Here is a 65,612-nt window from a genome sequence, read left to right as displayed (position 1 = left end):
AGATTTGGCTATTTTTTTCACAATTTCCTCATGCAATCAACACATTGTCTTTAAAACTGATGGAAATGGTGGTGGATTCTTTATCAGTTAATCCAGTGACCTACTTTACTGAGACTACCCTCACTTTACACTGAACTCTTATGCAAATAATCTTTGCTATAACAAAATTACATTGACAACAAACCAAATTCCATACCAATGGCAACATTGTTTAGAATGTCAATGGGGATTTAATCTATGAGTAGTCAGAGCCTAAATACAGCAAGCTAGAGACAGGAGAGTCAGGAATCAAAGGAAGTCTAATTTCAAAAACTGTTTGCAAGCAAGGACACAAGTGCCATGGGTCTGCCCTAATTGGGGCAATGCAATGTGCTATGCAGTGAGGTGTAGCCCTGACAATGGGTAACAGCAACAGTGAGACAAGTTTTATTCTTAGTACAGCTTTATGACCAGAGCAAAGAATACCTGGTTCTAATTAAAGCAATGCAATAATTTTATGAAATAATTCTGGAATTTTGCTATGGCTGAGATTTATTTAGAGGTGAACACACAGGATTGTTATGGCAACCTCAGGGCTACAGTTTGCTTGCTAGGTCTTAGCTCTGGAAAACAATGTCTCCTAATATCTTGAAAGAAAAATCTTAAAAGATTATAGATATGTGGGTTGGAAGAGAAGACACTATTATCAGTATTTAGTGTATTATCCTTGGGTTGCTACATGTTTTCCACCAATACCACCCTAACAAGTCATATTCTCAAGGTCCAGTGAGACATTCATAGGATAGGGATAGTATACAGGCCTGTAGCTTGGTGATTCTGAATCAGATGGAGCCTGAATATTACATGTTGATTGATATCTCAGTGACACTTTGTGGTAGATACACAAACCTTTGCAATGAAAAGATATAATCTTCAGAGAATCAGATTAAATAAGACAAGGTATCCTCTGCTTTGTTCTTCTACCACAAACTGTTTTTTTCTTTGGGGAGGGGGGATTTATGTTAAATATGACAGAAATGTATGTTAAATCCAATATATTCATACATATTTATACAATTATCTTGCTGCACAAGAAAAATCAAATCAAACAGGAAAAAAAATAAGAAAATAAAATGCAAGCAAACAACAAAAAAAAGAGTGAAAATGCCATGTTGTGAACCATACTCAGTTCCCACAGTCCTGGGTGTAGATGGCTCTCTTCATTACAATATCATTGGGACACTCAGTTTTAATGAAGAGGTTTATATTATCTGGAAAGTCAGCAATTAGATTCAGTCACTACTCCCCTATTCCAATGTTTCTATGATCTCATTTGAGTAATACCCAACACACAGGAAGAGGTGAGGGCCTGATAATTTGTTTGATTCTTATCCATTATATATTTATTTGATAAATTACAAAAGAAAGCACAGGATTATTAATAGCAAAAACCTTCATGAAATCATAGAAAATTAAAGAATCCTTCCAAATATCAGTTTATAATTTTGAAAAGTCCTTGAAAGACATCCTCCTTTTAGAAAAAGAAAGCTAACTTTTATTGTGATTTAAGTACAACTACTTAAGTGATTCTCATCAGGCTAAATGGAATTTTATAGTAAAATTCCCATACAGTTCATTAAAAATTTACTCCTACAAAGAACCTTGGTCATTATGTTCTCTCCTCATGCAACTCTCTATGTTTTTAAATTGTGTAATACTTTCTTATTGATAACTGAGGCTTTCTAGTGTCTGCTCATTTAAAAACGTCAAATGAAGTGCTAATTATCAAGCTAATTTTTGTGATAATATGACAATTAGCATTGAATTGTTCATTCTTCTACTTTGCTGACTCAAAAGTATGTGAAATAAAATTTTTGTGAAATTAATTTTAAACTATTTCATGCAACTTCAATAGCATTTTGAAATTAATTATAACAGAACTCTTCATTTCTTCTAGCAATTATACACGTTATATAAAATCATTATTAACATGAAGTTGTTGGTATAATATTTTGATAATATGATCACTGGACAATATTTAGACCACTGTGGCCATTTATGAAAGAAATAAAATTATTTTTGGCATCTTTTTATTTTTAATTATTAAAGGTTTTTATCTTCAAAACATATGCATAGATAATTTTCAACACTCATCCTTATAAAATCTTGTGTTTCAATTTTTTTCCCTCCCTCCCTTAACCTCCTCCCCTACATGGCAAGCAATCCAATATAAGTTAAACATGTGCAATTCTTCTATATATCAGGAATAAAATTCTCAAGAAATACCATCTTGGTTTTTCTTCACTGCCTTGTTTAAACTCTAAAAATAATATAGTATAATATGTGTGTTGTTAGAAATGCATATCTGAGGCACAGATTTTTAAATGGGAGGTTTTCCAATTCTTTCTCACAGGATGAGCATTTCCAATGGCTCACAAATCTTGGAAAACAGATGAATACAATATCAGACCAATTCATTAAAAACTCTAAAATTAAATCTTTGAAAAAAAAATAGATGCCAAATGATCACTTATGAATCACTTTCCTCATTCTTTGTCAGGAAAATACATGTCAGAAAAAAATATGAAAAATTAGTGTGTAGTCACCTATTCACTAGTAATTTCATTTTAACTTGAAATATTTCATGATTTTTATAACATTAAAAAGGGCAGTGTTTCCCTGTAGACTTTACTTGGAAGAAAAATCATATCATCAGAAAATTTTAAACCTCTAATTGTCATTGGAAAAGTTCTTGTAAACATGCCTCTAAATATTTAATAACAATGGCTTCTTTCAATAAAATATTTATGCCTAACATTCACTTTCAAAAACACTGAAAAATTTGCGTGATATAGCATACTACTAACATTTGATAGTGATTTTGTGGATTTACATTAGCAGGTCTCTAATTTTTATAACAGTTCACATTTACAAAGTGTTTTAAGGTTTGCCAAGATCTTTAGGCTTCTCTGATTATCCCAGTTATTAATACTTTTCCCCTCTTCAGTTACTAAGTATATCTGTGCAAGTATAGTAGTTTCTTCCTCTCGTCCTCACCACAAGGCAAACCCCTAGAAAGAAGGGTCTATTTATCTTTTCATATTTGTGTATCCTGCACCCAAAAAGGTTAGAAAATTTAAAATTTATATTGATTTGAATGATAATGAAAGGAAGATTGAAGAACTTTGATGATTATTTTATTGAGGCTTTCTGTTTTTGCATCACATTCATTTTGGAATAAATCCCTTTCTCCATCCTTTACTCAGCAAGCCTTCCTTTGTAACAAAGATTAAATGGGAGATAGAGGGAAGAAGAGAGAAAAAATGAGTCTAAACTAATCAGCACATTGATTCTGATGGCATATGCCAAAATCCTCATACCCATAGATACTTCTGCAATGAAAAGGGAAGAATAATTTTCTTCTTTAAAAAAATACTTTTCTTCTTTAAAAAAAAAATGGAAGTGAGCAGAACCAGGCAAACACTGAATAGAATAACAGCAACACTGTGCAATTATCAACTATGAATAACTTAGCTCTTCTCAGCAATACAGTGATCCAAGACAATCCTAGGTATTCATGAAGGAAAATGCTATCCATGTCCAGAAAAAGAACAAATGAAATCTGAAAGTTGGTTGAAGCATATTATCACTATCTTTTTCCATGACTTTTTCCTTCTTTTCAAATGTTTCTTCTATCACAATTTAGTTAATAGGGAAATATACTTTTCATGTTTGCATATATTTAAAATTAAAAAATATATTAAAAACATATTTAAAATTTTTGTTTTGTGAGTGAAGAGTTGGAGGGAGAAAAGTTGGAACTCAATATTTTTAAAAAATGAATGTTAAAAATTGACTTTACATATAATTTGAAATGATAAAATACTATTAAAAATGATCCCAACATAAAAATTTCCATTTTGTGCTATTTTTCCTCCAGAGCATAGAATAATTTTAACATATTACTTTCAACACTGTCTTTCTTGCCTCTGATTCCTTTTGAAATTCTGTTCTCTTCTGTGGATTTTCCAACTACCATTGACCCTCTTAAAAAAAAATTCTATTGCTAACTTTTTTTTTTTTGACAATTCCCCCACCCTATCACAAACATTAAAAACTGAGAGGAGAAAAAAATCTTGAAACAAATTACAGATAATCAAGCAAAACAAATCTATACATTGATTGTGTCCAAATGTGTGCATCTCATTATCTTGTGAAGCAATGATATTCCAGTACATTCATATACCACAGTTTATATACAACCAGTCCCCAATCTATGCCAGCACTCTATGCCAGCAATCTATGACACTCCTTTAGATTTCAGTTGCTTTCTTTTTTCCCCATGATTTTGTTTTAAATTATATTTTTTTACACCAACATATTTTTCCCCCGCATACTTCCTCTTCTTTTTGCCACCTAAAAGACCATCTCCTATAGCAATTATTTTTTTAAAGGGGGGAAAAAAGCATAATTGATCAATACATTTTAAAAATCCAAAAATATATGTAGGGTACATTTGTGGACCTACAATCTCTGTAAAGGGCTGAAATAGCCCTTTCAAGCTATATGAATTGCTAAGTTTTATGGAATTATTAAATGGAGCAGGCATGCCTGGTTTTTTGGGTATTCATTGGGAAAGACCATGATGACAATAGGGAATAATGTTTCAATCACACTTTAACAAGGCATAGAGGATATAAGGAAAATGGCAAAGAAAGTATAGAAAAAAGTGATGTAAAAGGAGAAATTTAGAGTCAGATGGCATGAAGATGGGGAGGGAATGATGAAGGCAAGCAGCATGAGGAATTATGATAGGGAAAGGCATAGATTCACATAACCAGGGATCAGAGTTTAGGAGCATTCAGATAGCATGGACCCTTCGATAGAAAAGGGTTAGGGCAGAGCAGGATTTCGGGGTCTCATTTTACAGTATCTTGAGTCTTATTTGTTCAATTTGAGGGTTAGTTCATTGTTATAGGAAATGGTTTATGTTGTCCTTTCAGGAAATTCCTTTCATGGATTTTAGATTCTCAAATTTTAATCATTTCTTTTCTCCAACTTTTGTTCTTGAGCTGTAGATTTACACTAGAGTTGGGCTTTACTAACTACGCTGTGCTTTTGAATGAGGTAGATTTTGAATGTTGATCTTTAATCTCCTAGAGTTAGACACCACTGATCTTTGAAGTTCCAGAATGCTGGTATTTTAGTGACCTCACTAATGTTTCAGGATAAAGTTTTATGGATCACACATCCTCTGGACTTAGTGTTTGTCTGAAAACTGCAGTACCATACTGGTTACTGCCCAACATTATTCCTTGGGACTTCCAAGGTTTCCATTATAGTTTTCTCATTTATTCCATTTTTGTTTCCTCTGGACATATTACTTTGAATGCTATCTGCATCCCTAAAAGTTTCTGGCTGTCCTGGGAGGCTAATTTATGTTGATACTAGTGAGCTCCCTTTCTTTTGTTTTAGGACATCTGGCTAACTTCTTTTACCACTATGGTGTTTAAGAAGTCACTGTAGTATTTCTATGGCTTTCTAGATTATTCATTCTGGTGCTGGAATAGTTATATGTAGAGTGCCGGGCAGCTTTCATCCACTCAGACAGACATCTTGGATGGAAATTAGGATGTGCATTTTTTTTTTAACTCTTTTCTAGGACCAACTGTAATTATTATTATTATACAGATTTAGTCTTGTTTTTATTATGCTTTTGTTATGCATATTTATTTTCCTGGTTTTTCCAACCTTTTTTGAATTCAGTTCATATATCTTTACATGCTTTTCTAAATTTCTAATATTTGTTCATAGAAAATAGTAATATTCCACTATTGATATACCATAACTTTTCCAGTCATTTCCAAATCAATAAGTAACAACCATGAATTTTTTGAGACACAGTGGACCTTGTAACCTATCTTTGTCCTTTTGCTGAAATGTATTAGGATTTTTGAGGCAAAGGGTATAGACAGGTTGGTAATTTTTTAAAAGCACAATTTAATTTCAAATTTCTTTTCAGAATGGTTGGACTAGTTTGTGGCTCCACCAATTGTTTAGTGTGTGTCTTCCCATAGCCTGTCTAGTATTGACTATTTCCATCTTTTGTCATCTTTTCTAAATTGTTCAATGTGACATGAAACTTGAGAAATTTTGCCTTACATTTTTTCTGGTTATTAGTAATATGTAATAATCCTTCATTTAACCTTTGATTTTAACTTCCTTTATCAATGTAGATTAGCACCTTTTTTACAATTTATCATCTTAACAAATTATCATATGGCTGGAAGCTGCTTCCTCACTACCATTCCATCCATATCATTCCTGTCCCTCTAGTGCATCTATCCTATTTTCCCCATCCTCTGCTCACAATCATTTTAAAATATATTTGTATTTACTGGTATCTGTACCTATTGGTCTCCAACACAGACAATGTAAGCTTCTTGAGTTCAGAGAGATTATTTTATTTTGATTTCATATCCCTAGTGCCTAGCAGAGTGCCTGATTTGATACATAGTAGAGCTTAAATAAGTTTGTTATATTGTTTAGAATCCAGAAGTTAGTGCTACTAATAGTCTTAAGATAGGTTCTTGAGTTCTAGAATTTTATATATATATATATATATTTTTTTTTTGGTTACTATATTTCAATATAATTGGTTTCCTTTTAGTTTAAAAACATTACTGAAAAAAGGAGTCAGCTTTATCAGATTGCCAAAGGGGTCCATGACACACAAAAAAAGGTTTCTAAGAATCCCTGATCTAAGATGGTTACTGTTTTGATTAATTAGAGGTTATGTTTAATCAAGCAACTGACAAACACTTGTAAAGTGCTTACTATATATCATGCATTATGCTAGGCAATAAGAAAACAAAGACAAAAAATGAAAGTAGTTTACATTTTATAAGGCTACATATATGTGTGTATATGTATATGTGTTTGTGTATATGTTTATATACATACACAATAAACAAGAAGTAACTGGAACTCCTATGAGTTGTAATAGCAGTGTGATCAGGAAAGATGTTATGTGAGAGGTGGCACTTAAATTAAGCTTTGAAGAAAACTAGGGATTTTAAGAGGCAGATGTGAGGAACAAGTACAATCCAAACATGGAGGATATATTATCCATGTAAAGGTACAAAGATAAGATTGTTATATTTGAGGTATAATGGCTACATTGTGAATGTGTGAGGGGGGTACATATGTACTAAATGTGGAAAGGCAGTTAGAACCAGATTACTTAGAATTTTAAATGACATTTGGAGAAGTCTTTGATCATGTATTTATTCTGATAATATCTTTAATAACTAAACTGACTTTCTGAATCTTAAAAGTTGGAAGAGATATCACAGTCCAACTAGTCCAAACTATACCTAAAGAATGAGAATTTTCAAATATTTTCCTTTTCCCTACAGTAGAAGGAAAATTGATATCTTAGAAAATGAAAAGATGTGAAAATCTAATTACAGAAAAGTGAGAAACTAAAGCAGAATCTGAAGTAGTATCCCTTAAACAAAATATTTTAACCCTTAATTTCTGAGACATAAAACATGATATTTGATATATATATTAGCTTAATGAATTCCATAATGCAAATCTGTCAAGTTGATTCAGAAATAAAATAATGCAAACACTTAGAGATGTTAAAATGATTGTGAAAATACAAAAAGGCATGATTAAATTTTATTCTTATTTAGTTTATGAACATGGTACTTCAAAGAAAAAGATTCATAATAAAACGCCACATCCAAATTCCCCTGCAGACTATATGCTACTATAAATATATATAATATTCTGTACTCATTATTATTAAAGATGCAAGAAACAAATCACATTTCTAGGGAAAATAACTTACATATCACAACAATTTGAGATATCTGAAATAAGTAATTCTAAGAAATCTTATTTATTTTATTTAAGTAAAATCAAACCATGTAATTATTGAAATGATCATAAAGTCTTGTATTATTCATGCTTTATTATGATCTAAAATCATTTTTCTTAAATTTTTCTCATCAGAATATCTAAATCTTCATTCTTATTAGGGACTAAGTTGTTTATATTGTAAAATAAACAGTGCAATATGCTATTCACAGATAACTATATATGTGTATTATATAAAGGAATCACATAAATACATATATGTGTATATAAATCTCAAGACGAAGAATAATACTTACAATTTGTCAGTAAAAATGTGCTATTTTTTGCAAATATATTTTAATCCTAGAAAATATTCAATATTAATTTTTGTAAAAAGGAACTCCTTCCATTATTAAAGACAACTCTTGAGTTTTAGAATTTAAAGCATTTGATATAGGTCTTCTTGACAGGAGGCCATGGTTTCGTCTTATTTTTCCCATATTATTCTCCCTTTTGGATGAGCTTGGGTTAATTGTACTCCAGTTTGCCATATGATGAAAAACCTCTGGAAATGTACCATTTGAATTTTCATTGTCAATTCTTATTTTAGTGGCAAGTATCTTCTTCAGCGTAAGATCATCCATGCACTCTTTATTCCTCTTTGGCTTTTGTTCAGAGTGATATAACTTTCCATTGACAAGCGGACCTCCAGATTTAGCATAAATTCCAGTATTGGTAATGGAAGGAAGAAAAATTTGAGATATCTTCTCTGAAGAATTCAGGGATGAATCCTGAAGATAGGTAGGGAAATGGTGATTTATTTTACAATCAAAGATTAATTTACTTGAATTTGGATCACTTGATTGCAAAGAGTGTAGACTATCTCCTGTTAAATTCTCATTCAAACCTGAATCTTGATGATTATTGAGTTTTTCTAAATTAGCTTTAGATCTTTCAGGTAAGTGGTCAAGTCTGCTCTCTTTAAAGAGTAATCCAGTGCCAGGTATAAAAAGTTCTGGATATACCTGCTTTGACAGATGAGTGGCAGTTTTATGTGGTAATGGCTTTTGTATATGTCCATTAATCAGTGGATTTTTCCATATTAAAGGGTTATAGACAGTTTGGCCATCAATAGGGCATGAATTACTTATGTTTAGTAACCAATCATCAATGCATTTCCTATGAAACTTTAAAAAAAAGTATGTTAGAGTTGTAATCATATTGATTATAATCATTAGTAATATAGTATATAAAGCCTCATCAAAACACAAATAATATTATAACTATTAAGCAAAGACCAAATATATTATTCATTTCTCAAAAGTAATGTTTCAAATTTTTGATAAGCCAGACTCTTTTAAATATAATTTAAATTAATCTATGCACTCAGTATATAAACATTGTTTATACAAGTCATATTAAAGACTCAACATTAAATTTTCTTGAATGAATAATTCCATTTAAATCTATCCATGTATTTATTTTCTAATGCAGAAATTAATAAAAGTTTAAAAATTAATTATTGTTAAAACGTTTCAGACTCTGAGTTTAATTCACATGAAACAACAATTATACATTTATATAAAATATACTGTGAACCTATGTTTGTATATCTCTATATGTACTTGTACAAATATATACAAATATGTTTTTGTGTATGTAAAGGTGTATATATATATATATATATATATATATATATATGTATATAAACATGCATACACATATACTCATGTATTTTTTGGGAGGAGGAAGATTAAGTCTTCCTATCTTACTCAGATTGGAAGTACAATGGCCACTCATAGACCTGATCCCAATTGCTGATAGTCATGGAAGCTTTGCTGGATTCATTTCCAACTTGGGCCTAACTAGTCCCTCTTCAGGAAGCCCAGTGGCCCTCCGCTCCTGTGGGTCGGCCACATTGGTGCTTGACTTGTACATTAATTTTAATGCAGCTTAGAATTCCAAACTCGTTACCCAGTACCCTCAGCCTCCCCAGAAGCAATGTTTGTAGGTAGATGCTATCACCCCAAGATAGAGGATACTTTTCTATAAAAAATTTTAAGGCATTTAAGATAAAAAAAAAAAAAAAAGGATTAATATCCCCCTTTAAAGGAATGCAGTATGGCAATAAGGAAGGACCAAAACCTTGACCTCTCATTTTACTGGAAAAAATGATTAATCATCATTAGTAATTCTTCGTTATGGGGTGGGGCATTCTTCTAAGTTCTCTAATCTTCTCACTTCTAAGATTTTGTGATATTACAATGCTATGCTTTATCTCAGCACCAAATTTCTTCAAAGTTTAATAAAAGGATTGAATTTCCCATCCCTATTCTACTCATTTACTCTGTGTATAGCATCAATAATGATATAATAAATTACTAAATCATTACTATATTTACCTATGTGTAAAGCCATGAAGTATAGTTAAGTGTTGAAATGAACATGGATTACTACTAAGTTTTGTTTTTACCTTGTGATTACATGACAATAGTCTTGTATGCTGACCAAGACAAAATGGCTTCAAACAAAGTCGACACTGGTTACCTGGAGCAAGCAGCTTACTATATTTTGTAATTAATATGAGAGGAAGTGATGTTACTACATGCTTTGGTGTGCAACTGTCACTGCAATAAGAAGAAACATGGAAGTATAAATATTGATTTATGACTATATATCATAAAATAATTATACAACAGCTATACTCTAATTGTCATATCAAAGCCAATGCAATTACTACTCTTAGGGTTTTTCTTAGATTGATGACAATAAAGTTTTATGAACTACAAAGTTTAACAAATCTACTCTATTTCTTACTCTGAACAATACAGTTCTAACACCATTTGGGAAAACAGAAAAACATTTAAAGGTTTGATTCAGAGAATAATTCCATTGTACCTCAATTAAACAAACATCTATTAAACACTAGGGATGGAGGCTACTTATCTTTTTCAGAATTGTGTTTAGGTTTTTAAACCTAACCCAATTTTGGGAGGTTCTTAATATTTTATTAATTATAAATCTTGGTTTGTCACTCATAGGGGGATTAATTTTTCAGCCACAGTCATGATCAAAGACAGCACATTAAATCACAGAAAGGATACAATCTACATCAGTGGAAGAATAGCCACGCTAATAAAATTATAGGATCACTGAAGTATAAATATAAAGGAGAATAAGGGGGAAATATGCTAGAACTTACAGAAAAAATTGATTAGTAGGATAAAATTTCTCTTCTCAACAAGAGAAGAAATTTAACAGAACATTTCATTAATTATTTTTTAAACATCTTTAAATATTAGGTATGCAGGGAAATAAAAATTTAGGAATCTTCAAAGGAAATCACTGTTCTTGCCTTCTGGAAAGGTCAATCTTGAAAACATTATTGAAACAATTCAAACTGATAAACATTATTTGAGAAAATTTAAATTTCAGAGAACTTTCTGGATGTCATTCTAACCTTTTTTCAAGGTGTGTCATCTCTTCTTCAGTCTGATTTGTAAATTCTGTATTTTTTATGATTTTCTCTGCAGGACATAATTCTGGATTATTTTCTAGTGATTTCCATCTTTGATTTCTCTTCTGTGTTGGTTAAAAAGAGGTGATCACTTTTTAATTCAGAGGACATTTTCTATATAATTTTATGTTTAAAAATTAATAACAAAAATTATAAAACATTTAGATGCTTAAGTTTTCTTTCCTAACCTACATATTATTTTACAATTACAATTTATAGTATTTGACACTGAACATAACATTGTAGCACCACAATGCATATTAAGGTGAATTATTTAAAACGATGAAGTAATTTTCATAAAAACTGTTTTGCTTCTATTCATGTTTTGTTTTCTTTTAACTAAAAATAGAAGGCAGATATTGTTGCTCGTGAATTTGATATTTAATAATATTTTCTAAAATCAGGAAAGCACCACTTCTAAATTTCTAATTAAATAGAATTTTTTTTTCTTAACCAGGCATGAGAGCATGATACAATTGAGATGGAGGACTTCAACTATGTAGTTGTTACCTGGAATGCTCTCTCTGCTTGAAGCAGAGAAGCTAATTGGTTTGCTTTAATGGTAACTTCATCTTTGAAGAGTGACAGAATGAATTTGAGGTACAATTAATATGTGTCTGATTCTCACCAACAATGAGAAACTGGTTGCTGAGATTAAAATAGTAGGAAACTTAAGTGGAAATAATCATTCCATTTGGGAAGTTGTAATAGAGGTGGAAAGAAAAGGTAAAGTAGTTAGACATACATCTTGAGTTTCAGAAAAAAAATATTTTACATTATTCATAGAAAGAATAAATAGGTTCTTGTGTCCCTAAAATTCTAGATTCTTAAAAAAAAATCTGAAGACTATGGAAAAATGAGTCTAATGAGAAAATGGGGGCATTATTTAGAAATACTAATGTGGACACAAATGGAATCCATCAAGTAGTTTAGATTTTTAAATTTCCTTTAGTAGAGGATCAAAGTAAAGGTAGGTAACCTAGGATGAATACAAAGGCATAGGAAATTTTGTAAAAATAAGGTCCTGAGTGGTAAACTTTGAATAGACTAACACTGGTGAGGGACAGTAAAGATACCAAGAAATGTTATTTGATTCTGCGCTAGAGAGAAGAGAAAGATCAGAGAAGGAATGGTTACAGCTTAGAATTATTATTATGACAATGGATGACAGGAGAAAAGGCAGAATTATTTCCCTTTTCTTTTGCTTCTGTTTTCTCTGACAAATGGGAGTTTTCAGATCACAAAGAACAGATCAAAAATAATTAAATGGGAAGTGAAATGAAAAGTAAGAGAGCATTACCCTGGACAGTTGAGATGAAGAGACTTAGATGAACTTTTTCTTACTTAAAGAACTGATATATATGATTACTAAAGCACTGTCAATAATCTTTGTGAAATCTTGAAGAGTAGAATATTGGAAAAGAAGAAATACTTTAATTTAAAAATAAAAAGTAGAGGCTGCCAATGAGCTTGATTTTCATAGGCCAGTGAGCCTGGTTTTGATTTCTACCAAAATTCTAGAAAATCTGAAACATTTTAACAGTTTAGAATGGTGTCTAGAATCAGTCTAGTAAGATGACATAAAATAGGGGCAAATATATATAGGAATCATTTAGATTTCAAAAATATCAACTTTATAAAACCATATTGCACATAGTAAACATTTAATAAATGACTATTATCTTGAAAAGATGAGATACATGATTAGAAAACAATTAATATGGAAAAATATCTGGCGGGTTTTAGTGAACCTAAAACTCATTATTAGTAATTAGTACGCTAGGATAGCCAGAAAAATTAATGCATGTCTATGTTGTATTAAGAGATATGTATTGTCTAGGACTAAAGAGGTTTACAACCTGCTGTCCTTTGTCCTTTGTGGGTCTCATTTGAAGTACAGTGTTCTATTTTGGGGACATTTTAAATGATATTGATAAACTAGAGAATATCCAAACATAATATTATAAAGATTGTGAAAAATTATGCCATAAAAGGATAAATGAAAAGAAATGGATATATGAAAAAGAGAAGAATTTTAAAAGGGAAATAATATTTAAAGGGTATCATGTGAAAGGTCAAGTAGAACCAGAAAGCAAAATGAAGTCCAATGATTTAAAGTTGCAGAGACAGATTTATGAAAGGGAATACTTCCTAACAACTGTAGCTATACAAAAGTGATTCTATAATTAAAGTTCAACTTGATTACTAATCATAAGAATTTCTTCATCATAATGTTTGTTGGCTAAAAATGTTAGGATAAATTAGGTATTATTGTCAGAAATTATGTGTGATGTTAATTATTTCTGAATTTAGGCTGAAAAAAATCCATAAAATATTTACCTGGTCTTATCCTTCTATTTAAAAGTGACTTATACACTAGCAAATGACTATTTGGTAGATGTCAATAAGATGATGACAATACTCAAAATAAAAGATACTGAGTCTCAATGACTTATTCGCATTATCATCAAGTCAATTTTTCTCAATATTATAATTTTTACCATGTCTCTGTACCACTCATGCTTGACTATTGTTACTTATTCTACATTGATCTACAATCACATCTCTATTCTACCTTTTCTACATTTGTTAGCCTTTATACCTTACACCAAACCTCCTTTTTCCTTTTTTTACTTCCCTGCCTTTTCTATAGTTCTTTTGATTGGCCTTTAATAAAGGCTATTTTTAAATAAAAATACAGGGCAATTTGTTATCACAATTCAAATATACTTTTGAATTGCTACTATAGACCCCATAATGGAGAACATAATAAACGTTTGAGATGTATACTATACCTGCCGAAAAGTAAAAATATGTGGAGGATGGAAACAACTAACAAAACATTCATGGCATAGGTGATATTCAGTACATTCAGTGCACCTAAAATATCAAAAAAAAAAAAAGAAATTGCTAGATTCAGATATTTTGGAAAATTATGATTGTCAGATAACTTTCCTAGCATGTTCTTCCTTCACTTTCCCAAATCCTAGTCATTCTTCAAAGGTTGGTTCAAGCCATAACTCTTCCATGAAGGCTTCTATAATTATTTTTGCCTATATCTCCATTATTGTAGTATTGAATTAATATTTTGGCATATACCAAAAAATTTTAGCCTTCCTTTTCATTTAACTTATTCAGCAATTGTTTCATCCATGTTATTAATGTCCTGGAACAGCTAGATTATATGGTGTGGGTTTTTTTTGTCCAAGAATAATAAAGTGTGGTATTGTAGGAGAACTGAATCATATCCGTCTTCATATTCTTAGCCATAGGAAGAACTAGATTTGTGATTTCATTGGTATAGGGACTCGTAAGTGAGGAAATATCTACCAATTCAGGCTAGCATTTTCTTTGCAGCGTAGAGTCCTTGAGAGTTGCTTAGAATACTGAAATATTAACATGATGAGTAAGTGGTTAGTACTCAATAAACACTGTTGATTAAATAAGAGAACATAGTTTAGCATGTAATTATACTATAATTATTCTAAAATGCTAAAATTCAAATTTACTATATTTGGGTAAATTTTACTGGATATTTTTAAAAAATCTCAATTCACTTCTTATTTTATTCATAACTGTTTAAAAATCACTCAAAATAGTAAAAAAAATATTTCTTTATTAGTATGAAAAGTGCAGATGAGAATTTGCCTTTTTTGGTGGAAATATAATTTTCGAGTGCCATGAAAGTTCTCTTACAATACCTCCTCATGACACAAAGGTGATCTTGGTTCATAACAGGAGGGTACAAGCTCTAGTATGTTCTACTCAACTGAAATGGTTCCTCAAATAGACTGTTTCTGCTGCTCTGCAAGAACCAGCCTAGCTAAATATATAGAAGAATAATCAGTAAAAGACTGGCCTAGTCAATTTCAAAAGACTTGTGAAGGAAAGTGCTATCCACATCCAGAGAAAGAACTATGAAGAGTAAATGTAGATCAAAGCAGTGTTTTCACCTTGTTGTTATTGTTATTAGCTTGTTTTTTCCCTTTCTGATTTTCCCCTTTGATTCAATTTTTTGGGGGGTGCAGCATGACAAATATGGAAATATGTTTAAAAGAATTGCATATGTTTAACCTATATCAGATTGTTTGCTGTCTTGGAGACAGAGAGAAGGGGAGAAGAGAGAGGGAAAAAACTGGGAACTCAAGGTTTTGCAAAGGTGAATACTGAAAACTATCTTTGCATGTATTTGGAAAAATAAAATACCATTTAAAAAAAAGACTGGCTTAGAGGTGATGAAATTCTTGACTATGGTGTTTCAGGAAACATCTAAAAATATAAGAGAACTGAATCATATCCATGTTCATATTCTTAGCCAGAGGAAGAACTAAATCTGTGATTTCACTTAGGAGTGAGGAAACTTTTACCAGTGTTGGCCAGCACTTTGTTTGAAGCTTAGCATCTTAGAAGAGTTGCCTAGAATACTGAAATATTAAATGATATCTTTCAGGTCACAGACATAGTATATCTCAGAAGGGAAATTGGATCAGAAATTTTCCTTGTTTTGAGGGCAGCTCTTTATAGCCACTCATTTTTGTATAATGAAATCTAAATGCACAATATAACTCAATTGATGGATGACTCAAAAGTCTTCTAAGAAAGGGAAATAAGGAATTGGCAGAGTTCGTTTCATCATGTGTCCGAAGGCTACAAGTAACACCATTTTCTGGGGAAATTTGTAATTCAACTTAACACTAATAATGATAAATAAAGGCAGACCAATATAAAGACAATTATAATCCATGCTCCAGTACTAAATGAGAATAAAGAAATAGAGAAAATATGAAGAGCTGAATAAACTTCAGATTAAATCAAAATATACCTTAGTAGTTAAATTTTTCAGGGCAAAGATAGCAACAAGTGAGTATAGTGAAGATTATGTTAGAAAATAGCAGATGGAAAGTACAGTGAATAGAAGCAGTCCTGAAATCAGGAAGGCCTGAGTTTAAATCTTTCTTGACTCTTAGTACTTATGTGGGTGAGTCACTTAACTATTGTTTGCTTCAGTTTCCTCATCTGTAAATTGGAGATAAATAACAGAATCTACCTCCAAGGGTTGTTGTGTGGATAAAGTAATATGTGCAAAGTGCTTTGCAAACCTGAAAATGTTATATGAACATTGATTTATTTTTATTAAAAATTCTGGGTTCAGAATCAAAAGAGGTCAAAGGCTTTTGGATTATTACATATAATTCACCTGTCTATAATACTTTATCATTAAGTATCTTTCTATAAAAATAATGTGGAAGGCATCTGAAACTATAAGCACTGAGCAAATTATATACCAAAAAAATGAAAGACTAAGTTGCCACAGATAATGAAATAGGTCCAAATTAAAAGAGGAGGTCATAATAGATGACATTTAGGAAACTAAATAGGTATTTAAAAGAATTCAAGCTGCCTACAGCATGGTTAAAAGAATCTTTTAAAAACTACTGTTCTTTGGTTGATAGTATATGGCTCTGACTCATGGAACATGATGATCCCTTAAAAAATCAAAATTAGAGGTGTCACAAAGAGAAATGGTAAGATATATGATGGGTGAGGTTAGGCCATAGCATACTACCCATGGTGATTATGTGAAAGAAGAGATCATCAGTGCTGTATATGACCAGAAGAGAAGCTTGGTCAGTCTTGTAATAAAGGATAACAGATACATAGCATGAGTCTTGCTCTAGTACTTTCTAAATAGTAAAAAAAAAAAAAAAAAAAAAAAAAGTCTCCATTATTTTTGGTGAATCTTCTATGGAAGACTTACAACATAGACAAAATGGAAATGATTATGATATATACTGGTGGAGGGATAAATTCATGAATTCATCTAAATAGATTTCCCTTAAATAAATAATATTGGATGGGGCTATGACCTGTGTTTCACTGATCTATGGAACTCCTGGAGTTTATAGAAACTCCATGGATATCAACATCCTTTCTGTAACTTGAAATCTTAAGAGAATTTTCTAAAACTCTGAAAGGCTAAGCGACTTCTAGGATAACAAGCCAATTTGTGTTAGCAATGGAATTTGAATTTAGGTTTTTCTATCTCTTCAACCAGCTCTTTCTTTATGAAATACACACTATCTCGAAAAGGCATTATTTCTCATTGAATATATTCATCAATAAATAGATAAATGTTATTACTATTACTGTTTTTACTTTTTCTTGCTTATCCTTCACACTTGTCTCTTATTATTGACATTTAAAAGGGGTATCAGTGGAGAAATGCAATCTTTTATCTAAAATTTATGTATATTTGGCTTTGAAAAAATCCAAAGTAATGCTTATTTAAGGCATTATATATAAATATATGTATATATATTCTAATATTTTTAAAATTCAATTCATACAGATAATAATGTCCATCTTTGACAAGGAGCTCTAAAACAATCTTACTGATAGATTTCATACTGCAAAGTATTGAAAATGAATAGTTTATATTTTAGGCTAATGTAAAGCACCAACAAATGAAAGAAATCCCTTGTACCTTTAACCTTCTTGGAGCATGTTTCAATGAATGTTCAACAAAGCTAATAATTATTTAGGCTCCTCACTAATTGATGATCAAGAGGCTTAAGATGGAAGATTTCCTGTAATTCAGATAATCTAAAATAATAAAACAACAGTAAAATTGTTGATATTTTTAAAGCACTTTTAAGATCTGCAAAGCCTAGACAGAACTTTTATCTCACTTAAAATCTCAAAACAACTCTTTGAGGTAAGAGTCACAGGGATTTTAAGTCCTCTTTTTACCACTAATATGTGTTGGAACCAGGATACAAACCTTGGTCTCCTGATTCCATACCAGGCTTCCTCTCATGAACATTATTATTGTCTTCTATCATTATACTATAATATGTTATATAATTAATCATTGTTTTATCTTCTAATCAGTTATAATTCTAATAATAATTATATAAGTGGTACTTTAAGATTCACATAATTCTTTGTATACAACAATGTGAAATCACTAGTGTGAGTCCTACTATTCATGTTTTACATGTGAAAATTTGAGGGTCAATCTAATTGAATGACTGACTACATTTATAGAACAGTAAGTGTTGGATTTGTCACAGCCAGATCTTCTGATTCTAACTTTCTTTCTCACCCATATACTTCTCTATCATGGCTCTTTGATAATTGGTATGAATTCTAGCAACAAGATAGACATCTGATATATATATCTATGTATAGACTATATACATATGTATATATAAACATATATACATATATATATGTAAATAAAATCTATTCATCTCTCTATCCTTAAAGAGAGGTAACCACGATCACATAAATTTTGGGTCTTCTTCCACCAGTATAGGTCAAAGCCCCTATGCTCCCTTCTTAATCTTTGTAATTCTCTTTTAATTCTTTTATAATCCCTCCAACAAGGGATCCATTCAATATACTTTCCTGATTCTATATCTTGAAAGTTTATTGTAGCATTTATTTATAGCAGGAATGTCCATATGGATCTAGTCAACTTCTTTTGTAATATATCAACTTGTTGGCAACTGGATGAAGTTTACATAGTGAGAATACTAACAATTAAATCAATTTTAGTCAATGGTCTAAGAATTATGTAATTTTTAGTACTCGTTGCCCCCATTTCCAATGTTATATGATTGTCACTGCAGGTTGTTTTTTATTTCTACTTTGTAGATAAACATGGTAAAATAATTACTTCTGTATATTTTATGTTAAATTTCGTTTGCATCACCTTTGATCTATGCCTCCTCCACTCTACAGCAATGGTTTACATGTCTTCATTATATACTGCTTCCTTTAACACACTTCTCTGGTTTGCATAGACTTAATTAAGTTTACTCGAACCCCTTTAATGCTTCTCAACTAATCAATCAACAAGTATTTATTAAATATCTACAGTATGATAGAAACTATATTAGATACATATGAAAATAAAAATGTAACAGTCCCTCAAAGAGATTACATTTTATCAAGGGGAAAAATGTATATATTTAAGCTGCAAAATATGCACCAAGTAAATGTGAAGCCTTTTTTAAAAAAAATTTTGAGTTGATGAAGCCATATTCAGTTTCATTTTTAATTTTTTTATTAAAGCTTTTTTTTTTACCAAGCATATGCATGGATAATTTTTCCAATATTGACCCTTCTATAACCTTTTGTTCCATATTTTCCCCTTCTTCCCCCCACCCCCACCCATAGCTGTCAGGTAGTCCAATACATGTTAAATATGTTGAAATATCCATTAGATCCAATATATGTATACATATTTATACAGTTATCTTGTTGAACAAGAAAAATCAGATCAAGAAGGAAGAAAAAGAAAAAACTGAGAAAGAAAACAAAATGCAAGCAAATAACAACAGAGAGAGTAGAATGCTAGGTTGTGTTCTACACTCTATTCCCATGGTTCTCTGAGTGTAAATGGCTCTCTTCATCACTGCACAAGTGGAACTGGTTTGAATCATCTCATTGTTTAAGAGAGCCACATTCATCAGAATTGATTGTCATATAGTGTTGTTGTTGCCGTGTATAATCTCCTGGTTCTGCTCATTTCCCTTAGCATCAGTTCATGTAGATTTCTCCAAGCCTCTCTGAAATCATCCTGCTGATTGTTTCTTACAGAACAATAGTATTCCATAACATTCAGATACCATAATTTATTCAGCCATTCTCCAACTGATGGGCATCCACTCAGTTTCCAGTTTCTTGCCACTACAAAGAGGGCTGTCACAAACTTTTTTTTGCACATGTGGATCCCTTTCCCTCCTTTAGGATCTCTTTGGGTTATAATACCAGTAGAAACACTGCTGCAACAAAGGGTATACACAGGTTCATAACTTTTTGAGCATAGTTCCAAATTGCTCTCCAGAATGTTTGAATCCATTCACAGTTCCACCAACAATGTATCAGTGTCCCAATTTTCCCACATTCCCTCCAACATTCATCATTATCTTTTTCTATAGTCTTAGCCAATCTGAGAGGTGTGTAGTGGTATCTCAGAGTTGTCTTAATTTGCATTTCTCTGATCAATAGTGATTTTGGGCACCTTTTCATGTGGCTACAAATAGTTTCAATTTCTTCATCTGAAAATTGTCTGTTCATATCCTTTGACCATTTATCAACTGGAGAATGGCTTGAACTATTATAAATTTGAGTCAATTCTTTCTATATTTTAGAAATGAGGCTTTATCAGATCCTTTGGATGTAAAAATATTTTTTCCCAGTTTATTGCTTCCCTTCTAATCTTGTCTGTGTTAGTTTTGTTTGTACAAAAACTTCTTAATATAATCAAAATTATATATTTATGATCAATAATGATCTCTAGTTATTCTTTGGACACAAATTCCTTCCTCCTCCACAAATCTGAGAGGTAAACTATCCTATGTTCTTTTAGTTTGCTTATAGTATTGTTCATTATGTCTAGATCCTGAACCCATTTCAACCTTTATCTTGGTATATGATGTTAAGTGTAGATCTATGCCTACTTTCTACCATACTAGTTTCCAATTTTCCAAGCAGTTTTTGTCAAAGAGTGAATTCTTATCCCAAAAGGTGGGGCCTTTGGGTTTGTCAAATACTAGATTGTTATAGTCATTGGCTATTTTGTTCTGTGAATCTAATCTATTCCACTAATCAACTTCTCAATTTCTTAGTACCAAATGATTTTGATGATTGCTACTTTATAATATAGTTTCAGATCTGGTACAGCTAGGCCACGTTTATTTGCTTTTTTCTTCATTAATTCCTTTGAAATTTTTCACCTTTTATTCTTTCAGATGAATTTTGTTATTTTTTTCTAGGTCAGTAAAATAGTTTCTTGGGAGTTTGATTGGTATAATACTAAATAATTAGATTAGTATAGGGAGTACTGTCATCTTTATTATATTCGCTTGACCTATCCATGAGCACTTGATATTTTTCCAATTGATTAGATCCGACTTTGTGTGGAAAGTGTTTTGTAGTTTTGTTTATATAGTTCCTGACTTTCCTTGGCAGATAAATTCCCAAATATTTTATATTATCAACTTATTTTAAATGGAATTTCTCTTTGTATCTCTTGCTGTTGGATTTTTGTTAGAGATATATAAGAATGCTGATGATTTATATGGATTTATTTTGTATCCTGAAACTTTGCTAAAGTTGTGGATTATTTCTAATAGCTTTTTAGTTGATTCTCTGGGATTCTCTAAGTATACCATCATATCATCTGCAAAGAGTGAAATTTACCTACTCTAATTCCTTTAATCTCCTTTTTTTCTCTTATTGCCAAGGCTAGCATTTCTAATACAATATTGAATGGCAATGGTGATAGTAGGCAACCTTCTTTCACCCCTGATGTTATTGGGAATGGTTCTAGTTTATCCCCATTACATTATAATGCTTGCTGATGGTTTTAAATAGATGGTACTGACAATTTTTAAGGAAAAGTCTCTAATGTTTTTAATAGGAATGGGTGTTGGATTTTATCTAATGCTTTTTCTGCATCTATTGAGATAATCGTATGGTTTTTGTTAATTTTGTTATTGATATAGTCGATTTTGCTCATATTTTTCCTAATATTAAACCACCCCTGCATTTCTGGTGTAAATCCTACTTGGTCATGGTGGATGATCCTGGGGATGATTATCTGTAATTTTTTGCTAATATTTAAGATTTTTGCCTCAATATTCAATAGGGAGATTGGTTTATAATTTTTTTCTCTGTTTTTGTCCTACCTGGTTTAGGTATCAGTACCATGTCTGTGTCATAAAAGGAATTTGGTAGGATACCTTCATTCCCTATTTTTTCAAATCGTTTATATACCTTTGGAGTTAATTGTTCTTTAAATGTTTGGTAGAATTCACATGTAAATCCATCTGGTCCTGGGGATTTTTTCTTATGGAGTTGATTAATAGCTTGTTCTATTACTTTTTCTAAAATGGGACTATTTAAGTAATTTATTTCCTCTTCTATTAATCTGGGCGATCTATATTTTTGTAGGTATTCCTCCATTTCACTTAGATTGTCAAATTTATTGTTATAACATTGGGCAAAGTAACTTTTGATAATTGCTCTAGTTTCCTTTTCATTGGTGGATAATTTTCCTTTCCATTGGTGGGTAATTCTTCCTTTTCATTTTTGAGACTAACAATTTGATTTTGCTCTTTCCTTTTTCTAATGAAATTAACTAAAGGTGTATCTATTTTGTTGGTTTTTTCATAAAACTAACTCTTAGTTTTATTTATTCAATAGTCTTTTTAGTTTCAATTTTATTGATCTCTTTTTTTATTTTTAGAATTTCAAGTTTGGTATTTGATTGGGATTTTTAAAAAATTTTTTCTAGCTTTTCTAGTGGCAAGCCCAATTCATTCATCTTTTATTTCTCTATTTTATTCAAGTAAGCCTCTAGAGATATAAAAATTTCTCTTATTACTTCTTTGGCTGCATTCCATAAAATTTGGTATATTGTTTCATTATTGTCAACTCTTGGATGAAATTATTGTGTCTATGATTTGCTGTTTCACCCATTCATTCTTCAGGATGAGATTATGTAATTTCTAATTTCTTTTTGGTCTATTTTCCCCTAGTCTTTTATTGAATGTAGTTTTTATTGCATCGTGATCTGAAAAAAAATGCATTTACTATTTGTGTTTCTGCATTTGATTTTGAGGTCTTTATGTTCTAATATAAAGTCAATGTTTGTATAGGTTCCATGAACTGCTGAGAAGTGTACTCCTTTCTATCTCCATTCAATTGTCTCCAAAGATCTATCATATCTAGTTTTTCTAGTATTCTGTTTATCTCTTTAACTTTTTTATTTATTTTGTGGTTTGATTTATCTAGTTCTGGCAAGGTTGAGATATCCCACTATAATAGTTTTGCTGTCTATTTCTTCTTGCAACTCTCTTTAACTTTTTAACTTCTCCCTTAGGAAGTTAGATGCTATACCACTTGGTGCATATAGGTTGAATATTTATATTTCTTCATTATCTATAGTACCCTTTAGCAAGATATAGTTTCCTTCCTTATCTTTTTAAATTAGACCAATTTTTGCTTTTGCTTGATCTGAGATCAGGATGGCTATTCCTACTTTTTTTTTTAATTTAACCTGATGAATAGTAAATTCTGTTCCAGTCTTTACTTTTACTCTCTATGTATTGCTCTGCTTTAAATGTGTTTCTTGTAAACAACATATTGTAGGATTCTAGCTTTTAATCCAGTCTACTATCTGCTTACATTTTATGGAAGAGTTCACTCCATTCACATTTACAGTTAAAACTACTAATTTTCTATTTCCTGCCATCTTATTAACTACAAATTATTTTTTCCTCTTTCCCTTCTCCCCAGTATTTTACTTATAAGCACTACTTGCCTCAAGCAGTCCTCTCCCTTTAGAGACCCTCCCCCTTTCTTATACATTTCCCCTACTATTTCTCTTTTTTTTTCTTTTTTGTCTACCCCTTTCCTTTTCCCCTTTCCCCTCCCACTTTTCTATAAGATGAGAGATGTTTCTTGGTGAAACCAAATATATCTAATATTCTTTCTTTGGGCCAAATCTGATGAATAAGATTCACACAATATTCGTCACCCTCCCTTCTTTCCCTCAATTATGTTTTTCTTTTTTGGCCTTTTCCTGAGATGTAATTCCCCTTATTTTACTTCCAATTTTCCCATTTTTTTGTTACAATCACCTTTCCCTCTCTAGTTTCTTTTTTTTTTACATTACAACAGTAAAATCAGATTATACATGTGCTCTCAGTGTATACCAATAACAGAAATACAGTTCTCAAGAGTTTTTTTTTTCTTTTTACCTTTTTATGCTTCTCTTGAGTTCTATATTTGGAGGTCAAATTTTTTTGTTAGCTCTGGTCTTTTCATCAAAAATAAATGGAATTCACCAGTTTCAATGAATGTCCATCTTCTTCCCTGAAAGAAAATGCTCAGTTTAGCAGGGTAATTTATTCTTGGCTTCATTCCAAGTTCCTTCGCCTTTTGGAATATCAGATAGGCCCTTCAATCCTTTAAAGTGGAAGCTGCTAGGTTCTGAGTAATCCTTATTTTGGCTCCTCGGTATTTGAATTGTTTCCTTCTGGCTGCTTATAATATTTTTCCCTTGCTCTGATAGCTCTCAAATTTAGCCATGATATTCCTTGGGATTTTAATTTTGGGGTCTCTTTCAGGAGGCGTTTGGTGAATTCTTTCAGTGATCATTTTACCTTATGGTTCCATGATATCCAGGCAGTTCTCTTTGATAATTTCCTGAAAGATAGTGTGTGAGCTCTTTTTTTCATCATATATTTCAGGGAGTCCAATAATCCTTAGACTGTTTCTCCTAGATCTATTTTCCAGGTCGGTTGTTTTCCCAATTAGGTATTTTACATTTTTTTTCTTTTTTTCTTTTGCGTTTGCTTGGCTGATTCTTGTTGTCTCAGTGAGTTATTCATTTGCATTTGTTCAATTCTGAATTTTAGTGAATTATTTTCTTCATTTACTGTTTTTACTTATTTTTGTATTTGTCCAATTGAATTTTTTAAAATAGTTTTTTATTTACAAGTTATATGCATGGGTAATTTTACAGCATTGATAATTCCAAATCTTTTGTTCCAATTTTTCCCCTCCTTCCCCCTATTCCCTCCCCTAGATGGCAGGATGACCAATACATGTTAAATATATTAAAGTATAAATTAAATACAAAATAAGTATACATGACCAAACCATTATTTTGCTGTACAAAAAGAATTGGACTCTGAAATATGTGTACAATTAGCCTGTGATGGAGATCCAAAATGCAGGCAGGCAAAAATATCGGGATTGGGAATTCAATGTATGGTTCTTAGTCATCTCCCAGAGTTCTTTCGGTGGGTGTAGTTGGTTCAATTCATTACTGCTCCATTAGAACTGATTTGGTTCATCTCATTGCTGAAGATGGCCAGGTCCATCAGAATTGATCGTCATATAGTATTATTGTTGAAGTATATAAAATGATCTCCTGGCCCTGCTCATTTCACTCAGTATCAGTTTGTGTAAGTCTCTCCAGGCCTTTCTGAAATCATCCTGTTAGTAATTTCTTACCAAACAATAATATTGCATAATATTCATATACCACAATTTATTCAGCCATTCTCCAATTGATGGGCATCCACTCAGTTTCTAGTTTCTGGCCACTACAAAGAGGGCTGCCCCAAACATTCTTGCACATACAGATCACTTTCCCTTATTTATGATCTCTTTGGGATATAAGCCCAGTAGTAACACTGCTGGATCAAAGAATATGCACAGTTTGATAACTTTTTGAGCATAGTTCCAAATTGTCCAATTGAATTTTTAAATGAGTTGTTTTGTTCTATGGAATTTTTGTCCATTTCACGATTTTTTGTTTTTTAAGGATTTATTTTTTTTTCCATTTCACAAATTCCGTTTTTCTGGAAGTTCCTTTCTTTTTCTATTTTATCAAAGCTACCTTTTAATGAGTTATATGCTTTTTTCCATTTCACTAAGTCTTTTTTGTAGTGAATTTTCTTCAGATAGTTTCTGTTGCCTTTTCCAAACCTTTTTGCAAATTTTTCATTTACTTTCCCTATTTTTCTTCTAGCTCTCTTTTAAGATCCTTTTTAATTTCTTCTAGGAGAGCCTTGTGTGATGGGGATCAGGTTATATTGCCTTTTGGGGCTTCATCTGTAGACAATCTGCCTTTAGATGTTTCAGGGTTTGAAATCTGTTCTTCACTTTTGCCATAAAAGCTATCTATCGTTGAGTCCTCTTTACTTTTTTATTCTTTTTTTTTTTAATGTTAAGATCTGCCTTTAGGCCAGTGGAGGTTTTCCAAGCAGCTGCAGCTGCGCTGGGTCAGTGCTGATTCACTGCTGGTTCTGGGTGGGCAATGCCAGGTCCCATGAGGTTCTGGAGTTTGGGGGTTCATTATTGATCTTTTATGTTTGTATTGGATGTCTTATAACTTCTCTGCTAATCTATTGGCTTGCTACCAGGGCAGAATGGCCAACACTGCGGTAGATTCCTCCCCATAGATTCAGATTCTCTGCCACATGGAGTCTGTACTGCCCCAGAGTCAGCAACACTAGCAGAGTCAGCAATGCCAGGGACTCTGTGGTGTCTGCGCTGGTGTTTATACTTAGTTGGTTGCACTGGGTGCCTCCCTCCAGTTTCCAATTGAAACAGACCTTTTCTGGTGATCCTAGAAATTATCTTGTGCTGATAATTTGTTGCATTCCCAATCTTTGTGTGTTCCAACAGGCCAGAGCCAATTCAGAGGCTGGATTTCATAATTAGTGTGAGAGTTGTTGAGAAGGTCAGAGGGAAACATGTGTCATCCCTGCCATCTTGGCTCCACACCCCTGAAGCCTTTTTTTTTTTTTTTTTTTTTTTTTTGAGAGGGAAAGAGGCAGTCACACAGAGAGGGAAATCACAAAAGGCCACATAAAGGAGATAGCATTGACCATAGTCCATGCCATGAAAAGACTGGGAGATAGTGTGATTAAGTTGCATATCTGATAGCTTTCCTACAAAGCCCTTTCCTAACTCTTTCTTTTCCAAATCCTACCTTTAAAGACCTGGCTTTTACTGACTTTACTAACTAAAATAATATTCTTCCATAACTATTTTTACCCTAGTAATCTCTCTTCCTAGTATTAAATTATATAATGTGTGAAGAATAAAGTGGCCACTTTATGTGGAAAGTCTATAGTCAGATTGTGAAGGATTTTAAATACAAAAAGAAATAAAGGTAATAGGGAGCTACTGAGCTTTTTGAGCAGAGAAATGAAATGATCAGATGTATTCTAGGATTATCAACTTGGCATCTATAATTAGTATGACGTGAAAGAGAAGAAGAGATGGAAATTAGTCAGGGGGCTATTGCAATAGACCCAGTGAGAAGTAACAAAAGCCTGAATTAGAGTGAATCTCTTTGGTGGAGAAATTTTGAAGTTAGGAAGGAGGACAGATTTAGGGGAAAGTGAGTTCTATTTTAGACAAGGTGAGTTTGAGGAACCTATGGGACAGCTAGTTGGAAATGTCTTTAATAGACTTCTAATAACTTCAAGAATTAAATTTTGAAGGGACAGCTAGGTGGTGCAGTGAATAGAGCACCAGCCCTGAAGTCAGGAGGATCTCAGTTCAAATCTGGTCTCAGGTACTTAACACTTCCTAGCTGTGTGACCCTGGGCAAGACACTTAACCCCCAATTGCTTCTGCAAAAACAAAGAAATTAAACTTTTACTTATTTGGAAAAGGTGATAGCATATTTAAAAGTCACTAGATTATGAAAACTACAAAATGACTATTTTGAGTATAGATTTGGTTGCTGCAATTGCCAAAATTACTAAAATTTGTCATACTATTCCATCATTAAAAACATCAAATGTTATGATAAATGCAATATATCTTTTACAATTCTTATGTTATATTTTAATGAAGAAAATAAGCATTATGATTACTTAGATATTTTTCTTCCAATTTGAATATTAATGACATCAAAAAATGACAATAAAACATTGATACATTATGATATAAAATATTCTAGTAAACTAAAATTTCTAGTTAACTGAGAATTACCAGAATACTTATGATTCAAACTGAATGAAAATCTTTATTGGTTCATTTTTCTAATAAGCATAAGTGAAGTATATTGATGATTTTTAGGATTGTTCAGTCCATTAATTTAAGTATCTATTAGAACTGTAGTAATTAAATAATAAATTACTATATTCTAGATACTGTCCTATGCATGGAAGGTATAAAGATGAAAATTATAGCCCCTACTCTCCAGTAGCTCACAGTCTAGTGAAAAATTATTTTTATATGAATAATAATAGATGTATTATATAGTGCCTAAAGATGTTCAAAGTACTTTATAAATATTATCTCATTTTATTTTCACAAATTAAAGAAGTAGGTACTATATTATTAGCTAGTAAGTATCTGAAGCTGAATTTGAACTCACATTTTCCTGATTCCAGGTCTAGAACTCTACCTCCTGCATTGCTTGGCTGTCTCATGTACTGTATTATCACAAATAAATATGATACAAAGGAGAATATGACAAGGGAAAGGGAAAGTTCTAAACAAAGTGAAGAGGCCTAAATAAAAACAAAACAAAACAAAAAAATTGAACCAGAGATCACCTTTACCTATGAGGAAATAAGGGACAATATCATGGAAAAAGTGATGCATAAAGTAGTTCTTGGAAAAAGAGAAAATATAAACAGGTAAGAATGTGGCTAGTCAGTAGCTTGGACAAATGCATGGAATTAGAAAGATAACTGCATAGAACAACAGATATTAGCTTAGTTTGGTTGGTACACAGAGAGGTCCTCCCATGTGAAGAATAGCAGGATAAAACGAGGCTGGAAATTTCTTTTTTAAAATGATTAGGAAAAAAAAAACAAATTTTCAAATGTGTTTATTGAAAATACATGCAAAAACAATTCAGAAGCAAATACTTCATTAAAATAGACAAGTTAATAATTCCTTCTTAAAAATATATGGGGAAATTGATTAAAAAGGAAATGCCAATAGGTTTTTAATAGTTCATTTAAAAATGACTATATTACAAGGAAACTTGATTTGTTACATCTTTGTCTCAGATTGCTTTCACTGGCTTGTTCCCCATGCCTTGAATTTTCTCTCTCATTATTGTTACTAGTTGGTTTCCTTCAGTAACAATTAAAATCTCCCCTGATACAAGAAGTCTCTCTCTCACTTCAATGCTTATACATTCCCTTTAAGATAATTTACAATTTATCTTTAATGTATCTTGTTTGTATATACTTGTTTGCATGTTGTTTTCCCTATTAGACAATAAGTTCTTTGTGAACAGGGACTGTTTTTGCTTTTCTTTATATCCCTGATGCTTAGCATAAAGTATTTAACAAATGTCTGTTGATTGACTAATATCAAATTCAGGGTATTAGGCTTTGGGAAAGCATAGGTTCTCTTCAGTATGGTCATCCCCTTCTACTCCAGGTTTTTTTTTTTTTTTACTTTTCCATGTCATGGACCCTTTTGGTGGTCTGGTGAAGCTGATGGACTTTTTGAGAGAATAATAGTTTAAGTGTATAAAATAAAATTAAGTAAGATTATGAAGGAAATTAAGTATAATATAGTTGTCAAAATACATTTTTAAAAATTTATAGGCCTTAGATTGAGAAACTCTGGGACACAAAATCTCAAGATCTCCATAGACTTCCAAAAAAGGGAAGAATACAAAAAGACCAGAAGGTTTAAGTTTGAGGCACTCTTTGGTCAACTTCATAACATGAGAAGTATGAAATACCAGAGAAAGATGCTATGCTTAAATCTCTTGTTCTGGAGAGCAATTTTAAAGCCCCAGGGTCATGTTGGAGCAAAAGTAGGAACCAGAAACTGTGAGAATAGAATGTTGAAAGCCCTTAAAATGGCTGAGTATAGCAGATGCTCTTCTGATGATTAACTCTGAATGTGTAGTTTTCACTTAGGTGAAAAGACAGTAGCAAATATTAGGGGAGAAATACTTAGGAGTAGAACAGGCAATGCTGCTAAGAAATTAGTATTCTCTTTGAAAAACTTGTAATTTAAAATTTTCCACCAATGTAGCTTTTAGCCCCTCAACGTTTCTTTCATTTCTGTGTCAAAAAAATTCAGTACCCTAGTGGTCAACATTTGGCAATGATCTTTTCAATATGTTAATAAATTGATCCTCACACCACAAATACATAATCTGTTTCGGGATTGATATTTGCATACACATATCAGAGTTTGGGTTTATCTTGAAATGGCTTGCAGAGTCATTCTCTGCAAATTCTCAATTTGAGTCATTAAAATAGAACTCAACAGGTTAGGAACTTTTAATACTATGAAGAATAAAGGCTATTTTTCTCATTTAAAAATTAATTTTAATTATTACTTACTTATAACAAGTTCCCTCAATTGGAAATTGTCTGCAGTTGTTACATGGAATCCCAAGGTGTTTGTCAAGCTTTTCTTTCTCTGCAGCTGTCACAAGTCTGTTGGAGTTTTTGAATTCATCTAAAATAAGTTTTAAAGGTGCAAACTCTTCTCTGCACAGAGGGCACTTGACAACAGAATTTTTTGATGACTTATCTTGATGATCAGTCCATATTTTCATACATTTTATGTGCACACTATTACCGCAACCATACCTAGAGACAATAGAGAATTTGCATAAGTATTTTTTTTTGCCTAAAACAATGCAACTATTTAACATCCCGTCTACTTTGTTTTTCTGTTAACCATGGATCATCAAGAATTGTTATATCAAGTTAACTGTTAGTATAAAAAAAATGTTACTACAATTTCCCCCCCCTTTATAAGACAGTTCTAAATTGATTTCTAGGTATAACTTCTCTGCTTCTACTAAATTATACATTTCTAGAAATATTAAGAAAAAGAGATCAGAAAAATCTCAAGGTAAGATTTTATTTTGTTAATTCTTCTTTATTTGTAATTTAAAAAAAAACCAATCAATAAATAAATCAGTAAATATTTATTAAGCACTTTTGTGCCAGGCACTTTTAAGTTTGGGAGATTCAAGAAAAGGTCAAGACAATCTTTGCCCTCAAGAAACTCATAATCTAATGCAAACAAATATATACAAAGAAACTGTATAAAAGATAAAACAAAAATTAAAGAGGAAAGGCACTAGAATTAAGAGGGCTTGGGTAAGGCTTTCCAGAGAAGTTGAGATTGTGGTTGGGAAAGGAAGTCAGGGAAACCAGTAGGTGAAGTTGAAAGTGGAGAGCATTTCAGTCAATAGAGGAATAGCCAGTGTCACTGAATGAAAGAGTATGTGGTGAAGAGTGAGGTGTAAACAGATTGGTAATGTGGGAGAGGGCTATATTTTGAAGGACTTTAAATGCCAAAGTGAAGGTTTTTGAATCCTGGAGGCTATAGGAAACCACTGGAGTGTATTCAATAGAAGAGTGACATGATCAGATCTTCATTCTAGGAAAATTACTTTTGTGACTGAATGGAGTATAGAGTGAGATCTGAGGCAGATAGACCCATAAGTAGAATATTGTAGTAGTCCAGGCATAAGTTGACAAGAGCATGTATTAGAGTAGTGGCAAATGTCAAAGAAGTTATGTTTGAGAGATGTGGCAAAGGTGAAATCAGTAGGTTTAGAAAAGACTGAATATGGTGAGTTAGAGATAGTAAAGAATTAAGGATAACTATTAAGTTTCTATTAATTAGCATTTCTATTAGCACCTGAGGGACTGGGAAATGATATAGTCTCCTTATAATAATAAGGGAAGAGGGGAATAGGGTTTAGAGGGAAAAGACAAAGAGTTCTGTTTTAAATAAATTTAATTAAAAATGTCTAGTGGATAAAGATGTCTAAAAGTTGTTCATATGAAACTGGATGTCAGCAAAGTGGGAGAGAATTGGTAGAATATTGTGAGAATTACTTATTACAATTTAAAATTTTACCCCACTTACCATAATGTTATATAGTGTATTTTAAAAGTCTCAAGTTTTAAAATTATATTATATCTTCAAGGATTTGTAATGAGTAGGCGAGATATTGTAGGACTTGAGGCATACAAACAATAGGTTAAAAAAGATAGCAACTTTAATTGTTGACTGTTGATTGTTGCCTAGTGAGCTTTCATTGTTTCCTGAAAAAATTCTAGAATGGCTTTTTAAAGGGCCAGTCTATAATCACTTATGGAAAAAATGGTAACATAAGCCTATGAATGGATTTAAAAAAAAAAAAACTGTATGGTAGATACACACACTTCACTTTTTTTAAAAAAATGGTTACTTAATAAGATAATGGGGAAAATCTATGGACATAATATAAGTGAATCTCATACAGATATCACTTGGTCAATCTCTCATAATATCCTTAAAGAGAAATCTATCTAGTATTATTTGATTGACTGAACCTAGAATGTTGATTAACGGATCAACATAAAGAATTCTCTAGAGGATTGCTACCTTAAGGTTCTGTCTTTAACTGTATTGTCTTCAACATTGTATTAGTGCTTTTAGCAAGACATAGATAATATGTTTCTCAAGTGACATAAAGTGGAGGAGGGACAACAAAATGTATAACTAAATTAGGATCCACAAATATCTCTATTTCATCCATAAACACAATGAAAATTAATTGGAACAAGTTCAAAATTCTGTTACTGGGATTCAAAACAATTCTAAATAAATACAGTTTGGAGGAAGAGAGGACCATTTCAACGTACTGATTGTATCCAATTTTAGTAGTCACATTTTAGAAAGGCTAAAGACAAGCTAAAATACACTGGAAGCGGTTAGAATGAGACTACTAAGGAGACTCAAAAGCAAGTCATACAAGAATTGAATGAAGTAACTATGAATATTTAGAAATTTAATATTTAGGAATATTTAAAATTTTAAGGGGTATAGCTCTCAAATATCTAAAATATCATCATGTAGCTAAGTATTAAATTGTTTCTATTTGGCTTTAGAAAGTGAATACCAAACCAACTGATGGAAATTAGGGCAGTAAAAGTTGGCTTAATACAAAATAAGAAATATTTTGAAATAATTAAGGCTGCTCTAAAATGGAATAGGTTGTTTTTTTATATATATTTTAAGTAATAGCATAAATGCAATTACTTCATTTCTTTGCTTTCAAAGTATATACGCGCATGTGTATATATGTATATATTGAATTTTTTCAATTATAAATTATATTGAAATTTTAATAAAGGTTAGGATTGATTTTGTAAATCTAATTTAATTTTTGATACATAGTACCATAGAAGAGACTATAAAATAATTTTTACAAGAAGTTATTTTTGATACATAGTACTGTAGAAGAAAGTATGAAAATATTTCTTACAAGAAGTTATTTTTTATAGAAAAATGTAATTTTTTTTTCATTTTGGAAAACCTTTAATTAATAGGTTCATAAATTAAGAGAGCTGAAAGAGATTCAAGAAGTCTTTTAGTCCCGTTCCCTCATTTTGCAAGAAGGAAACTGAGGCAGACAATTTTATCCAAGGTTTTACAGATTATAAGTACCAGAACTGGGATTTGAACCCAGGTCCTCTAATTCTTAAGCCAGTCTTTCCATTGAATAACCATAAATAATTCTAAATCAACTTAATTGATATTGACATCACATTCAAAGTTTTCTATTGTTCTTGTAATAATGAATCACAATATGTCATCTCTCCGAAAGGGCAAGACAAGTTAAATTAGAAAGATTTTCTTCTTAACTTTCTAATTTCAAGAGAAAAATAACCTGCAATAGGTGACTGGCAGCTTTTTTTCTAGCAGCTCTTCTTGACATATGGAACAGATATCTTCTGAACAAATTTCTTTCTGTTTGAGGTGTCCATCTTTTTCAACATGTGGTTCCTTAGCTGGCCTTGGATTCTGAACTCGATGTAATCCCTCTAATAATTCATTGATTTCTCGTTCCACAAGACCCAATTGAAAAGCATCTGAGAAAAATTGAGTCAAAATTAGGATTCATTGATAACCACTTTAAATTGCATAATTACTAAAATATTTTATGTAAAATTGAAATTTTCCTTGAAACATTAGAAAAATTATATTGCAAAATGATACACAGCTAATTCTGGTTGATTTTTGGAATGTATTTTCTACAAAAAGAGAAAGAGAAAATCAGGTTATTTATAAATAGAAGGGAGATTAACTCTTCATTATCACCATGAAAAGAGTATGAGAAAAGATTTAGGATTTGGTATTAGTTATAAAATAGTTTATAAAAAATAACATAAAAATTAAACTTTGGAGGCTTGTTATATTGTCATCTACCGCCAGCTCTCTCATTGAATATTACCCTAGGAATGGCAAAAAAGAAAATATCTAAGAAATGCAAATAGTTGACTATGATAGAGGAACTGGAGCAAGAATTGATAGCAGAGTATAAGGTCATAAGAATAGAAAGAAAACAAATAAAAGAAGTAACAGTAGAACATTGCTAGCAATTTTGGGGGGCATATATTTGGAAAGGGAAATAAATGTAAAAAAAACTGTAAAATGAAGTTAAATAAAATAAACTCAAATAAAAGCATACTTAGCATATTTAGAGTGAATCATTAGAAACTTGCATAAAACTGTTAATACAGTTTCTGTTACTCATCTTTCTGAGTTTCAGTTATATATGATTCTTCAAAGGGCAGATGGTCCTACTAATATAGATCTTTTTTTTTTAAGAAGCACTATGGAATAAGTCAGATGAAATTTAAAGACAACTCAGACAACTTAAGAAAGGTATATTTAGGTATGTCAAATGTAGATCTGTTATTACCTTCATAGAAGATAAAAATAAAGGACAAGAATTGGGGAGAAGGAAGATGCTTCAAATCCCATTTACCAATGAAGAAAAACTGGTAAAGAAAAAAAAAGGAGTGTTTTAAATGGAAAATTTTCAAATGTTCTTGAATAGGCTGAGTAAATATAATAAAGATGACAATACTATCTAAGCTAATCTATTTATTTAGTGCTATACCAATCAGACTCCCAAAAAATTATTTTACTGACCTAGAAAAAATAACAACAAAATTCATATGGAAGAACAAAAGGTCAAGACTTTCAAGGGAACTAATTGAAAAAAACAATCAAACCAAGATGGCCTAGCTGAACCAGATCTAAAACTATGTATAAAGCAGCAGTCATCAAAATCATTTGGTACTGGCTAAGAAATAGACTAGTTAATCAGTGGAATAGGTTAGGTTCACAGGACAAAAGTCAATAATTATAGCAATCTAGTGTTTGACAAACCCAAAGACCCCACCTTTTGGAATAAGAATTCACTATTTGACAAAAACTGCTGGGAAAATTGAAAACTAGTATGGCAGAAACTCGGCATTGTCCCACACTTAATACCATATACCAAGATAAGGTCAAAATGGGTTCATGATCTAGGCATAAAGAATGATATTATAAATAAATTAGAGGAACATAGGATAGTTTACTTCCAAGACCTGTGGAGGAGAAAGGCATTTGTGACCAAAGAACAACTAGAGATCATTATTGATCACAAAATAGATGATTTTGATTATATTAAGTTTTTATACAAACAAAACTAATGCAGACAAGATTAGAAGGAAAGCAATAAACTGGGAAAACATTTTTACATTCAAAGGTTCTGATAAAGGCCTCATTTCCAAAATATATAGAGAAGTGACTCAAATTTATAAGAAATCAAGCCATTCTCCAATTGATAAATGGTCAAAGGATATGAATAGACAATTCTCTGATGAAGAAATTGAAACTATTTCTAGTCATATGAAAAGGTGCTCCAAATCAATCAGAGAAATGCAAATTAAGACAACTCAGATACTACTACATACCTGTCAGATTGGCTAAGATGACAGGAAAAGATAATGACAAATATTGAAAGGGATGTGGGAAAACTAGGACACTGATCACATTGTTGGTGGAATTGTGAACAGATTCAATCATCTGGAGAACAATTTGGAACTATGCTCAAAAAGTTATCAAACTATGCATATCCTTTGACCCCATAGTGTTACTGCTGGGCTTATATCCCAAAGAAATCTTAAAGGAGGAAAAGGGACCCACATGTGCAAAAATGTTTGTGGCAACCCTTTTCATAGTAGCTAGAAGCTGGAAACTAAATGGATGCCCATCAATTGGAGAATGTTTGAATAAATTATGATATCTGAATGTTATGGAATATTATTGTTCTGTAAGAAATGACCAACAAGATGATTTCAGAGAAGCCTGAAGAGACATGAACTGATGCTAAGTGAAAGGAGCAAAATCAGGATATCATTGCATATATGGCAACAATAAGACTATATGATGATCAATTCTGATGGATGTAGCTTTCTTCAACAATGAATTGATTCAAACCAGTTGCAATTGTTCAGTAATGAAGAGAGCCATCTACACCCAGGGAGAGGACTGTGGGAACTGAGTGTGTACCACAATATAGCATAGCATTTTCACTCTTTCTGATGTTGTTTGCTAGCATTTTTGTTTTCCTTCTCAGTTTTTATTTTTTATATATAGCAAAATAACTGCGTATGTGTGGGGGGGCGGAATTTAACATGTATTAGAATATCTGCCAACTAAAGGAGGGAGTGGGGGAAAAGAGGAAAATTTGGAACAGAAGATTTTGCAAGAGTCAGTGTTGAAAAATTACCATGCATAGGTTTTGTAAATAAAAAACTATAATTAAAAAAAAAAGGAGTGCTTTCATGGAAAATATATTAGAAAATAGAAAAGGAGTTATCTATGTAAAAAATCTGGTGGAGAAATTACAAAATGGAGGATATTATATATGATACAGTAGAAAAAGTATTGGCCTAGGAGATAGAAGAACTAAATTTTGATATGGTCTGGCCAACATTAATTAGTTGTCATATTAAGCAAGTAACTCAAGCAAGCAATCATTAAGCATTTTGTTAGATATTTCCTATGTTCTCAATAGACATGTTCATATTATGGACTAAAAATAGCCCTCAAGTACCTATCTTCAAGTACCCTATATTTTAGTCAGGGAGATGGGTAAATAAATAGGTATATATAAGATAATATGGCATATATAGGTTACCTTAGAAATGCTTTGGATGTTATGGGGTATGGGGATGGGGAATGCCAAGGAAAGATAATAAAGGTTTTTGACTAAAAGGGTGACACAGTTACTATGCTTTTCAGGAAAATCACTTTAGAATCTGTGGAAACAACTCAGGAAGTACGAATAAAACTATTAAAGAAATTCTAGGCAAGTAGTGATGACTGTGACATGGGTAAAGATTCAAAAAAGGAAACTGACAGACAGCTACCAGATGAACACTAAGAGAGAATAAAATCATGAAAAACCCAGAGAAAAGAGAGTATCCAGAAAAAGATGATTAATAGTGTTAAATGCTAGAGAAGGGTCAAGAAAGGTGTGAGAAGAGACTATTTGGCAATTAAGAGATCACTAGTAATTAGAGAGATAAGAATGATGAGATTGGAATTCAGGTTATAAAGAATATGAAAGTAAGAAAAGAATGGACTATAAGCAGAATTATAAAATCAAAACAAATTACTAAATTTTCCCCAAAAACCCAGAGTGAAAATAGAAGAAAAGGCACTGAATATATTCTCCCCTCTGAATTTAGCTGAAAAGGAAAAATATAAGATATGACAGTAGTAGGAATGGATTAAGTAGGATTTTTTAAGGATGGAGGAAAAAAGCATATATTTTAGGCAGTGGGAAAAGAATTCTTAAATAGAAAATAGAAAAATTTGAGCTTTATATATTGGATGTGACAATGGGGACAACAAAGTATCCAGGGCATATACATACGTGTGTGTGTGTGTGTGTGTGTGTGTGTGTGTGTAGTTTTCTAAAGTGTAGGATATGTTCCCAGTATTTACATTTTTGATCAATTCAACTTAAAATCTTCTCTATTTTAATTATTCTCCTTTTTCCTGAATGCCTTATTTTTTTTTAAACCATTTTGGCTGAGTGTGGAATTTTATTCACTGTATATCATTTCCAAACCTACTAAAATGTAAGCTTCCTAACAGCTGAGACATTGTTTCTGTCCTTGCAGTCATGGTTCATAGAAGAGTGACTGGCACACAGTAGTTATTTAATAAATGCTTGTTTATTGAGTGACTGACAGAGATGTGTAATACATGTTATCAAATAAAGAACAATATTTGTCTTTCCGGGAGACATCTTAGTTATCTTCCCTTAAATGTTTAAAATTCTTAGACCTCACATTTCCTTAAATATAGAAAAGTTCTGGATGCATAGTAATATCATCCTTCAAATCATACTCATTTGTGGAGCAGGAGGGTGGGAATATATGCATTTTGTCACAAAGACACAATATACCTTGTTTTTGAGTGAGACACTGAGCTATCTTTCTGTTTCATCTAGCAAAGATGATAGGGAAGGAGTAGTAAACTATGGCTATTAAAATGCTTCTAATTCTTTATTAAAAGGAAAATAAAGAATCGTGAGAAAAAAGACTCAGGAACAGCAGAAATGCAGAAGCATATAACTTCACTTGAAGAATGGATAGGAAAATGAAGCTTACTACAGACAATGGAGGGAAAAATTTGAACACACTGTCTATAAGAATCAAAATCTCCCAATTTTTAAATTCTGGAACAGAGGATCTTATATTTAGAATTAGAGAGACTTCTGAAACTATCTAGTCCAACCTTTTATTTGTGTGGTGTAGAAACAGACCTAGAAAAATTAAGTTACTTGCTCAACATCACCCAGATAGTAATTTTGTGGTTTTGAGAGGGGATTTTGAGCATAAGACTTAACTTAAATTCTTCTTTTAGCACAATGTTCATACTTAGCTCTCCAAGATCTAAACACATCTCCTTAGGGTTCAAGGACACAGTTTACAATTTTTATAGTTATCTATGCATTTTTCTTTCATTAGGATTAGCACAATGTTAATAAATTAAGCTATTTTTAATTTTGTATTTCTTCATAATGCTTAACAAAATGATAAGTACAAAATCTGATGCGAATTGAGAGAAACTGCATCACTGAAAAGAGGAAAGATCATTTCAGCAGAAATTATACTTTCTCAATATCAATAAACTTTTATTTCTTTGCAATTATAATCTTGATTTTCAAGTATGAGACAATTAAGATTATGTTTACAAAAAAGTTAAACTGATTCATCAATGAACAGGCATATATTAAGCTTTTATGAAGTGCTAGACACTTGTAAAGAGACTCTGTTGTGAAAACAACTTTAAGTGTCAAAGAAAAGATTTCATATTTGAGCTTGAAGGTAAAAGGGAACCACTAGAGTTGACTGATGAAGGGTATGACATGATCAGATCTTTGCTTCAGATAAATTCCTTTGACAGCTGAATTGTGGATGGAATGGAGTGGAAACCTGACAGAAAAGTGTCATACTGTTGACTGAAATAAGGAAATTAAGCTAAGAAGGTGGGTGGTTTTGGAAGGAAATCATGCGTTCTATTTTAGAGTTGTTAAGCCATAGTGTATATTTTCTTCACATAATCTATTCTTTCAAGGTATTGGAGAGACATACAAATAAGATTTTGAGTAGATTGCTGGCAATGGCAATCTGAAGGTCAGGAAGGGAAAAATTGATAACCATTAAATGATAGGTGAAGTCAGAATGCACTTAATTTTTTAATGACAACATGAACTTACATTTATAGTCTGCTTTTATATCTACAAAGCATCTTCTCTGTAACCAGCTTATAAAGTAGGTTTTTGGAGTACAGAAAAGTCTGAAATCAGAGTTTTAAGAGAATGTCTATTTCAAGGGAGCAATGGAATCATCTCTAAGTGGATAGAAAGACAAAATAGATTATGTGATTACTACTTTGCAAAAGAGTTCTTTTCTTTTTATATAATAATTTCTTAAGGCAGAGAGGAATTATTTTTACTTCATGAATTCACTTCATGAATGTGAACAAAGTGTCAAAGTATTTCACTTTTTTAAAATGTCACCTTTTGAATGAGTTTGATAATTTCAATCAATAAATATTTTTGAATGACATTTTTTACTAGCTACTTATTTCCAGATTCTAAACAAATATAAAACAAAATTTCATTCTTCCAGTTCCTCTTCTTCCATATCCACCTTCCAATAAAAAATATTAGATCCAAACAATGAAACACTCCTTAGCAAATGTAGGTAAAATTCTATCAGACCAATCATTGACCAAACATAAGATATTTTACATTTAAAAAGTGCCTTGAATTTTAAAACACTTTTTATTTAGAGACTATGAAAGAATTCCAATTATCTGAAATAACAATTTGTGCTAGACAGATGACAAAGTGTTGTTTGTCAGAGAATGTAAAGAAATTGTATTAATGCCTAGACATTTAAAAAGAATCAGCCATGCTAAACTTTATGGAGTGTTTGAAATTTGAAAATTTACTTTAAATTTTTGTAAATGAATTTATGAAAAGGTCCTAAATTCAGAATACTTACATTCATGATTTCTTGGAAGCTTGAATTTTTTCAATAATATCCTAATGCACAATAAGACAAATGGAAAGAAAAAAGTTAAATATAGACTACATATTTTAGAGATTAAAAGTCATCAGTTACATAATGTCACCCTAACTTTAGGACAGGAAAATATTAATAGCTTTATATTATTTAAGTATAACTATGGCAAAAAATATACCTTTAAAACTAGTTAATTATTTAACTGCTTGAGTAACAACTTAATTCTTTTAAATCCAGAAGTATGAAGAAAGAGGTCATTTGCATAGGTACATGAAAAAAGTAGCAAATTTATAATAGACTTGTCAGATTTTACACCACTTTTGTGGGATAGAAGTACAATTATAGGGATATAAAGGTCTTCCTCATATTGAATGAAAAAATTCTTCTGGTATAAGAAATAGCTTTATTTCTACATTGTTATTCCTACATTATTATCTTACCAGTGATTATGGATGACTTTTTATTTAAAAAATTAATAGATATATTACTTATATAGGTCTAGGAATCCCTATGTTTAAGATTATGATTTGGGTGTTCCATGAAAAAAAATTCAAAGTGGGTTAGTGAAATGAAATTTTAAAACTCAAAACACGTCGGGTTTTCCAGAAGTTCACACAAAGACTGCAATAGAAATAATTGGAGATGGGGATTGAGTAAATTGTAAAACAGCAACTATATTGTGATAGGATCAGTATAATTCTTTGCAAAGAGAGGGTATTTATTGATTTATTAGAAGAATGAAAGAAAAATCAATTCTATGTTTAACACTCAAGGAAACCAAAACATAAAAATACATGTTTACATACACACAATTCTTTTCTCCTTTGTATGATTTTTAAAAAATAATTCTAAAAACATTTACTTCATTACATTTAATATTTTGAAGCCATTTAACAAGTTTATTTTATAATATATATTATACAACAGTATAACTATGATGTGTGCATATATACATACACCTATAAATACACATATGTATATATACACACATTATTATTCAGTTGTTTTCAGTCATGTTCAACTCTTTGTGATCCCATTTGGAGTATTTTTGGCAAAGATATGGGATTTGTTTGCCATTTCCTTCTCCAACTCATTTTTCCCAGGGTTACACAAATAATAAATGTCTGGGACCAGATTTGAACTTGGGAAGATAAATCCTCTGGGTCTGGCACTGTGCCATCTGGCTGCCTTATACATACATATGTTTGTATGTGAACCTATATGTATTATGCATGTATGGGCATACACATGGACATGTGGTTTGTGTGTGTTTGAGTTCCTGGATCAACTTAATGTGCCTATGTATTGCTGAACCATTGTTCAGATATGCCTACTGATAACCTATGAAAGAAATAAGAGACATCTATCAGGATATGCCCATCTATTTCACCAAAGATGTCAAGTGTCTCAGTATTGTGAATGAACTGATTGTCTTAGGTGTGTCAAAAAGAAAGTCAATTGTAGAATCTGTCCTTTGGAGAGATTTCCCCAAAGCTAGGCACAGACCAGAAAGCAGAAAGAAAAGATAAAACCAAAGTAACAGTGTAGGTATAGGAATGGTAGCCTTTCCATAACCTCACTCTATGAACTGCTAATGGCTCATTGAGATCATATATGTCCTATTTCATGAAGTTCAAAAAAAAAAAAAAAAGAATTCTTAGATTCAGTTTCTGGTTCCAAGAGGCAGTGGCATAGATGAGGCTGAGATGGCTTCAATGACGAAGGGAATCATGGAGCTGAGTGACAGAAGTCCTTGAATCCCACCTTTCAAAAGTGTGAAGAAAAGTTACAATACATCCCTTCCCACTGCCCATCTTACATTCTTCTGGAGGAATGTCAGCCTCAAGCTCAAACTTGGACCATAAAAGTACAGAACTTGGGTCACTGGGCCACAGTTTATATATTGACCCACTAGTAAATATTTTTGTTGAGGTAAATTGAGTTTCATTACAAATTGGCTAAGGAGATTTAAATGTGTGTATGTGTGTGTATTTAATTCTCTTTAGTCAGTTTTTAACTAAACTTTCTCTCTGTATATGCACATATCCATAAACATGTATATGTATGCATATGTGCATATTATGTATAATACATTATATATATGGAATTCCTTGTTTAAAAAAAGTTTGACTTTAAAAGAAAGCTTTTTTATAGGAATAATATTTCCAGAGAATTTTGTTTATATTCAGTTACATTGATAGGCTAGAGGGGAAGAAGGGGGGAATGTTTAAGAGGGAAAGGGAAGAAAGAAGAAAGATAAAGTAGAGGGATAATCCTTTCATTATCTCAGGGGAAATATTTTAAGTTTCTTTGTTTATAATAAAAGCAAAACACAGGTTTTTGAGAATATAGAACAAAATGATTAAGAAGTAATAATCCTTTGTTTGCTCAACTATAAAATGAAAGGTGGATGAATTAGCAAATCTCTGCATTCTATGACTGAATTCATTCTTATTAACTTGATGATATAGGTTAGTGAGACTTTTTATTTCTAGCTTACATTTCAATCTCTCTATCATAATTTCCACAAAATTTTGTGGATATGAACAGTAACATTTTACTACATACATTAAAAATATAAATAATAACATGATGTTCCAAAATTTTTAAGGTTCCACTTCAGTTTCTAAACATTGCTCAGTAATGCAGGATTAAGAGAAAAAAAATGATTAAAGCCATTTTATTTGTCTCCATAGTACCAGTGACTTTTAATCTACTAATATTCAAAATAATGAAAAGGTAAATTATAGACATGTGGTCATGAGAAACCTTTTTATAGTAGACCTCACATACTAAATCACTTACCAACATATATGCTTACAAAGATCATTTCCTTTCACAAATGTGGAACAGCTGCATGTGTGAGGATCTCCAAGGAAAACCTTTTAAAGAAAAATATTTAAATTTTAAAATCATAATTGTGATTAATCAACTAAATTGTTAAGAGGGAGAAAAAAAGTCAAGTTTTAATTCTAAAAGAAACTTGGTCAAGGCATCTTTTGTGAGCATTCCCGAACAGGTCTATCATAATTTATTGGTCAATTTTACATGGTCCGAATGAAAATTAGCTGCTGCTATTAGGTCTCCTTTTTGCACTAGCAATCTTCAATGTAATAATGTACCCATCAAAGTAGTTAACACTGGAGAAATGAAAAATAATTCTACAGAAAATGCTGGCAATCCCCTACTCTAGCATATTCTTTTTTTTTTTTTCCACATAGATTGCCTTTACATTTTGTGCAAGGAGAAATATTGTCTTTTTCTTGAAAGTTTTCTTGAAAAAATGAAAACCCATGCCCTTTACTTAAAAAATTACAGGATTTAAACTTTGAAAATCAGCTAGTACAAATGCTCTCACTTTATTGAAGAGACAATTGAGGCCCAGAAAAGTAGTTTGCTAAAGAACAAAACAGGGAATGCTCCTGGATATTCGAACTCCAAAACCAGTGTTCTTTCTATCACAGTATTTAATAATATTGTCAAAAAGTTCTACTTATATCTAACCTATTCTCTTTGGAGAACAGCTATTATAATTTAGATGGGATTTAGGAGGATTCTATATTGCTGCTTTAATTTCATAGAGACCCTATGTTATAATGTTAGAGTGTCAAATTCAAATAGAAGCAGGAGCCATGGATGGCATGACTTAGAAAATCACATATTTATATGTCTTTAAAAAATATATCAACACATTAAAACCAGATAGGAATTACATTTAAGTCTGGTTTGATCACCCTTGGGAGTGTTGTGGGCAACATATAGCTACAGGTTCCATGTCTTACGCCTATAAAGTGAGCTACCTCTTTGAAGCCTGGAAAACTTAGGTTCAAATGTACTCTGACAAATAAGAACAGTGTGACCCTGGGCAAGTCATTTAACTTCTTAGTGTTCTAGGTAATTCTTCTATTACAAGTTGCATTGATATAGGCAGTTCCTTACCTGAGAATTCCCTGTTCCTATTCTATTAAGAATCTAAGAATGGCTTTTTTTTTTAAGATGGCAGAGAGGATGCACACATCTACTTAAGCTCTGTGTTTTCTCTCAGAATAATTTATTCCATGACAAGCCTCGGAATTAGTGCTTGGCTGAAACACACACACACACACACACACACACACACACACACACACACACACACATAACTACCAAGAGAAGATATCCTCAAAATTCTCCAGAAAAGGTCTGTTTTTGCTCACGGGTGGGGACAGTTTGATCAGGCACAAACTGAAGGCAGGCAGTGGGCAGCATAGCAGACAGAGTAAAGCAGGCAGCTCACAGCTGAGCAGACCAGCAGGAGGTGGGGTGTGATCTCAGCCGTTTCTGTGAAGAGAGCTTTAAGTGTTGGCTACTTTGTCTTAGCAGCAAGCCAGTAGAAAAGCATAGAAGCTAAAAACACAGTGGGTGAAGACTATAACCCCGAAAAGCTAGGGTCTCTCGGGACCTGGCCACACCCACAGTGTCTCAGCACACTCTCAGAGTCTTAGAGCACAGACACAGCTCAGCCATTGCTGTCCTGCTAGTGTCTTGCTGTTGCCCCCTGCAATCTGTAGAGGAAGGTCGGTAATACCATCCAGCTCCCCCCCCCCCCCGCTGCCCAAAATTTGTTTTTCTTGTTATTTTGTTTTCTTTGACTCTGACAAAATGAGCAAAAAATTAAAGCACACTCTAACTATTGATAGCTTCTATATGGATAGAGAGCAGACTTTAAACCAGGAGACTAAAAACAGACTGTCTCCAGATGAATCCCCAAAGGGGGATATGATCTGGTCCTCAACACGTAAGACTCTCATAGAAGAAATTAAAAAGGCTCTCACAAGAGAGCCAGAAGAAAAATGGGAAAAGGAAAGGGAAGCTTGGCAAGAGAGTCTGGATAAGTCATCCCACTCATTTAAAGATAGAGTGGATAAAGAAATCAAATCTTTGAAAAACAGAATTAGTGAGTTGGAAAAAGAAAATAGCTCTCTAAAAAATAAAATTGGCAAAATGGAGAAAAAAATTCCATAGAACAAAACAACCCACTTAAAAACTCAATTGGACAATTAGAAAAAGATATAATAAAAAAAGTGAGTGAAGAAAATACTTCATTGAAAATCAGAATTGAACAAATGGAATTGAATGACTCGAGGAGACACCAAGAATCAGTCAAGCCAAACCAAAAAAAAATGAAACAATGGAAAAAATGTCAAATACTTTTTTGGGAAAACAACAGGTCTGGAAAATAGATCTAGAAGAGACAACCTGAGAAATACTAGACTCCCTTAAAAATATGATGAAAAAAAGAACCTGGACACTATCTTCCAGTAAATCATCAAAGAGAACTGCACAGAAATTATAGAAACAGAGGGTAAAATAGAAATTGAAAGAATTCATTGAACACATACTGAAAGGGACCCTAAAATCAAAACACCAAGAAATATAGTGGCCAAATTCCAGAACTATCAGAAGAAAGAAAAAATACTGCAAGCTGCTAGAAAAAATCAATTCAAATATAGAGGAGCCACAGTAAGGATTACCCAGGATCTAGGAGCGTCCACATTAAAGGATCAAAGGGCCTGGGATATGATATCCCGAAAGGCTTGACATGCATTCAAAAATAATTTACCTAACCAAAATGAGATCTTTTTCCAGAGGAGAAGATGGACATTCAACGAAATAAGTGAATTTCATCTATTTTTGATGAAAAAAAAAAGGAACTAAACAAAAAGTTTGATCTACAAATATAGAACTCAAGAGAAACCTAAAAAGGTAAAAATAAATCTTAGGAACTATATTTCTGCTATAAAGATATATAAAGAACACATGTATACTTTGTTCTAGAAACTAGAGATGGAAAGGAAATTGTACTTGGAAAAGGGTAAAGTGGGGGTACTACATCTCACAAAGAGGCAAAGGAAACCTTTCTGAGAGAAAGAATAGAGGGGGATGAACATAGTGTGTATCTTACTGCCATCAGGATTGGCTTAAAGAGAAAAATAATAGACATATTCAATGTATGGTGAAATTTCTCCCGCCTCATTGAAAAGTGGGAGGGGAAAAGTGAAAAGGAAAGGAATAAGCTAAGCAGAAGGGAATACAGAAATTGTGAGGAAAAGGGGTAAAATAGGGAGAGGAACTCTAAGGTGGAGCGAGGGATGCTAAAAAAGGAGGGCTGTGAGAAGCAAGTGGTGCTCAGAAGTTTAATACTGGGGAGGGGGATAAAAGGGAAGGAAAGGGAAAAAAAGCATAAGCAGGGGTTAACAAGATGGCAAGTAATACAGAATTGGTAATTTTAATCATAAATGTGAATGGGGTAAACTCCCCCATAAAGAGGAAGCAGTTAGCAGACTGGATTAAAAGCCAGAATCCTACAATATGTTGTTTACAGGAAACACAACTGAAGCAGGGTGATACACACAAAGTAAAGGCAAAAGGTTGGAGCAGAATCTACTATGCTTCAAATGAAGTCAAAAAAGCAGGGGTAGCCATCCTGATCTCAGATCAAGCAAAAGCAAAAATTGATCTAATTAAAAGAGATAAGGAAGGGCACTCTATCTTGCTAAAGGGTAGCATAGATAATGAAGCAATATCAATATTAAACATATATGCACCAAGTGGTATAGCATTTAAATTCTTAAAAGAGAAATTAAGAAAGCTGCAAGAAGAGATAGACAGCAAAACTATAATAGTGGGAGATCTCAACCTTGCACTCTCAGAATTAGATAAATCAAATCACAAAATAAATAAGAAAGAAGTCAAAGAGGTAAATAGAATACTAGAAAAGTTAGATATGATAGATCTTTGGAGAAAACTAAATGGAGACAGAAAGGGGTACACTTTCTTCTCAGCAGTTCATGGAACCTATACAAAAATTGACCATATATTAGGACATAAAAACCTCAAATTCAAATGCAGAAGGGCAGAAATAGTATTCTTTTCAGATCATGATGCAATGAAAATTACATTTAATAAAAAGCCAGGGGAAAATAAACCAAAAACAATTAAAAACTAAATAATCTCATACTAAAGAATGATTGGGTGAAACAGCAAATCATAGACAAAATTAATAACTTCACTGAAGAAAATGACAATAATGAGACATCATACCAAAATGTGTGGGATGCAGTCAAAGTGGTAATAAGGGGAAATGTCATATCTCTACAGGCCTACTTGCATAAAATAGAGAAAGAGAAGATTAATGAATTGGGCTTGCAACTAAAAATGCTGGAAAAAGAACAAATTAAAAAATCCTATTCAAACGCTAAACTTGGAATTCTAAAAATAAAAGGAGAGATCAATAAAATTGAAAAAAAAACTATTGAATTAATTAATAAAATTAAGAGTTGGTTAAAAACCCACAAAATAGACAAACCCTTAGTAAATCTGATTTAAAAAAAGAAAGAAGAAGATCAAATTGTTAGTCTTAAAAGGGAGAACTTGCCAGTAAGGAAGAAGAAATTAGAGCAATAATTAGGAGTTACTTTGCTCAACTTTATGCCAATAAATTCGATAACGTAAATGAAATGGAAGAATACCTTCAAAAATATAGCTTGCCCAGATTAATAGAGTAAGAAGTAAATAGTCTAAACAGTCCCATTTAAGCAAAAGAAATAGAACAAGCTATTAACCAACTCCCTAAGAAAAAACCCCAGGACCAGATGGATCTACATGTGATTCTACCAAACATTTAAAGAACAATTAATTCCAATGCTATAGAAACTCTTTGAAAAAAATAGGGATTGAAGGAGTCCTATCAAAGTCCTTTTATGACACAGACATGGTACTGATACCTAAACCAGGTAGATTGAAAACAGAGAAAGAAAATTATAGAGCAATCTCCCTAATGAATATTGATGCTTAAATAAAATATTAGCAAAAAAATTACAGAAAACCATCTCCAAGATAATACACTATGACCAAGTAGCATTTATACCAGGAATGCAGGGCTGGTTCAATATTAGGAAAATTATTAGCATAATTGACTATATCAATAACCAAACTAACAAAAACTATATGATCATCTCAATAGATGCAGAAAAAGCATATGATAAAATCCAACATCCATTCCTAACAAAAACACTTGAGAGGATAGGAATAAATGGACTTTTCCTTAAAATAATCAGGAGCATATATTTAAAACAGTCAGTAAGCATCATATGCAATGGGGAAAAACTGGAACCTTTCCCAGTAAGATCAGGATCGAAACAAAGTTGCCCACTATTACCATTATTATTCAATATTATATCAGAAACACTAACCTCAGCAATAAGAATCGAGAAAGAGATTAAAGGAATTAAAGTAGGTAATGAGGAAATCAAATTATCACTTTTTGCAGATGATATGATGGTATACTTAGAGAACCCCAGAAATTCTACTAAAAAAGTTATTAGAAATAATTCATAACTTTAGCAAAGTTGCAGGACACAAAATAAATCCACATAATCCTCAGCATTTTTATACATCACCAACAAAAGCCAACAGCAAGAGATACAAAGAAAAAATCCATTCAAAATAACTGTCGATAGCATAAAATATTTGGGAATCTATCTACCAAAAAGAAAGTTGGGAATTATATGAGCAAAATTACAAAACACTTTCCACACAAATAAAGTCAGATTTAAATAATTGGAAAAATATTAAGTGCTCTTGGATAGGCCGAGTGAATATAATAAAGATGACAATACTCCCTAAACTATTCTATTTATTTAGTGCCATACCAATCAGACTCCCAAGAAACTATTTTAATGACCTAGAAAAAAACAACAACAAAATTCATATGGAAGAACAAAAGGTCAAGAATTTCAAGGGAATTAATGAAAAAAAAAAATCAAATGAAGGTAGCCTAGCTGTACCTGATCTAAAACTATATTATAAAGCAGCAGTCACCAAAACCATTTGGTATTGGCTAAGAAATAGATTAGTTGATCAATGGAATAGGTTAGGTTCATAAGACAAAATAGTCAATAACTATAGCAATCTAGTGTTTGATAAACCCAAAGATACCAACTTTTGGGATAAAAATTCGTTATTTGACAAAAATTGCTGGGAAAACTGGAAATTAGTATGGCAGAAATTAGGCATGGATCCACACTTAACACCATTTACTAAGATCAAAATGGGTCCATGATTTAGGGATAAAGAACAAGATCATAAATAAATTAGAGGAACGTAGTTTACCTCTCAAATTTGTGGAGGAGGAAGGAATTTGTGACCAAAGAAGAACAAGAGATCATTATTGATCACAAAATAGAAAATTTTGATTACATCAAATTAAAAAGCCTTTGTACAAACAAAACTAATGCAAACCAAATTAGAAGGGAAGCAACAAATTGGGAAAACATGTTTACAGTTAAAGGTTCTGATAAAGGCCTTGCTCCAAAATATATAGAGAATTGACTCTAATTTATAAGAAATCAAGTCATTCTCCACTTGATAAATGGACAAAGGATATGAACAGACAATTTTCAAATGATGAAATTGAAACTATTTCCACTCATATGAAAGAGTGTTCCAAATCACTATTGATCAGAGAAATGCAAATTAAGACAACTCTGAGATACCATTACACACCTGTTAGATTGGCTAAGATGACAGGAAAAAATAATGATGAATGTTGGAGGGGATGCGGGAAAACTGGGATACTGATGCATTGTTGATGGAGTTGTGAATGAATCCAACCATTCTGGAGAGCAATCTGGAATTATGCCCAAAAAGTTATCAAACTGTGCAAACTTTTTGATCTGGCAGTGCTACTATTGGACTTACATCCCAAAGAAATACTAAAGAAGGGAAAGGGCCCTGTATGTGCCAAAATGTTAGTGGCAGCCCTTTTTGTAGTGACTAGAAACTGGAAAATGAACGGATGCCCATCAATTGGAGAATGATTGGGTAAATTGTGGTATATGAATGTTATGGAATATTATTGTTCTGTAAGAAATGACCAGCAAGATGAATACAGAGAGGCTTGGAGAGACTCGTATGAACTGATGCTAAGTATAATGAGCAGAACCAGGAGATCATTATATACTTCAACAATGATACTGTATGAGGACGTATTCTGATGGAAGTGGATATCTTTGACAAAGAGAAGATCTAACTCAGTTCCAATTGATCAATGATGGACAGAAGCAGCTACACCCAGAGAAGGAACACTAGAAAATGAGTGTAAACTGTTTGCATTTTTGTTTTTCTTCCCAGGTTATTTTTACCTTCTGAATCCAATTCTCCCTGTGCAACAAGAGAACTGTTTGATTCTGCACACATATATTGTATCTAGGATATACTATAACATATTTAACATGTATAAGCCTGCTTGCTATCTAGGGGAGTGAGTGAAAGGAGGGAAGGGAAAAGTCAGAATAGAAGTGAACGAAAGGGATAATGTAAAAAATTACCCAGGCATATGTTCTGTCAATAAAAAGTTATAATTAAAAAAAAATTCTAAGAATGGACATACTATTGCTTATAAAATCTACTCAAAGACCTGTGTGTGTGTGTGTGTGTGTGTGTGTATTAGCAACAAAGTGTACCTGTGAGACATGCTTTATTTTTTTAATGTGCCGGATTTATTTATTAAATTGAATGGATGCTTTTATAATTTTCCAATTCTGAAGTAGATATTTTCAAAAATCACATAAGAATGTATATGTTTTGTATAGACATAAGGACCACATGTCACCCCAATTTTCGGGAGCTGAGCTTGACTTTCCTGGAGTTCTATATAAGTTGGGAACTCTTAAGCCCCCTTTCCCTCTTAATTCTGTGGCTTTTAGGATTGCAGGGTCACTGCGGGGTGCCCACACCAAGGGAAAGAACTTCCTTTGGGGGGGGGGGGGGGGCAAGATTCGCTCCTGCCCGGGGACAGCGGTTACTCGATAGTTGGAGCCATCGGGTTCGTTCTCGCTCATCAGGAAGCCCGTGGGGCCAGTCTCCCGCAGTAGGTACATATGGCTGCTCAGGGCCTGGTCCTGGTGCCTCTTCAGACAGTCGGTCACACACCGCCGTCTCTCGGAACTCCAGCCTCCACCTCCGTTGCCGCGGCCACCGCCTAAGCCACGAGGCATTGCTGCAGCTGCTGCCTCAGCTTTCCCTCGGACAGCAAGTTCTCCCGCAGGCCGCTAGCCCGAATCACATGCAGAAGCTAACTGGTTCCCAAGACAACCGGGAACGCGCGCGCGCACGCGGAAGGACGGTTGTTTTGGGGTTATGGCGAGTTCCATCAGTTCTAGACCCCAGAGCTGGGCTGCGGCCGCGGCTGCGCAGAGGGAGAGAACTCAATGGCGTTTTGCCTCCTTTCTCTCCCCTCCCTCTTCTCTTGAAGGCTCCGAGAGGGGCACTGTCAAGTTGACGCCATCTGCTGGCAGGACGCGGATTATCGTCAAAGCCGGCGGCCTTTCAGTCCTTAGCCAGGGACCCCGAACTTGCAGTTGCTTGGTGGCTCCTTCTCTACTCACCATTTGCTGGGGTTGGGGTACATGATGTAAGGAGGTGTGTCTCCCTAACGGTGATTCAGTCTCTACATGATTAAAGTCATTTGTCTTTATGCCTTCCCTAAACCAACTCCTCTTAATTTCAGTGCTTCCCCTATTTTGTTGTTATTGAGTCATTTTGGAGTCCTTTAGTTGTGTCCATTCATCGTGAACCCATTTGGGATTTTCTTGCTAAAGATACTAGAGTAATTGGCCATATCCTTTTCCAGCTCATTTTACGTGAGGAAACAGACAAACCCAGAGTTACAGTGTCTGAAGCCAGATTTGAACTCAGGAATGAGTCTTCCTGGCCTAGCTCTACAATTTTGTTATCTACTAGATGCTCCTCTTTTAATTATTTCCTATTCTATATCTAGTTTACTTTTTATATATTTGTTTGCATATTGTATCCCACATTACTTTGTGAATTCTTTGATGATAGAGCTTAATCAGTGTTTATTGAATTGAATTGAAAATTGCTCAGTCTCCCCTTAACACCAGCTATCCTAAGTAGTCTCATTGAGTGACAGATATTTTCTATAGGTATAAGGGTAGGGACAAGCTGACCTAAAATGTAGAACTGTACTGGTTGAGATTATTGGTCCACATTTAACTATCTTAAATTTTCCTCAAATAATTGAGGTAGCCTGTTGTGAGCTTTGAATTTAACTTTGTAATTTAGGAAGAAGTTTTGGATATGAGTATCATTAGAATTATTAGGATTGCCAAAGTCCTAAACATAAATAGCTCTGTGAAGGAAATTCACTTTTTTTTTCTTCTTGTATTTGTCATTTATTTATTTTCACATTTTAAAAAGATTTTTGAGTTCTAGTTTCTCTCCCTTTGAGTTTTAAATTTTCTCCTTTAACCCAGCCCACAATTAAGAAACCATGTGTGAAGTTATGTAAAACATTTCCATAAAAGTCAAGTTAAGAAAGAAAACATAGATTTTCCACCCTAATAAAGATAAAAACCCATAAGAAAAATTAGGATTAAAAAGAGAGAAAGAGAAATAGAGAATGTTTCAAATAGAGACACAATAATTCCTTTTCTGGTTATGGATAAGATTTTTCATCATAAATCCTTCAGAGTAGTTGTGGATGATTGTATTACTGAGAATAACAAATTTGTTTACAGCTGGTCATTCTAGAATATTGCTATTACTTTGTATACAGTATATTTCTCTTTGTTCATGGAGAACTTTCCATATTTTTTTTTCTGAGAGTATCCTGATCATCATTTCCCAAAGAACAATAATATTTCATCATAAACACATGCCACAGTTTATTGAATTGTTCTCCAAGTGATGGACATTCTCTCAGTTTCTAAATTTTTTGTCCTGAAAAGAAAATTGCTTTTGTATATACAGATCATTTTCCTTTTCTTTTTTCCTGTTTTTTTTTTTATTTGTTTTTGTGAATCTCTTTTGATATTCAAGGAAGTTCACTATTGTTTTATAATCAAGAATAAGTTTTCATTTGAGCTACAGGCCTACTCAGAGTCTTCAGTCTCCTCCCTAAATGACTCAAAAAGGGTAGTTCTGCAGTCTTGATGAAGACTGCTAGTATAGGGGTATCAGAGAATGCCTTGGACACCAACTACCCTAACTCTCTTGTATTTATATTAGAATTATTAAGAAGGGCTCTAAATATGTAAGCATCTAGAATTGTAATTAGTTCTTGTGAATTAAATTATGTTGGCTAACAGAAAAATTAAAATGTACACTGATAAAATACAGAACAGATGAGGAAGATATTCCCTAATCCTGGTTCCCTCTTTTCCCTTAGATAAATCTATTTGGCTAGATTCGATTAACTAGATTTCTAACGATTTGTATTCCAAGGGAGAAAGGCAGGGAAGGCCAGCAAATAGTTTTAAGAATACTATTTCAAACTTTTTGATACTCAGACTCCTTTCCACTCTTAAAAATTCTTGAAGATCACTTCCCTCCCCCCAAAAATTTTGATCTTGTGTGTTATGTCAATTGATATTTGCTGTTTAAAAATTAAAGCACTTTGATTTCATTATGAAAATAACTTTGACTTCATAGGACTCCGGAAAGAGTGCTTTTTGGTGTAGGTAAATTACCTTGGCCTTGAAGGAACCATATTGATATAGTGTCTTTGGCTTATTTTCCTAGAGTTTTTTTTGATTTGGATAAGCCAGGTGGTGAAAAATAAGTATCATTGATTCCATTTGTCTATAGAAGAGGCTCATATCTCTCAGGAAGCTGCTACCATGATTGTGAAGAGTCACCATACCTAACACTTGAAGCTATGCCTTTAGAGAACAGTCCCTTCTCTCTACATTCCCCTCCCCCACTAACTTCCCATGCAGAAAATGCTCTCATGCAGCATTATAAAGCCTAGTACAGAAAGTTTTCCTGTGCTAGTTATTTAAATTGGCCATTCTCCAACTTTGGAGAGTACTCTTTCAGGTGAGATAGTTTTAGGGAACTCATGTTTAGATTCATTCAGTGGAGGATCTCCACCCTTTTGTTATCTGATGACCAACCCTCCTTCCCCTGTGTTGAAAATCTGATTTTTTAATTTTTTTTTTTTTCCTAGAGGTGGGGAATCTTCTGGGCAATGATCCAGGGGAGAAGTAGCAAGTCTGCAGGAAAGCAGAATTCCCGTGCAGGAATTTGTTTATCTCTATGTATCTGCACTTGGTTGAAGGAATTAAAGAGCTGACTAAATTATTTGAGGTTTGCTGATACTAACAAAAGTGAATCTTAGTCTCATGAATGAAATTGTAATTGTGAAGTCCCCTCTATGTCTAATAGTAGAGGGATTGTTGAGGGAAGAGATAGAACCTTAGAGTATTACCAGAAATGGAGAGGACATTTCCATAGAACTTTTAGTTGTTGCTTTGTATGGTATAATACCTGACAAAGTAGACCAAACTAATCCAATTCAAAAAACACATATTTAGCTCTTACTATGTGCCAGGAAATGTGCTAAGCACTGAGGATACATTAATAAAAAGAAAGATGATTTCTTCCCTCAAAGAATTATCATGCTAAAGGGAAAGGGGAGAGACAATACACAGAAAATGAAATTGAATGAATTTCTCCTGAAATGGAGAAGAACACCATGGGATATCACATGTGGGGGCATTTTTCCCCCTGGAATTAAAACTAGGCAGAGCAATAAAAGAAAAGCAGAATGAGATGAAAGTGTGATTTTTGACCTCTATAAAAGATGACATTGGAAGTATTTTGGTATCCCACCCTTCATCCTCTACTCAAAGGGAAGAGAAGGATGTATGGTGGTGAATTTAGAAATGATGAGCTTATCCTGTGAAGAACATCTTTGGTGTAGTAGAAACTTGACAGAGCAACCATGCTCAAAGTAGAATAAGTCCAACAGAAGTGCCTGGCTCATAATAATGCAAGGTAGTTGCTATTTGTCCTTCGTTCTTGAAGAAGACCATGACATTAGGGACATAATGACATAACACGTGAATTGGATTTAAGTGAAGGGAGTCAAGGTCACCTGCCTCCCTTTCCCCTCCAGAGCCATGTGGGTCCAATGATAAGATATAAATCAAAACAGCTGGAGATGACCCTGGATGAAATGGGACACATTGGCCTTTTTAAGCTAAGGTCTTTAACAAGTCTCAGTTTGACTGAGGCTGCACCCATTCAGTGATTAAGTCAAGGTAGCAATTGAGGCAAAGAATCTCCTCTTTTACCTAGTCCAATCTAATCCATCCCCACAGAAGCAAGAAGCCAGTCTTTGTTTCCTCTTCTTTTTCATGGGTGCAGGGGGTGTGAGGAAGAGAAAGAGAAGAGGGTGAGCAAGAGGAGGCAGTCAAATATAGCAAATTGGTATTTGATACACATTAACTTTCTCCTTGGATCTGGGATAAATGTTTTTTTCATGAAAAGTCTGTACCAAGTCAGCCATTTATACAGAAAGATCTAATATAAATTCCTACCAGGAATTATTGGCCTGGGTTTATGAAAAGTTTTGAGAACTCCCATAAGTCTAGTACTGCTGTGGGCTTTGGGTTAAGATTTGGGCAGCATTGGTGCCTTCTGTTAAAGGTATGCTGGTTTACCTTAAATTACATTGCCTTGATTGACAATGTTGAATGAAAGCTCAGTTATCTTCTCAACAGACTCAGGAACATGTGTAGCAGATTTACTGAGTATTAACTCAGATTCTTGACTTGGGTTACATTGTGTGCAATCCTCTAAACTTCTTTGCTGTTTCTAGGAGTGGGGTTAAGTATAGAGAAACTCCAGGTGGATTTTGCAGCACCTGGAAGATAGCCCAACTTGGAAACAAATGCAAAGTGAACAAGATAATTGTAATGATTCCTGACCATGATCTTTTCTTACAGATAGTCTGTCTTTGAATATTTCTAGATCCTTGAGAGGGCCATTCGGAGAACAGAAGAGGAAGGGATCTTTTTTTGTTTATCCTTTGCTACAACATACTGACATGAGTCACTTTTGTTTCTTTTTAAAATTTTGTTTGCTGAAAATTTTTATTTCATCTATTAGTACATATAAAAAGCAAATGCATTAACAAAAAAATTCCCTAGTACTGACTCCTTTTTAATCACACCAAATCTATTGTTATAAACTCTTAATTATCCCTTGTGATGTTCTGGTTAGCTTTCTGGAGGTCTTAGGACCAGCCTTCCTTTCAGCTGAGTAATCACCACTAGAATACCCAGAGATAAAATTCCAAAAGACTTTATTGTCTCCTTCACAGTCTGTCTTCTTGCCTGGGGCTCAGCTAGCTTTAAGGAGGGCCTTTCAACCTTGGTCTCAGTGTGAGAAGCAGGAGGACAGGCCAGCAGCTAGAAGGCTGAAGATGATGGAATGTCTCTTTGAGTCTGAGTCCTCACTCTAGAGTTGACTCTGACCTCTTAAATACTCTATTACAATTAAATCCATTTATCATACTGAATATAAGCCAATCATATCACTAGGGCAATCATACTGAACTAGAGTACTCACATGCTAAACTAGATAATCATTATCTTATCAATTCTACTGAGTTAACACTTTGTTGTAGGACTAAATCACACTGAGCCTTAAGTATACTTAAGTAAGTTCTGGCTCTCTACAATCCTGCCTCTTTCACAATCAGTGTGACTCTTGAGAAAGCCATTTCAATTCTTGGTGATCCAAGAATATGATGTTGGTGATTATAAATTGTAGATTAGGTTAGGATCTTCATTGATAGAGTGAATATCCTCATTATGAATTTCTTATACCAATGAATTATCAAGTCCAGAAAAAAACAAAAACAGTGTAAAACACAATGCTAGATGCTAGGGGCTTGCACATCAATGAAATAGGCCCTGACTTAAAAGATTTTAAATTCCAATTATACTGAAATATAAGAATGAATTGAGTTTATATATTAGTATATATTATTGATTCTTGGGCAAAAATCCCACATTTAGTATCATCCTTTAAATTAATGTTTATAGCTAGGCTAACAGCTAGCTGATTCTTAGCATGTTCCACCTCTTTTTCTATTACTATATTACATTGACTCTAGAATGCTCACTCTTTTGTAAGTCCCAGATTACCAAAAAGCTACCATTTGTTCACCATCCATCTGATGATGACCCTTTTAGTACTTAATGAGTCTGGTTCTTAGACAAAAGACATAGTCAAATACACGGCCCATACCTTAAGTCTTTTCAGTTTGTATTACATTGTAATAACCTCCAAGAACTCAGGGTTGCCACCAAATCAAAATAAGGAACTATTCATTACCTATATGGAAAAGCTTCTTAGAATGATTGAATATTTTCATGTTATGTTTTGTATGGTGTCTAATATGTTTTAGATGCTCAGACATTAACTTCTCAAAGCTATTTTCTTAGTAAGTTGGCTCTGAGGTCAATTTATTCTTGGAGTAATACTATTTGTATGTGTATATTCATTTCCATGTTTGTACATACACATATGTGTATGTTTTATTTGTTCTTGTAGGAAATGATAAAAAGGAATTATGGGGGGGGGGGTGATAGAAAATAATTAGGATTAGGAAGTAAAAAATGTTATATATACCATTCTGTTCAACACTTTCACCTAATTTTACAAACCACTAGGTGTCAGTAGAACATAGTGAATATAACAGCAAAATATTGAAAATTTTTTTTTTGTCTATTCTTTGTGTTTCTTTGATCAGATTCTAAAAATAATTTATTTTAAAATGTAAGGCTACAGTAAAAATATCTTATACATTGTAATTATCATATCTTTTCAAGTTCTTAGATATGAATCCATACAGATTAATACCAATTAAATTTTAAAGTTTCTCAAATTAGTTCATCTCTTTTGTAATTTGCGGCTGGGGAATAGAAACAGAAAATATTGCATACAGGAATAACCCTAATGAGTATGTTTCCTGCATCTGTATCTTTGCTTTTTAATTAGAGTAGCTCTTTCTCCTTTTTATTATTATCAAAATAGGTCATGGAGGACAATTGGCCAATGTAGAAGGTCAAAAGTATAACATTTTCCCCTTCCATTATTTAGTTTATAAATATGCTTTAAAGGATATGAGCAAGAATTTACTTGCTTTGGTGTCATGGCAACTGATAAGTTCTCTTCTTAGGAAGACTGTTGGGTAATTCATAATTTAGATATTTTAAACTTTTTTTTCTCCTAGTAACTATGCAATATCGCTTCATTGTCTTCTATTTTCTGGTGACTTGACCTTGCTTCAAATGAGGATCAGTTTCACCTCATATTAAATAGAAAAAAAAATGCTTTAAGACATATCTTCATTCTGCATAGCTAAAGATTTATGAAAGTGCTATCTTTCTTAGCATTATTTTACAAGGTTTTTCATCTTTCTAAGTTCACCTATGAGCATGTTTCAGACAAAATGCCATATTGAAGTGTTTTTAAATGATAAGTGAAAATGTGGTATAATGTATTATTTTAGGCTAGATATAGACAAAATCTTGATATATTGACTGTCAAAGGAAAACATTCTTCTTTTAGGTCACTACTTGGCAACTTTTTCTAATTTTTTATTATGTCTCATAACCTTCTTGTCTAGAGAGGGAATTATAATAAATTATTGCTTTAATAATTAAATTGTAATAAAGCTATGGCTTTATTAAGTGTCAATAACTTCATGTTCCTATCCCTGACCCTGATTTTGTTTGTGAATAATATGTGATAGATCATATTATTCTAAGTATTCCTTTTAGAATTAATTTCTTTATTATCTATGCTATAAAACTTCTATTTAGCCTGGTAAACAATTGGGGACTGCAAATCAAAAAACACAAAGAGGAGTCATTTATGGAGATTTTTACTCATTTCATTTGTATTTCCAACGCCTAGCACAATGGCTGACTAATAGTAGGTGCTTAATTGATAGATTGTGATTGATGTCTTGATTGATAGAATAAGATTTGATATTTATTTGGAAGGAATCTCAAGTATAATGTTCATGATCTGTCCTTAGCCTTGTGCTGTTTCTCAATTTTATCAGAGATTCCAAAAAGATAGATGGCAGAAAGCTAGGAGGAACAACGAACACATCATATAACAGCTCAGATCTAAAAAGTCCTCAGCAGTCTTAAACATGTTGCTGAAGTGATTAAAAATGAAATTTAATAAGAATAAATTTCAAGTCTTACATTTGGGTTAAAAGAAATCATTTTGAAAAGTATAAGATGAGGGAACTTTTGCCAGGCAGCAAGAAATTCATCTGAAAAACAGTTGATGAATTCAAAAGTGTGATAGGCTAGTCAAAAGAGCTAACATGATTTTAGGTTGCAGCATTTATCAAACACTAAGGTACTGGTGATACAGAGAAATAAAACAGTTCTTTTTCTGAAGGAATATACATTCTATCAAGGGTAATCCTTGAGTACTAGGGAGATAATAGTACTGTTTCTTATACTTTGCCCTGGATAGATATTGTGTTCAATTATGGACATCACATTTTAGAACAATCTGATGAATTGGAGACCATCTAAAGATGGCAGATTGTGAGAATGGAAGGTTGATGGATGAGGATTGTGAAGAGTCTCCAGTTATAAAATATGAAAACCAGCTGAAAGAACTGGGGATATTTTGTTTAAAGAAGACACAAAAGGGATATAGCAGTTGTGTTCAAGTATTTTAATGGCTATCAAATAGAAAAGTAATTGGACATCTTGCTGATCCTAGGGAAGACAATTAAATGATGGTTAGAAGTTGCAAACAAGTTGGTTTAGTCTTGATAGAAGGGAAAAGTTAATATTATAGCTATCAAAAGATAAAATTAGTTTCTTTAGTTGATTGTACATTCTTTTCTGGAGATCATCAAACAGACATAGATGATCACTTATGAATTTTATTGAGAGAATTCTTATCCGGTTATAGATTGTGACTAACTTGTCTCTAAAGTTCCTTTGAAATCTTAGGTATTTGTGATTCTGTGGAAATATCTAAGACTTTGGGGTAGGAGGGGAGGAAACTTGATGAATAGATTAGATATCAACCATCTCTAAAAGTGGAGTGTAAAGAAATTCTCTTCTGGAGAGGAGAAATTCAAGAGAGATGCATCTCCACTGACACTTTTGATGAAATTGAACTTATTTTGCTTTTGGGGAATGTGATCAAAAAGAAAAAAAACATTTTTTTTCTGATCTTCGTGACCTCTCAGATTTCTTCTCCAAAATAGAAATCATGTGCCAAAGAGAAAACAATTTCTGTATTCTAGTTTTAAAAAAGTTAAAAAAAAAAAGTCTCATGAAATATTGTTGCTTTGATCTCACCACTTTTCCATTATTATCCATCTTGCTGCTAATAAAGGAGGCTTCATTAGTCAAACCAAGGACCTGAATCATCAACTTTCAATAAAACCCATCTTCACAATCTGGTCCCTTTTCCCCTCTTTCTAGTTCCTTGAAGATGCAGGCTATAGGATAAGAGATAGGGCAGAAAATATATTTAGGCTTGAACTAGACCTCACTCTGCCGGCCTGTCCCTCAGATATATAAATTCCAAGTTACAGAAATTCACCCTGGCTATAGTGGCACCAAGATGGAAGTACTTTTATCTTCTCAGCTAGAGAACTGATGAACAGAGAGAACAGGACAGGACATATACTTATGTGTGGACCACTAAGCCTAAAGGAAACAGTCTAGCATTAATCTGGAGCTAGTTCTGATCCCCCAAAAAGTCATATGGGGAAAAGACTGAAGATGGAATCAGCAGTGTGGAAGGAGGCTGAAATGCTTTGAGACCCAGTCCCTAGGTAAATCACCATTCCAGGAGAGGAAGTCCAAAAATGAAAGGGGAAAATAAGGAGTGGGAAGTCTGAAAAATGTCAATAACTAAGAAGATAAATTAATAAGGGAGACATTAATAGTAGGAAGAAATATGGTCTTCAAATCTAGTAAATTAATTCAGACCTCTGTGAATAAATACTGGGGTGAAGGAAAATTACTCAGCATGAGATAAGACAAATGACCCTATGACATTTAAAAATATAGAACCACATCACACTGTTTCTGAATGGATTAAAAGAGAAATTAGAATTAAAAAGAATAGAATTTATAACCTATAAAACAGAAATAATTGTGAGAACAGAAGAATTTAATTCTGTGACGGCAAGTCTCACCAAATAAAGAAAAGAAAAGAATATTGATTGGGATTGGACAATCTAGAAGAAGAAAAGCATAAAACAGTAACATTGAAAGAAAACATGCTTTCAATTCAAGTGAAATATAATCATCTTGAAGACAGAACTTATAAAGAGAATATAATAATTATAGGTCTTCTAGAAAAACATGAAAATTTTTTAAAAATCTGAATACTACAGCGCAAAATATGGTACAAGAAAACTACCAAGAATTCAGAAAATAAAATACTAATTGAAGAAATATATACTTTCAGGGGAGAAAAACTAACAAAGACCTCCAAAGCTTCAAATTTCAATACAAGTGTTTGATTTTAATCATTCTTTTCAGAAACAACAAATCCTGCAAGCAAACAGAAGAAAGATATTTAAATAAAAGAAATTTAGATAATACAAAACTAATTTGTAGCCACCAGATAATATAGGAGGGAATGGAATATTGTTTTGAAAAACACTAAAGCTCAGATGACTGTCAGCAAATCTCTGCTTAATCACAAATGAAAAAAAGATGGACATTCATTAATAAAGACATTATTTTCAAAACATTTTTACAAAGAAAATTAGAAGTGAGGAGATCATTTGCTTCTCAAACATCCTAAATAACAGAAATGCAGGAATGATGAATGAATGCAGCAGCCAAGAACAACAGAAACAGTGACAGTAGAGAAACCAGTAAGAGACTTTCTTCTAGAGATGGTTGAAGGTGGGAAGTCAGGTAGAGGCAATAATGGAGAGGCAGGTCTGGGACTGTATAGACCAAACTTTTTGACACCATACCTACAAGTAAAGTTAAACAAAAAGTGATAGAACCTTTATATTGAGATTTACAAACAACATCAATTTGAAAAAAATGTTTGAAATGTCGGGAAGGTTTTAACCTATAGAATAAAACATCAAGGAGAGATACATTTTTTTGGTTGTCCTTAAATATTTCAAGAGATGTCAATTACAGAAGAGTTGACTTTTTCTAAAGGACTACTTCTTGGACATTATAGGATAGTAAAAGCCTCATTTGGATAGAAGGGACAGGGAGCAATATGCAAGTACTAATGATTTTGACAGCTGATTGTTGGAATACATGGAAGCTTTTGGAATACTGGGAACCACCTGACAGTGGCTGCTGGAGATCCAACACAGACCTACAAAATGGATCTCCTGTTATGAAAGGATGATACAAGGAGACTGAGAGGCAGTTGCTATTCTCTGATCTCTCTGAGAGGCCATTGCGTTGCCTGACCTCTCTCCTCTTCCCTATGCCTCCAATTTATTTCATTCCCAGTCCACAACACCCATGTCAGCAAAAGCTGCCTTGCAACTCCTTCAGATGTTATGATTCACAGCAGTGGAGGCTCTCAGAGAATTGACCTGTCCTTTAACAACTGATGATAAGCATTTGAAGGGAATTTTTGCCTTTAGAAGCAATAAGTAATTACACGAAGGTTATAAGTCCAGTAGAAGGAGATTCTTGGTCATTTTAGGATTAGTCAACTGAAAGACAGACTACCAAATGAAATAGTCTATGGGGGAGGAAGAGTAGGAAGTATTTTCCTATTCAGTACAAATAGGATTGTACTGATATAGCCCATTGGGCTACTAGAGTATCGAGGGCCCAAAATTGCAGGTGTGTTTCTGTTGTGCTCAGATTGTTCATTCAGCTTGGTAAGATAGCCACCAGAGAATGTATTATTTCATTTGTGCTTGAATCATAGTATAAGATACTATTATAAACAGTTTCTTTAAGTAAGTTATCAATAATATCAACCTGAAAATTTAATAATAATCTAATATATTAAATATTTTTACTGTGTAGATACTATGGCCAAGCATCTAAGAAGAAAGGCAACTCAAAAAAGATGGAAAAAGGCCTCACGAATGAAATTCATAATACATAATACAAGAAAGTGATTACAAAGAGGAAAAAAAAAGTGAGATCCATCTAAAGCAAGACTATTGTCACTTCATAACTTTTTATATATAAGGGAAAGGGAGGGAAGGAGAACATAAATATTTGTTAAGCATCTACTATGTGCCAGCTATTGAGTTAGTGCTTTATAAATATTAGGTAATTTGATAACAATATGATTTTTGGAAGAAAAAAACAATCAAAATTAATATTTAAAAATAACAATATGGTTTTTGGAAGGAAAAAACAGGTAATCAAAGTTAATATTTTAAAAATGATGTGGTTCTGGAAAAGTATCAGCATTCTAAAGCTGAGAACAGACTTAGGCTTTGAATTGAGGACAATAAAAATATTTTAAAAATCTATTTTGGAAGTAAAAGAAGATTCAAGGAGAAATATGAATTTAATCAATAAATAAATATCTATTAAGCCGATATTGTGTGCTAAGCACTGAACATATAGATATAATAAATTGATCCCTTTTCAAAGAACCATACATTCTGAAGGGGGACAGGAAAAAAAGACATACAAATATGCAGAATAAATATAAAGAGAAAAATACTTAATAGTTAAATAGAAGATAATTTAAAAGAGTGAGTATTAGAAGTTTAGATGATCAAATAAGGACTCCAAACATGTGAAGACTTCCTCTAGCAGAATGGTTAGATGAGAACAATTTGTTCCAATATTCACAAAGATGATTGAAGCAAGCATTGTGGAGTGCCTAGAACTTGGTCAGACATAGAAGAAACTGAAGTCATCCACAGCTTCTTGGGCCATCACCATTTGTCTTGACATTTGTCTTGTCACTGAGCTTCAATGACCATATGAGAGATGACTTTGTGCAGCTCTGTCTCACTTAAATCCAACCCACATATGAGCCAAGGTTTTGATTGGCTGGTTTTTACTATAATCCGGCCCTCCAACAGTCTGAGGGACAATGAACTGGTCCCCTATTTAAAAAGTTTGAGGACCCCTGATATAGGGCATAGTGCCAACATTCTAAATAATATGGTGTATAGGAATTTTGCCTATTCATGGCAAAATTGTAAAATACATTATTAAAAGGATGATCTTAAGGGAAGGATTTGTACAGGAAGCAGGAATGACTAAGAGACAGCATGGATTTGTCTTGAACAAGTCATGCTAGGCCAGTTTTCATATCCTGGGTGCATTCCTCTAGGGGATGGAAACACTAGTTCTGTGTATGTATTTAATAATTAATAATTAAAAATTAAATGATAAATAAATATTGGATATTTTCCCACTTCTGTATAACTACAGTGATTCTTCTCAGTGAAAACAATGTTTAAATGAAAGTCCAAAAAAGTGAGACTAACAAGATAATTCATCCCAAGGATAATAAATGCAACATAAAATTATTGAACATGGTATGTACAAACTTTAGTCAGCATTTATGAAGTTGGAACTTGCTATTGTTACCATTAGTTACTATAGGCTTATGCCACAGATAAGCTATTTCTTCAGGCTGCTTGTTGCAATATTAATGTGAAATGTGTAAACTAGAACTTAACTAACGTGTTGAAGGTAAAAATAGTATAACATGTTATTTTTCTTGGTTTCTCATTTTTGTATGTACAATTCAGCAAACTGCTTTCCAAAAAATGTGATTAAAATTTTAAATAACTCAAGAATGGTTAATAGATAATTATTTAAAATTTTCAATAATTATATTTAAATGTTTTAATTTTTTGTTGCCTTTAACAGTGGATTAATGCACAAACTCTGGAGAAAATTCCATCAGAATAGCTGCAATTAGTACAAGCAAAAATAATAGAATAGTTCAAGTAGAAGGAATATGGAAATACAAAGTAAAAAGTTAAAATATTTAAAATATATATTATATTTGTAAGAAAAAATATTTATATATATTGAGAGGCACTACGGAATAGTGACTCAAGAGGTGATCTTCAAGGAAGAATGTCTGAGTTCAAGTCCCACCTTTTATACATACTGGCAGTGTGATCTTGCCTGAACAAAGCACTTAATCTTTGAATGCCCCAAACAACTTTAAAAGGTTATGTATTGTAGAGCAGATATTCCCCAAAAGGAAATTCTTTTGCTAATGAAATCACAGGGCCAGTCAAATATTTATCATTGGCATCTTTGTTTTGAACAAATTATTTAGTTGTTGATATTCTGAAATTGAATTAATTGAAATAGTATCTTGCAAATACATTCATAATATATACACACATATAATATAATGATGTAATAAATAATTGTTTTCCAAAGAAAATGAAATACTTCTAGAAAGAAAAATAAACCTTAAAAACATGTGAAATCAAAAGTGCTGTTTGTATCACATAAAATTGCATACAACATTGCTAAGCA

General features: G+C 32.6%; 1 protein-coding gene across 1 annotated transcript; it reads right to left on the bottom strand.

Annotated features, from left to right (window-relative positions):
- Window positions 1-8,185: 8,185 nt before the first annotated feature.
- On the bottom strand, window positions 8,186-51,518 carry ZSWIM2 (zinc finger SWIM-type containing 2). Its single transcript, XM_003764036.4, has 9 exons — window positions 51,135-51,518; window positions 43,093-43,169; window positions 40,267-40,307; window positions 33,570-33,771; window positions 30,232-30,483; window positions 14,158-14,242; window positions 11,306-11,427; window positions 10,319-10,472; window positions 8,186-9,032 (listed from the first exon to the last, which is right to left on the bottom strand). Exons 1-9 carry the CDS (start codon window positions 51,324-51,326, stop codon window positions 8,226-8,228), a joined length of 1,932 nt encoding a protein of 643 aa, XP_003764084.1. The 5' UTR covers window positions 51,327-51,518; the 3' UTR covers window positions 8,186-8,225.
- Between the last annotated feature and the right edge of the window lie 14,094 nt (window positions 51,519-65,612).

This window comes from Sarcophilus harrisii, chromosome 3 (genome assembly GCF_902635505.1).
Source record: "Sarcophilus harrisii chromosome 3, mSarHar1.11, whole genome shotgun sequence".
In the NCBI taxonomy this organism is placed as follows: domain Eukaryota; kingdom Metazoa; phylum Chordata; class Mammalia; order Dasyuromorphia; family Dasyuridae; genus Sarcophilus; species Sarcophilus harrisii.
Note: the sequence above shows the minus strand (reverse complement) of the source record. Positions and strands in the feature narration are given on the sequence as shown.

Coding starts and splice junctions, on each gene's coding strand:
- ZSWIM2 (XM_003764036.4), bottom strand. CDS start 51,326: ATGCCTCGTGGCTTAGGCGGTGGCCGCGGCAACGGAGGTGGAGGCTGG. Junction 30,484..33,569: donor CTGCCAGTCACCTATTGCAG/GTTATTTTTCTC, acceptor TATTGTCTCTAG/GTATGGTTGCGGTAATAGTG. Junction 10,473..11,305: donor ATGACACACCTTGAAAAAAG/GTTAGAATGACA, acceptor TTCTTATTGCAG/TGACAGTTGCACACCAAAGC.